This window comes from Hyla sarda, chromosome 3 (genome assembly GCF_029499605.1).
Source record: "Hyla sarda isolate aHylSar1 chromosome 3, aHylSar1.hap1, whole genome shotgun sequence".
Lineage (NCBI taxonomy): Eukaryota > Metazoa > Chordata > Amphibia > Anura > Hylidae > Hyla > Hyla sarda.
Genome location: NC_079191.1, coordinates 425,712,273 through 425,784,361, shown reverse-complemented (window position 1 = coordinate 425,784,361; position 72,089 = coordinate 425,712,273). Strand labels below are relative to the sequence as shown.

General features: G+C 44.0%; 2 protein-coding genes and 1 long non-coding RNA gene across 7 annotated transcripts in view; 2 read left to right on the top strand and 1 right to left on the bottom strand.

The window, feature by feature from the left end:
- LOC130363075 (uncharacterized) overlaps positions 1–6,714 on the top strand; it is a 27,946-nt gene extending 21,232 nt beyond the window's left edge. The window contains exon 3 of the long non-coding RNA XR_008891716.1: positions 6,436–6,714. This is a non-coding gene — a long non-coding RNA (uncharacterized LOC130363075). The remainder of the gene's footprint in view (positions 1–6,435) is intronic.
- Positions 1–19,664, bottom strand: part of MIA3 (MIA SH3 domain ER export factor 3) — a 117,196-nt gene extending 97,532 nt beyond the window's left edge. For 2 of the 5 annotated variants that reach the window (XM_056568392.1, XM_056568395.1), the window contains exons 1-2: positions 18,240–19,663; positions 12,894–13,027 (exon numbers count right to left, since the gene is read on the bottom strand). In XM_056568392.1, the coding sequence (XP_056424367.1) occupies positions 12,894–13,027; positions 18,240–18,366 (261 nt within the window). In that variant the 5' untranslated portion in view covers positions 18,367–19,663. Of the gene's footprint in view, positions 1–12,680; positions 12,850–12,893; positions 13,028–18,239 lie in introns of those variants that run through there. The other 3 variants (XM_056568394.1, XM_056568393.1, XM_056568396.1) reach the window with 3 other exon arrangements.
- Positions 19,665–26,345: 6,681 nt separating this feature from the next.
- Positions 26,346–67,868, top strand: TAF1A (TATA-box binding protein associated factor, RNA polymerase I subunit A). The gene is made up of 11 exons (XM_056568397.1): positions 26,346–26,483; positions 29,899–29,976; positions 32,453–32,622; positions 36,238–36,351; positions 43,374–43,572; positions 43,677–43,807; positions 48,337–48,495; positions 51,962–52,028; positions 61,378–61,501; positions 65,971–66,125; positions 67,076–67,868. The coding sequence occupies exons 1-11, from the start codon at positions 26,462–26,464 to the stop codon at positions 67,210–67,212; spliced, it is 1,356 nt and encodes a 451-aa protein (XP_056424372.1). The 5' UTR covers positions 26,346–26,461; the 3' UTR covers positions 67,213–67,868.
- The last annotated feature ends 4,221 nt before the right edge of the window (positions 67,869–72,089 follow it).

Genomic DNA, 72,089 nt, shown 5'->3' with positions numbered 1-72,089 from the left:
ACACTAGACTGTGCACTGGACGGGGATCACTATTACACTATACTGTGCACTGACCGGGGATCACTATTACACTAGACTGTACACTGACCAGGGATCACTATTACACTAGACTGTGCACTGACCGGGGATCACTATTACACTAGACTGTGCACTGACCAGGGATCACTATTACACTATACTGTGCACTGACCTGGGATCACTATTACACTAGACTGTGCACTGACCGGGGATCACTATTACACTAGACTGTACACTGACCGGGGATCACTATTACACTATACTGTGCACTGACCTGGGATCACTATTACACTAGACTGTGCACTGACCGGGGATCACTATTACACTAGACTGTGCACTGACCGGGGATCACTATTACACTAGACTGTACACTGACCGGGGATCACTATTACACTAGACTGTGCACTGACCGGGGATCACTATTACACTAGACTGTACACTGACCGGGGATCACTATTACACTCGACTGTACACTGACCGGGGATCACTATTACACTAGACTGTGCACTGACCAGGGATCACTATTACACTATACTGTACACTGACCGGGGATCACTATTACACTATACTGTGCACTGACCGGGGATCACTATTACACTAGACTGTGCACTGACCAGGGATCACTATTACACTATACTGTACACTGACCGGGGATCACTATTACACTATACTGTGCACTGACCGGGGATCACTATTACACTAGACTGTGCACTGACCGGGGATCACTATTACACTAGACTGTGCACTGACCGGAGATCACTATTACACTATACTGTGCACTGACCGGGGATCACTATTACACTAGACTGTGCACTGACCGGGAATCACTATTACACTAGACTGTGCACTGACCGGGGATCACTATTACACTAGACTGTGTACTGACCGGAGAGCACTATTACACTAGACTGTACACTGACCGGGGATCACTATTACACTAGACTGTGTACTGACCGGAGATCACTATTACACTAGACTGTACACTGACCGGGGATCACTATTACACTAGACTGTACACTGACCGGGGATCACTATTACACTATACTGTGCACTGACCGGGGATCACTATTACACTAGACTGTGCACTGACCGGGGATCACTATTACACTAGACTGTGCACTGACCGGGGATCACTATTACACTAGACTGTACACTGACCGGGGATCACTATTACACTAGACTGTGCACTGACCGGAGATCACTATTACACTAGACTGTGCACTGACCAGGGGATCACTATTACACTAGACTGTGCACAGATCAGGGGATCACTATTACACTAGACTGTGCACTGACCGGGGATCACTATTACACTAGACTGTACACTGACCGGGGATCACTATTACACTAGACTGTGCACTGAGCAGGAGATCACTATTACACTAGACTGTGCACTGACCGGGGATCACTATTACACTAGACTGTACACTGACCGGGGATCACTATTACACTAGACTGTGCACTGACCAGGGGATCACTATTACACTAGACTGTGTACTGACCGGGGATCACTATTACACTAGACTGTACACTGACCGGGGATCACTATTACACTAGACTGTGTACTGACCGGGGATCACTATTACACTAAACTGTACACTGACCGGGGATCACTATTACACTAGACTGTGCACTGACCGGGGATCACTATTACACTAGACTGTGCACTGAACGGGGATCACTATTACACTAGACTGTGCACTGACCAGGGATCACTATTACACTAAACTGTACACTGACCGGGGATCACTATTACACTAGACTGTACACTGACCGGGGATCACTATTACACTAGACTGTGCACTGACCGGGGATCACTATTACACTAAACTGTACACTGACCGGGGATCACTATTACACTAGACTGTACACTGACCGGGGATCACTATTACACTAGACTGTACACTGACCGGGGATCACTATTACACTAGACTGTACACTGACCGGGGATCACTATTACACTAGACTGTACACTGACCGGGGATCACTATTACACTAGACTGTACACTGCCCGGGGATCACTATTACACTAGACTGTACACTGCCCGGGGATCACTATTACACTAGACTGTGCACTGACCGGGGATCACTATTACACTAGACTGTACACTGACCAGGGGATCACTATTACACTAGACTGTACACTGACCGGGGATCACTATTACACTAGACTGTACACTGACCGGGGATCACTATTACACTAGACTGTACACTGACCGGGGATCACTATTACACTAGACTGTACACTGACCGGGGATCACTATTACACTAGACTGTACACTGCCCGGGGATCACTATTACACTAGACTGTGCACTGACCGGGGATCACTATTACACTAGACTGTACACTGCCCGGGGATCACTATTACACTAGACTGTACACTGACCAGACAAATCACTATTACACTAGACTGTGCACTGACCGGGGATCACTATTACACTAGACTGTACACTGACCGGGGATCACTATTACACTAGACTGTGCACTGACCAGGGATCACTATTACACTAGACTGTGCACTGACCAGGGATCACTATTACACTAGACTGTGCACTGACCAGGGATCACTATTACACTAGACTGTGCACTGACCGGGGATCACTATTAGACTAGACTGTACACTGACCGGGGATCACTATTACAGTAGACTGTGCACTGACCGGGGATCACTATTACACTAGACTGTACACTGACCGGGGATCACTATTACACTAGACTGTGCACTGACCGGGGATCACTATTACACTATACTGTGCACTGACCGGGGATCACTATTACACTAGACTGTGCACTGACCGGGGATCACTATTACACTAGACTGTGCACTGACCGGGGATCACTATTACACTAGACTGTACACTGACCGGGGATCACTATTACACTAGACTGTGCACTGACCGGAGATCACTATTACACTAGACTGTGCACTGACCAGGGGATCACTATTACACTAGACTGTGCACAGATCAGGGGATCACTATTACACTAGACTGTGCACTGACCGGGGATCACTATTACACTAGACTGTACACTGACCGGGGATCACTATTACACTAGACTGTGCACTGAGCAGGAGATCACTATTACACTAGACTGTGCACTGACCGGGGATCACTATTACACTAGACTGTACACTGACCGGGGATCACTATTACACTAGACTGTGCACTGACCAGGGGATCACTATTACACTAGACTGTGTACTGACCGGGGATCACTATTACACTAGACTGTACACTGACCGGGGATCACTATTACACTATACTGTGCACTGACCGGGGATCACTATTACACTAGACAGTGCACTGACCGGGGATCACTATTACACTAGACTGTGCACTGACCGGGGATCACTATTACACTAGACTGTACACTGACCGGGGATCACTATTACACTAGACTGTGCACTGACCGGAGATCACTATTACACTAGACTGTGCACTGACCGGAGATCACTATTACACTAGACTGTGCACTGACCAGGGGATCACTATTACACTAGACTGTGCACAGATCAGGGGATCACTATTACACTAGACTGTGCACTGACCGGGGATCACTATTACACTAGACTGTACACTGACCGGGGATCACTATTACACTAGACTGTGCACTGAGCAGGAGATCACTATTACACTAGACTGTGCACTGACCGGGGATCACTATTACACTAGACTGTACACTGACCGGGGATCACTATTACACTAGACTGTGCACTGACCAGGGGATCACTATTACACTAGACTGTGTACTGACCGGGGATCACTATTACACTAGACTGTACACTGACCGGGGATCACTATTACACTAGACTGTGTACTGACCGGGGATCACTATTACACTAGACTGTGCACTGAGCAGGAGATCACTATTACACTAGACTGTGCACTGACCGGGGATCACTATTACACTAGACTGTACACTGACCGGGGATCACTATTACACTAGACTGTGCACTGACCAGGGGATCACTATTACACTAGACTGTGCACTGACCGGGGATCACTATTACACTAGACTGTACACTGACCGGGGATCACTATTACACTAGACTGTGCACTGACCGGGGATCACTATTACACTATACTGTGCACTGACCGGGGATCACTATTACACTAGACAGTGCACTGACCGGGGATCACTATTACACTAGACTGTGCACTGACCGGGGATCACTATTACACTAGACTGTACACTGACCGGGGATCACTATTACACTAGACTGTGCACTGACCGGAGATCACTATTACACTAGACTGTGCACTGACCAGGGGATCACTATTACACTAGACTGTGCACAGATCAGGGGATCACTATTACACTAGACTGTGCACTGACCGGGGATCACTATTACACTAGACTGTACACTGACCGGGGATCACTATTACACTAGACTGTGCACTGAGCAGGAGATCACTATTACACTAGACTGTGCACTGACCGGGGATCACTATTACACTAGACTGTACACTGACCGGGGATCACTATTACACTAGACTGTGCACTGACCAGGGGATCACTATTACACTAGACTGTGTACTGACCGGGGATCACTATTACACTAGACTGTACACTGACCGGGGATCACTATTACACTAGACTGTGTACTGACCGGGGATCACTATTACACTAAACTGTACACTGACCGGGGATCACTATTACACTAGACTGTGCACTGACCGGGGATCACTATTACACTAGACTGTGCACTGAACGGGGATCACTATTACACTAGACTGTGCACTGACCAGGGATCACTATTACACTAAACTGTACACTGACCGGGGATCACTATTACACTAGACTGTACACTGACCGGGGATCACTATTACACTAGACTGTGCACTGACCGGGGATCACTATTACACTAAACTGTACACTGACCGGGGATCACTATTACACTAGACTGTACACTGACCGGGGATCACTATTACACTAGACTGTACACTGACCGGGGATCACTATTACACTAGACTGTACACTGACCGGGGATCACTATTACACTAGACTGTACACTGCCCGGGGATCACTATTACACTAGACTGTACACTGACCGGGGATCACTATTACACTAGACTGTACACTGCCCGGGGATCACTATTACACTAGACTGTGCACTGACCGGGGATCACTATTACACTAGCCTGTACACTGACCGGGGATCACTATTACACTAGACTGTACACTGACCGGGGATCACTATTACACTAGACTGTACACTGACCGGGGATCACTATTACACTAGACTGTACACTGACCGGGGATCACTATTACACTAGACTGTACACTGACCGGGGATCACTATTACACTAGACTGTACACTGCCCGGGGATCACTATTACACTAGACTGTGCACTGACCGGGGATCACTATTACACTAGACTGTACACTGACCAGACAAATCACTATTACACTAGACTGTGCACTGACCGGGGATCACTATTACACTAGACTGTGCACTGACCAGGGATCACTATTACACTAGACTGTACACTGACCGGGGATCACTATTACACTAGACTGTGCACTGACCGGGGATCACTATTACACTAGACTGTGCACTGACCAGGGATCACTATTACACTAGACTGTGCACTGACCAGGGATCACTATTACACTAGACTGTGCACTGACCGGGGATCACTATTACACTAGACTGTGCACTGACCGGGGATCACTATTAGACTAGACTAGAATATATTATATAACTAGAATGATTCTGAATATGTACGTGAATTCTTTTCTATACATTGAGAGACTACAATACCTATAGTTAGTTAGTTCTGTTCTCAAGTGATCAGTCTAGACCAGTGTTTCTCAACCAGGTTGCCTCCAGTTGTTGCAAAACTACAACTCCCGGCATGCCCGGACAGCCAACGGCTGTCCGGGCATGCTGGGAGTTGTAGTTTTGCAACTGCTGGAGGCACCCTAGATGGGAATAACCGGTCTAGACAATGCTCTGTGAGCTAAACATCCTGGACTCCAGACTGATACATTGTACATAGCTAGTCCTGCTCTCAGCTTAGAAGTGATACAATTGTATATATAGTCCAGACAATGCTCTGTGAGCTAAACATACTGGACTCCAGACTGATACATTGTACATAGCTAGTCCTGCTCTCAGCTTAGAAGTGATACAATTGTATATATAGTCCAGACAATGCTCTGTGAGCTAAACATCCTGGACTCCAGACTGATACATTGTACATAGCTAGTCCTGCTCTCAGCTTAGAAGTGATACAATTGCATCCAGTCTAGACAATGCTCTGTGAGCTAAACAGCCTGGACCCACATATCAGTGCATTCAAAATATAGGCACCTTAATATAGGTCTTAAATATGGGGCAGAATTTTATTAAAATACTGAAATCTCTTTGCCCCGGCTCTAGTTTTCATCCTTTGGTATCTGACACCTAGGTAAACAGTATGAAGAGCTGACACTACCAACCTGCCAGAAGAAGTGAAGGCTAAATATATCCCTCTCCGGAGAACATCATGAAGTCCTCTGATCAGACAGGAAACCGCACGGCACGCCACAAACCATCACGCGGTATCACCGCTAATAATAGCGTTCCGCACTGTGCACCCACCGCACCATCGGTGCCTCACACATCACTAGTGACCTTCATCTTATCAACACCCAACATGTGGACGGTTCCCACCACAAAAGAAATAGAAGCTTTCTAACATGAATGTAAAAACGAATCTTTGTACAATGATCTATTTGGATTGCCAGCATTAAGCTACGGTAAGTTTCCACTTGCGTCTGACATTTTTCTGGCGTTTTTTGTGGCATTTTTTCTGCCTTTTTTGCATTTGAGTGGAAATTGCATTTTTTGGCCCCTTTGACGTTTTTTTTCAAAATGTGTTGGGTACCAAAAAAATAAAAAAAGGATGCTAAAAGTGTATTTAACAAAATTTATATTTTTAAAACGAAATTTAAATTAATTTTTAAACAGGGATCAATTTATGTGTGCGGGCAGGGCACTAAAAATGTAGCCGACAACAATAAAAATGTAGTGTGTGTGTTTTTCACTTCATTTTTTTTTTTTTAGGTAGTACTACTACTCCCAGCATGGAACACACTGTTCCATGATGGGAGTAGTAGTTCCTGTACTAATAGACAGATCGCCCCGGGTGTCACTCCTGACACCCGATGCGATCGTCCATAATATGGCAGAGATGCGGAGCGGCTCTATACAGCTGTAAGTGGAAACTTAGCCATAAAGGGGTGTTCCAGCTTGGCAAAAGAATTATTGGGATTTGCTCTAAATGTTTTAGGGGGTTTGGGAATTTGACTGAATTTTTACCACCATAGTACCACAGGTATACAGGGTACATGCCGTGCAAAGGAAACACTACTGAGGGCCCTTTGTTGTTATGATCAGTGGGGGGTCCCAGCAGTCTGATCTCCCTTATCAATATGGGTCCTTCCAGTCTGATCCCCCTAATCAATGAAGGTACCTGCAGGCTGATCCACATGATAAATAGGGGTCCTCTATACCATTATCAATTAAGGTGTTTGCAGTTGGATACCCATGATCAATGGAGGTGCCAGCAATCTAATCCCCCTGATCAATGAGGATGTCAGCAGTCTGATCACCATGACCAATGGGAGTTGTTAGCAGTCTGATCCCCTGATCAATGGGGGTGTTAGAGGTTGGGAACCAGTGATCAATGAAGTTGCCAGCAATCTGATTCCTCAGAACAATGCGAGTGCCTGCAATCGGATCCCCCTGATCAATGGGGGTACCAAAAATCTGATCAATAGGGGTGTTGGCGGTCTGATACCCGTGACCAACAGAGGTGCCAGCAGTCTGATCTCCTTGATAAATTTGGGAAGGGGGGGGGGGTCACAGTAGTTGGGTCAATGACCACTTTATGTGGCTAAAACAACACAAAAAAATGCTTAAATAGGCATTAAAACTTACATTTTTGCTATTGCACTCCTTATGCTATATAAAAAGTAATTCTGATGTACTTTGCTAAAAAAAAATAATAATTAAGTTTTCAATGTTTTGTGTTTAAAAAAGCTGCCACTAAGTGTCTCCCTACTTGTCCAGAGCACATTTCCTCCATCTCTTTCACAGACTTTGGACTCCTGCTGGCCTGGCAGTAGTCCAAAATCAGGAAATGCTGTCTGAAGTGCTGAGGGGGGGGTGTGTGTGTGTGCAGCCTTAGCCAATCATAACTCATCTCACACTGAACTGCTCTGGGCTGTGTGTAGCAGAGTGAGGGAGGAAGTTCTCCCCTGTATGGCTTCAGATGATGTCACACCTGCTGGGGAACGCCCCTTCCCAGTCTGTGGATCTGACTGAGACTGAGCAGAAAATACAGAGCAATATCAAGGTAGAAAACTAAAAAATAATAAAAATAAAGGCCGGGGGTGGATTATCATGATGGGGGCAGTGACCTGGGAGGATTATAACATTTAACAAGATCATGAGAGGTATACCCTTTAAACAACATTACGCATTGACATCCATTACTATAATGTGAATAAATCATTAGTGAATCTGCTACGTTTCTTAGTGGACACCTAACCAGCCGACGGCTCAGACAGACTACAAGGCAGCGTATCACATACCATGCTCCATGCACGGCCGTCTAGACCCATCCCGTTATTCTCCCGACAAAAATAAAAAAAACGGACTTTGAAAAAAAAAAAAATGGACAATAACGGATGCAAACAGATGTTATCAGTGGGTCCGTTATTGTTCAATTAAAGGAGTATTCCAGTGCAATGTAACTTATCCCCTATCCGAAGGACAGGGGATAAGTTATAGATTGCGGGGGGTCAAAGCGCTGGGGCCCCCCGGGATCTCCTGGACGGGGCCGCGGCAGTATGTTGGAAAGGGGGCATTCCGTCCCCCATGACGCGGCGGCCGACACACCCCCTCCATGTACCCCATAGTGATACATGGAGGGGGCTTGTCTGCTGCGGCTTCCTGCTGGGGACGAAACTTCACTTCCTGCAGACTGCCGCGGCCCCCGTCCAGGAGATCCCGGGGGGCCCCAGTGCTCTGAACCCCCGCAATTTATAACTTATCCCCTATCCTATCCTATTAATTTTTTTTTGTTCTGAGCATGCTAAAAAGTAAAAACGGATCAAAAAACGGATTGAAAAAACAGATGCAAGCGGATGACCTTAAAGGCTCATCCGTTTTCCATAGACTTCAATGTTAAATTTACTGTATCCGTTTTTTTCTTCAATTTTTTATGACGGAAGAAAAAATACTGCATGTGCCATTTTTTCTGCCGTCAAAAAAACGGAAATGAGTGCAGATGGGTACAAACGGATTGTAAAAAAAAATCCCATTGACATGAATGGGATTTTTTTTTTTTTTACTGTTTTTAATCTGTATACAGCCTGCAAGAACGGAACTGAAACGGGGATAAAAAAAAAAAACAGGGACAGACGGCAGCGTGAACGCACCCTAACAATACGTCCCCAAAATTCTTTACAATGTTACATATGGCACCCACAGTTATTTACCACAACGGCTAAATATATATATATATATATATATATATATATATATATATATATATTCTCCAAACATTCTCCAGCAGTTTACTATGAAGTACCAGCCAGGAGATGCATACGGGGAAATGTCATTTATATCTACATGCCACGACCTCGATGTAAAGGGCAGCTGTGACGCTCCAAATACTGAGCAAACAAAAGCTTCTTGGCAGAAATGTTGCATTTAAAAGTCGATTTTCATAGACGCCAGATTTGTGATTTACGACCTCCTCTCCGGGGTCAGTAAGAAGACGTGCGCCGGTAATAATAGATATAATACATTTTTATCTGCATTGAGGCCAGTGTGTTGGGTATATACCGAGAGGGAACTGATTACATCTACAGCAGTGTTCCACAACCAGGGTGCCTCCAGCTGTTGCAAAAAGCTGTCTGGGTATGCCGGGAGTTGTCCAGTATTACACAAAGCAGCCTGTGCAGGGATGCTAAGAGTTGTAGTTTTGCAAATGCAAGAGCATTTTCCCACCCAAGGTGCCTCCAGCTGTTGCAAAACTACAACTCCCAGCATGCCCGGACAGCCGAAGGCTGTCCGGGCATGCTGGGAGTTGTAGATTTGCAACAGCTGAAGGCACCCCTTGCTGTTAGTTCTTGCAGATGCGTTAAAAGGAGTATTCCGGTGAAAAAAATTTTTTTTCATATCTGACTCCAGAAAGTTAGGCTGCATTCACATCTCGTTTTTGCAATACGGTTCCCGTATACGGTTTCAGTGAAAAAAAACTTATGGAACTGTATAGAACTATATATATTCTATATATATATATATATATATATGGAACTGTAAATGTATAGACAATTCATAGAAAACCACATGCCAACCGTAGCATCCGATTGTGTACGTTTTTCATCAGTTACGGTTTTATCCGTACACAAAATCGTAGTCTCCTACGGTTTTATGTCCAGGTGAAAAACCGGATACAACCCTCGTATGTTGTTTAAATGGTGGTCTAAGGGAACTGTACTGAACGGTATGTACGTCCGGTTCCATCCGTTTTGCACAATATGGTTTTGCAGTTTGCAAAAAAAAAAAAAAAAAAAAAATTTTTACACTGGAGTACCCCTTTAAACACTTGGTTCCCATAGATACACCTCTAGCATATGCTTCAATTGTAAAGTGTGAGGTCTTCTAAGGGCATAAATGACAGGAATGTAATGGAGGTGACAGCTGTTATGTCACAACATGGATTACGCGAATAATCATTCCAGAGCCCCTCAACAAGCACAGACCCAACCCCACCTCCTCACCAAAAACAGATTCCCCGACCAAACACCCTAAACAAGTACAGGCCTCCTAAATAAATAAAAGACCAGGTGGACCTTAACAAATATTAACCAAATACAGACCCCAGACCAGACACCCATGAGAAATGCAGACCCCCTAAACAGAAAAGTACAGATCCCACCAGACCTGCTCAGCAAATGCATACCACAGGACCCTCAAAAAGCACAGACCCTACAAGACTTCCTCAACAAATACAGACCCCAGATCAGACACTGTAAATAAATATAGAAACAACTCCAGACCCTCTAAACAAGCACAGACCCCCCAAAACAAATACATATCCCAGACCAGACAACCTAAACAAGCACAGACTTCCTAAATAAATACAGATCCCATACCACATAAATATACACAGACCCCAGACCAGACACCCTAAATAAATACAGAAACAACTCCAAAACCCCCTAAACAAGCACAGACTTCCTAAATAAATACAGATCCCATACCACATAAATATATACAGACCCCAGACCAGACCCCCTAAATAAATACAGAAACAACTCCAAACCCCCCCTAAACAAGCACAGACCCCCTAAACAAATACATATCCCAGACCAGACCCCAGATACCCTAAATCAGTGGTCTTCAACCTGCGGACCTCCAGATGTTGCAAAACTACAACTCCCAGCATGCCCGGACAGCCGTTGGCTGTCCAGGCATGCTGGGAGTTGTAGTTTTCCAACATCTGGAGGTGCGCAGGTTGGAGACCACTGCCCTAAATAAATACATATCCCAGACCAGACACCCTAAACAAGCATAGACTTCCTAAATAAATATACTGTAGATCCCATACCACATAAATACAGAACCCCAGACCAGACCCCAGATACCCTAATACATATCCTAGACCACCTAAACAAATTCAGAAGCTAGACTAGACATCCCAAACTTTCACCTAGTGTACATTCACATAGTGTACGTTTCCAGACCAAAATAAATGTCCCATTGTTTTCAATTGGAATACACCAGGTCCAGTCCACCCTGAACTACGCACACAATTTGTTTTCTTCTGTGGATTTAAAATCCGCATTGAGTGTACGTTCACACATACAGGATCTGCTGCATATTTTGTGCAGCTGATTTTCCTACCCATTCACACTAATTGGTAGAAAAATCAGCTGGAGAAAATATGCAGCAGATCCTGAACGTGTGAACATACCCTGAATGGGTTTAATCCACACCCATAATAACACGGTAAAATCCACAACAATAGAAAGTGATTTACATGGCAAAAATCTACGAAAATACACTATGTGAACATACCCTAAAACAGACCTCCCTAAATAAAGGCAAAGCCCATAAAGAATTACATACTCCAGACCAGATCCCCTAAACTTATATAGACCCTAGGCCAGGCCTTCAAAACATATAGAGAAACCAGAGTGGATTAAAGGGGTACTCCACTTGCCAGCGTTCAGAACATTTAGTTCAGAATGCTGTGCGCGTGCTGCGGGTGTCGGCCACGCCCCCTCAATGTAAGTCTATGGGAGGGACCGTGGCACCACGCCCCTTCTCATAGACTTACATTGAGGGGGCATGGCCGACCCCGCAGTGCGCGCACAGCTTTCGGAACTAAATGTTCCAAACGCTGGCCAGTGTAGTACCCCTTTAAACTCTCTTTGTTCCTGCAGTTGACTTTGGTGTTGGGCCGTTGTCATTGGTGGCGCAGGGAGCAAGAAGGACAGCGGTAACAAGGAGAGGTGAGTATTAATGTATTTATTCTGGTCGTGGTATCTGGGAGATCTCGCCTTTTTCCAGGAGAGCTGATAAGTACTTGTAGGGATGTGCCTTCATAAATATGGAGAACCATTTTGTAACATAACCAGCCAACAAACCCACCATTATCTTTTTAGTAAGACTCCCCCCTGTGCGTCCTTGGCCACGTTCTCTTCATCTTCATCCAAGGACTCAGCAGGGAAGGCAGATCAATCGCTCACACTTCTACCACTAGAGACCAGGCCCAGGCTTCATCTTCTGACTAGGCCTCGTTTCCATAGAAACGACATTAATAAGCCAAAAAACTCCCTGGTAGGTTGACAGATATCTACTTACACTTCCCGCCCAAAGGTCCGTCGATCTCCCCGTTAACTTGTGGTAAACATATATTATTTCTTCCCTTTTAAAATTCACAAATCGACAGTCCGGCCCCGTGAAATCTCGTATGGCTTTACCCCGGCACATCAATTCTGGGGAGAGAAAGAGAAAGAAAGAAAGAAATAACGTAAATGACTTATTAGTGTTTACTCAGCGTATATATCAGTGTTTCCTAACCAGGGGGCCTCCATGTGTTGCAAAACTACAACTCCCAGCATGCCTGGACAGCCAAAGGCTGTCCAGGCATGCTGGGAGTTGTAGTTTTGCAATATCTGGAGGCGCCCTGGTGTCAGGCTATATTCACACTGCGTCCTGGTGAACACATCCATTCATTGTATGTTGTAGGAAAGCTCCCTAGGTATACACCAAACGTAACCATAGTTCTCCATTGACCCAACAAAAGCCAAAAGAGTGCCCTCTTGGCCTCTGTTGGGTGGTATAGCGAATTTGTATAGCGAATTTTTCTATCCAGTCGGCCACCACAAAAAAAAAAAAAAAAAAAAAAAAATGGTATACCACACTTAGGGTGGCCACTAGAGATGAGCGAACTTACAGTAAATTCGATTCGTCACAAACTTCTCGGCTCGGCAGTTGATGACTTATCCTGCATAAATTAGTTCAGCTTTCCGGTGCTCCGGTGGGCTGGAAAAGGTGGATACAGTCCTAGGAGACTCTTTCCTATGACTGTATCCACCTTTTCCAGCCCACCGGAGCACCTGAAAGCTGAACTAATTTATGCAGGATAAGTCATCAACTGCCGAGCCGTGAAGTTCGCGACGAATTGAATTTACTGTAAGTTCGCTCACCTCTAGTGGCCACCTTTCTTGCAAAAAAAAACAAAAAAACAGCCCTTGCTAATTTGCATAATTAATTATATATGGGTAAGTCTCCTTTCAAACTATAAATTCATCCATTTTAAAGATCCGTTATAACGATCCGTTAACAAAACCATTAAAAACGGACGTTAAACGGCCGTTACAAAATCCCATTATATAGTCTATGGGATTTTTACACTATCCGTTTTAACCCGTCATAGCCCGTTATTAATTACGGACGTTTTTTTTGTGACGGGAGAAAGAACGAAAGAAATAGTGTAAGCACTATTTCTTCCGTTAACTTCCCCCCGTCAAAAAATAACGGGCCATAACGGGTTAAAAAAGAATAAGGTAAAAATCCCATGGACTATAATGGGATTTTGTAACGGCTGTTTAACGTCCGTTTTTAATGGTTTTGTTAACGGATCATTATAACGGATAATGCTATAGGGTGAAAGCAACCTAACATGACAGGATACACATATGTGGGGTAAATATTGCCCTATTCTGACCCTTATAACTTTTTTTATTTCTCCTTATACGGGCCAGTATGATCACTCATTTTTTGGTGTCCCGATCCGTGATTTTTAACAGCACCATTTTTGTTTTGATGTGACTTTATTTTTTTTTTTATATATTTTTTTTTTATTAAATTCGGGAGTTGCATTTAGTTACTAACTACAACTCCCAGCATGCCCGCATACAACCTGTGACTCAGCAGCTGCCCCAAACAGATACTACAACTCCCAGCAAGTTGTATGGACCATATAGTGTAGGTCAGCGTTTCCCAACCAGGGGTGGCTTCAGCTGTTGCCAAACTACAACTCCCAGCATGTTGGACTATATAGTAGTATATAGTATAGGTCAGCGTTTCACAACCAGGGGTGCCTCCAGCTGTTGCAAAACTACAACTCCCAGCAAGCCCGGATACAACCTGTGACTCAGCAGCTGCCCCAAACAGAAACTACAACTCCCAGCAAGTTGGACTATATAGTATTATATAGTATAGGTCAGCGTTTCCCAACCAGGGGTGGCTTCAGCTGTTGCCAAACTACAACTCCCAGCATGTTGGACTATATAGTATTATATAGTATAGGTCAGCATTTCCCAACCAGGGGTGGCTTCAGCTGTTGCCAAACTACAACTCCCAGCATGTTGGACCATATAGTAGTATATAGTATAGGTCAGTGTTTCACAACTAAGGGTGCCACCAGCTGTTGCAAAACTACAACTCCCAGCATGCCCGGATACACCCTGTGACTCAGCAGCTGCCCCAAACAGAAACTACAACTCCCAGCAAGTTGTATGGACCATATAGTATAGGTCAGCGTTTCTCAACCAGGGGTGGCTTCAGCTGTTGCCAAACTACAACTCCCAGCATGTTGGACTATATAGTAGTATATAGTATAGGTCAGTGTTTCACAACCAAGGGTGCCACCAGCTGTTGCAAAACTACAACTCCTAGCATGCCCGGACAGCCAACGGCTGTCCGGGCATGCTAGGAGTTGTAGTTCTGCAACTGCTGGAGGCCCTCTGGTTGGGAAACACTGGTATAGGTTATGGTACAACAGTCCGGGAGTTGGAGGATTGGTTGGATAAATACCAGCCATTGCATTGCCGGTATTTTTAATATAAAAAATACCGGCAGGGTGGCCGGGCGGCTGTGCTGGTAAAATACGGGCCAGGTGGCAACCCTAAGCACCCTGTCTATACTGTAAACGTGGTGTGAACATAGCCAAAGGCTTCATGCACCCAGCCATACTACATCTCCATACTGTATGAAATCGTCAGAGGTATTCCCCCGATGTACAAGGGACCTTCTGATCACTAAAGGACAATCATTCCCATTATAGTGTTTGGCCCCTTTACTGACCCCATTGCACCCATGCCTCGTAAACCTTTGACCCTCCGCCATCCTGACTACAACTTACACACACACAGGATATATAAGGAAATGGCGCTTATCTAGGCTGTGTACTTTGACAGCTCAGTTATCCCTGTATACATAATCTATACGTGCGGTACTCATTCACTTAAAGGGGTTGTCCCATGATGCAAAGTTGATAAAAATCAGTTGTGTGGCCGTGACCTTACTGATCACGGACATTGAGGTCTGTAGAAGGAAAAGTACTCTCATTCCTTGCAAGGACAAAGAACTGACAAGTGTAAACAACGAAGGACGCTTACACCCCCCACTGCCCCCTCCTCCACCTTCCTGTTGTGTGTAACAATAGTACGCAGTTGGGCACCTAGTCATGTGACATCACTATGGACAGAATGTCAGTGTTGGTCGTAGTTGGGCACCATGGTCAAGTGACATCACTATGGACAGAATGTCACAGTGTTGGTCGTAGTTGGGCACCCTGGTCAGGTCACGTCAGTATGGACGGAATGTTACAGAGTTGGTCGAAGTTGGGCACCGTCGTGATGTGACATCAGTATGGACAGAATGTAATAGCATGCGGTCATGTGACATCAATATGGACCGAAAGCAACAGCGTTGGTCGCAGATGGGCACCCTGGTCATGTGGTGTCAGTATGGGCAGAATGACAGCGTTGGTCGCAGATGGGCACCCTGGTCACATGACGTCAATATGGATAGAATGCAACAGCGTTGGTCGCAGATGGGCACCCTGGTCACGTGACGTCAATAAGGACAGAATGCAACAGCGTTGGTCGCAGATGGGCACCCTGGTCACGTGACGTCAATAAGGACAGAATGCAACAGCGTTGGTTGCAGATGGGCACCCTGGTCACGTGACGTCAATATGCTTAGAATGCAACAGAGTTGGTCGCAGATGGGCACCCTGGTCACGTGACGTCAATATGCTTAGAATGCAACAGAGTTGGTCGCAGATGGGCACCCTGGTCATGTGGTGTCAGTATGGGCAGAATGGAACAGCGTTGGCAGCAGTTGGGCACCCCGGTCATGTAATGTCAATATGGACAAAATGTCACAGTGTTGGTCACCTGGTCATTTCACGTCAGTATGGACAGAATGTTACAGAGTTGGTCAAAGTTGGGCACTGTAGTAATGTGACGTCAGTATGGACAGAATGTAATAGCATTGGTAACAGCTGGGCACCCTGGTCACGTGATGTCAATATGGACAGAATGCAACTGCATTGGTCACCCTGGTGATGTGGTGTCAGTATGGGCAGAATGCAACAGCGATGGCGGCAGTTGGGCACCCCGGTCATGTGACGTCACTATGGACAGAATGCCAGTGTTGGTCGTAGTTCAGCACCTGGTCATGTCAAGTCAGTAGGGACGGAATTTTACAGAGTTGGTCAAAGTTGGGCCCCCTGGTCATGTGACGTCACTATGGACAGAATGCCACAGTGTTGGTCGTAGTTCAGCACCTGGTCATGTCATGTCAGTATGGACGGAATTTTTCAGAGTTGGTTGTAGTTTGGCACCCTGGTCATGTGATGTCAATATGGACAGAATGTCCCAGTGTTGGTCGTAGTTCAGCACCTGGTCATGTCAAGTCAGTATGGACGGAATTTTACAGAGTTGGTCAAAGTTGGGCACCCTGGTCATGTGATGTCAGTATGGACAGAATGGCATAGCGTTGATTACAGATGGGCACTGTTGTGATGAGACGCCACTATGGACGCCAATCATTACATAAAATAGTCGCCAAAGCGAATCCAAATTAGTCTATTTAAAATTGTATTACTTTTTAAAGATGGGCGACTTTTAGGGGTTTTCCTATTATTCCAAATTTCCAAATCTCCCTACAATAAATACAGTCTATAGAAAACCCCCAAAAAAACTTCTCTGCCACCATAACAGGTCTTTGTCCGGGATGAAACGCAGCCGATTATCCGCATGTTTATATTCCAATAGGACGAATTTTCTGGAAATCCGAACGCATCACAACTTTGTACAATTACGACTGCCACCGATACGGTATAACGCGCAGTTAAAGATGTACAATGCCAGGAACGACCTTATACAGTAGTGTTTCCCAACCGTGGTGCCTCCAGCTGTGGCGAAACTACAACTCCCACCTTGCCCGGACAGCCGAAGGCTGTCCGGGCAAGGTGGGAGTTGTAGTTTCGCCACAGCTGGAGGCACCACGGTTGGGAAACACTGTTATAGAGACTGTTTACTGACGCTTTCCATTCCTTGCATGCCTTTCTGTCGTTGAACGCCTATATAGTAGTAGTAGCGCGGTGGGGAATCTATATCAATCTATCGTGTGATTACGGTAGGTTTGTCGCCACGGACGGTTGGACGTATTGACCCAATTATCTGTGCACCCTTTGATCGATCAGCGCCAAGGTAAACAGCAGGACTGATAGGCAGCGGTGGCATCAAGTGCGGCTCAAGTGTTATCTAAGTGATATCTACAGCAATAAAGACATAAAAGTGCAGTACAACAAGTCCCAGCACTCCCATGGGGGGTGGGGGTGATTACAAGTGCCCCAAGACCCCCTCCTCCCCCACACACAGATACAATGTAACAACCCCCACTACTCACTGCTACATTCTGGGTCAGCACAGCGCTTGGTGTCAGAGAACCTCCTGTCCCGGGCCATGCTGCTGCTGCTGAGGAGGGGCTGCCATAACAAGAGCAGGAGGTAGATGGGGGCTCCGGCTGCAGCCATGTCAGCAGCAGGGTGGCAGTGTCCTGTGCATGGAGGAGGGAGGAGGGAGCATGAGCAGAGAGAGGCAGACACGTCAGCAGGAGACAGCAGGGCAACGACATGGAGGAGGAGGAGACTGCAGGAGAGGGAAGAGCTGGAGCAGCTGCTGCAGAACTACAACTCCCAGCAGGATGTATGGTTTATCGTGTGCAAGGATGACCCACTGCAGAACTGCAACTCCCAGCAGGATGTATGGCTTATCGTGTGCAAGGATGACCCACTGCAGAACTACAACTCCCAGCAGGGTGCACTACTTATCCCAGTGTTTTCCAAGCAGTGTGTCTCCAGCTGTTGCAAAACTACCACTTCCAGCAGGATGCATCACTTATCCATATGAGCCTTGTGTGCAATAACTAATTGCAGAACTACAACTCCCAGCAGGGTGCACTACTTATCCTAGTGTGTTCCAAGCAGTGTGTCTCCAGCTGTTGCAAAACTACCACTTCCAGCAGGGTGCATCACTTATCCATATCAGTCTCGTGTGCAATGATAATCAATTGCAGAACTACAACTCCCAGCAACATGCATCACCTATCCATATGAGCCTTGTGTGCAATAACTAATTGCAGAACTACAACTCCCAGCAGAATGCACTACTTATCCTAGTGTGTTCCAAACAGTGTGTCTCCAGCTGTTGCAAAACTACCACTTCCAGCAGCACGCATCACTTATCCATATGAGTCTTGTGTGCAATAACTAATTGCAGAACTACAACTCCCAGCAGGATGTATGGCTTATCCATATCAGCCTTGTGTACAATGATGACCCATTGCAGAACTACAACTCCCATCAGGATGCACTACTTATCCCAGTGTTTTCCAAACAGTGTGTCTCCAGCTGTTGCAAAACTACCACTCCCAGCAGGTGCATCATTTATCCATATGAGCCTCGTGTACAATGAGAACCAATTGCAGAACTACAACTCCCAGCAGGATGCATCACTAATCCATGAGCCTTGTGTGCAATAACTAATTGCAGAACTACAACTCCCAGCAGGATGCACTACTTATCCCAGTGTTTTCCAAACAGTGTGTCTCCAGCTGTTGCAAAACTACCACTCCCAGCAGGGTGCATCACTTATCCATATGAGTCTTGTGTGCAATGATAATCAGTTGCAGAACTACAACTCCCAGCAGGATGCATCACTTATCCATATGAGCCTCGTGTGCAATGATGACTAATTGCAGTACTACAACTCCCAGCAGGACGCATCACTTATCCCAGTGTCTTCCGAACAGTGTCTCTCCAGCTGTTGCAAAACTACCACTCCTGGCATGCTGGGAGTGGTAGTTTTGCAACAGCTGGAGAACTAGAAGTCTCAGCATGCCCCTGCTCCAAGCTCACTTTCTAGCTGCTGCTACAAAGTTCATTACTTGCAGAGTATGCTGGAAATGTTGGCCGTAATAGGGTTGTAGAACTAGAAGTCACAGCACGTCCACCAGCTATATATCTTGTAGGCTAATGTTTAGTGATTACTGGTATTATGATTGTGCAAGTGGTGTAGAACTAGAAGCCCCAGCGTGCCTACTAACTCCATACCTTAGCCCAGTAGTAGCCCAGTTTTTCTCAACCAGGGTGCCTCCAGCTGTTGCAAAACTACAACTTCCAGCATGCTCTGACAACATTTGGCTGTCTGGGCATGCCGGGAGTTGTAGTTTTGCAACAGCTGGAGGCACCCTGGTTTGGAAACACTGTTGTAGCCTAATGTACAGTTATGGCTGATTTTATTTTTGTACAAGTGTTGTAGAACTAGAAGTCCCAGAATGCCCACCAGCTCCATATCTTGTAGTAGCACAGAATGTGACGACTGATGTTACGATTGTGCAAGTGTAGAACTAGAAGTCACAGAATGCGCACCAGCTCCATATCTTGTAGCCTAAGGTATAGTGATAACTGGTCCATTATGATTGTGCAAATATTATAGAACTAGAAGTCCCAGCATGCCCAACTGCTCCATATATTTTAGCCTAATGTATAATAACTGAAAGAATGAGCGTGCAAGTGTTGTAGAACTAGAAGTCCCAGCATGTCCACCATCATTATGCCTTGTAGCCTAATTTACAGTAATGACTGATGTTATGATTGTTCAAGTGTTGTAGAACTAGAAGTCCCAGCATGCTCAACAACTCTATATCTTGTATCCTAATGAACAGTGATGACTGATATAATGATTGTGCAAGTGTTGTAGAACTAGAAGTCCCAGCATGCTTACTGTCTCCATCTTGTGGCATAATCTATAGTGATGATTATTGTTATGATTGTGTGTTGTACACAGGAATGCACAGTCTCATAGACAGCAATACATTCCGTGCAGTGTCCACAGAAAGAAGGAACATCGGGCACGGAAATTCTGCCTCGTGCACAGCGCACCTGAATCCTGTTGAATTCAATGGGACTCTGCTGCAGTGAATTCTTTGTGCCGAATTCCAATGCAGAATCCGGTACGGAAATTCCGACGTGTGAACATGGCCTTATGGTACTGCCATTGGGTGCTGCTTCTCTTACACCTGCGAGCTGCCAGCATTGTAAACTTTGGGAGTCAAGGTTGTATGAGCAGCACTTTCCTAACTTAAAGGAGTACTCCCGTGCCCCAGCATTCTGAACATCCGGTTCAGAAGGCTTGGAACAGTGGTCACAACGTCACACTGCCCCCCCCCCCCCCCAATTGATGTCTATGGGAAGGAGCGTTTTTTTGCCATACGGTTTTCTTTAGAAAAACGGATTGAAAACATTATGTCAAAAACGTGATGTGAACCCACCCTTAGACATATACAGTGATCCCTCAACTTACAATGGCCTCAACATACAATAGTTTCACCATATAATGGTCTTTTCTGGACCATTGTAAGTTGAAACCAGACTCAACATACAATGTACAGACAGTCCAGATCTGTGATACCTGTCAATGGCCGGAAGAACTGACCAATCAGAATGGGCAATTTACTGGTAAAACCCCTGTATTACTGAAGCGTATGCACTGACTGGTGTCTGGTAGCGCCCCCTACAGTACAGGGAGGTATTACATGTTCTGTACTCTTTACCTGTATTACTGAAGTGCATGCACTAACTGGTGTCTGGTAGCGCCCCCTACAGTACAGGGAGGTATTACATGTTCTGTACTCTTTACCTGTATTACTGAAGTGTATGCACTGACTGATGTCTGGTAGCGCCCCCTACAGTACAGGGAGGTATTACATGTTCTGTACTCTTTACCTGTATTACTGAAGTGTATGCACTGACTGGTGTTTGGTAGCGCCCCCTACAGTACAGGGAGGTATTACATGTTCTGTACTCTTTACCTGTATTACTGAAGCGTATGCACTGACTGGTGTCTGGTAGCGCCCCCTACAGTACAGGGAGGTATTACATGTTCTGTACTCTTTACCTGTATTACTGAAGTGTATGCACTGACTGATGTCTGGTAGCGCCACCTACAGTACAGGGAGGTATTACATGTTATGTACTCTTTACCTGTATTACTGAAGTGTATGCACTGACTGGTGTCTGGTAGCGCCCCCTACAGTACAGAGCGGTATTACATGTTCTGTACTCTTTACCTGTATTCCTAAAGTGCATGCACTGACTGATGTCTGGTAGCGCCCCCTACAGTACAGGGAGGTATTACATGTTCTGTACTCTTTACCTGTACCAGGGTTACCTGCTCCTTTGGACACTAGGTGAGGGCGACTCCATGTTACTTTTTTAGGACATTGTGTGTACTGTACAGGACCCTGAAGAAGCTCCTGTCCTCTACATAGACCAGTGTTTCCCAAGCAGGGTGCCCCCAGCTGTTGGCCAAACTACAACTCCCAGCATGCCCAGACAGCCTTTGGCTGTCTGGGCATGCTGGGAGTTGTAGTTTTGCAACAGCTGGAGGCTCCCTGCTTGGGAAACACTGACATAGACAGTGATTTACAGCTCCCAGCAGATCTTTATTACTTTTATATGTAAGGATTTGCTTTATCTGTATTAGTTATCTACTTATTTTTCTTTAATTCTCACTTTTTCCTATTTTTTGGATGACATTTTGGTGGCTTCAGAACCAATAACCAGGTTTCCATAGAGTTCTGGTCTCAACATACAATGGTTTCAACATACAATGGTCGCCCTGGAACCGATTAATATTGTAACTTGAGGGAGCACTGTAATCCCTTATCCAAGGGGGATAAAATGTCTGATCTGGGCTCCTGCCACTGGGACCCCACGCAATCTCCGTGCAGCTCCCAGCATTCTGTGCCGGGCGCTGATCCCGAGATGTGACGTCTCTGTCTTGGGAGCAGCGGATAAGATGTCTAAGGCCAGAATACCCCTTTAATGATATTATTGTTGGAACAATCTGATACCATTCTGGATTCTGCTCTTCTGTGTCGTGCCAGGGACCTTCAGGCGGAATGTTTCAAGGAATTCCTCATCAGATGCTCAGGCCTGCGGGGCACCTCTAGGACAGAAGACATTCTCATCTCCGTGGGGACCATCAGGGTCAGTGCTCCTCCTGGAGTGACACATTAGACAACTGCTCCATAGGCAATTCCTTAAAGGGGCACACCGCCCCTAAACATCTTATCCCCTATCCTAAGGATAGGGGATAAGATGTCTGATTGCGGGGTTCCCACCGCAGGGGACTCCCGCAATCCCCCTGCTGCGCCCGGCGTTTGTTTTGAGCGCCGGGTGCAGCGTCAGAGGCTCATGACGTCACGGTCACGCCACGCTTGTGAAATCCCTGCCACGCCCCCTCAATGAAAGTCTATGGGAGGGGGCTCCAGAGCAAGTTCTTTTCTTTTTGAATTTCTTTTCTGTCTGACCACAGTGCTCTCTGCTGACACCTCTGTCCATGTCAGGAACTGTCCAGAGTAGGAGCAAATCCCCATAGCAAACCTCTCCTTCTCTGGACAGTTCCTGTCATGGACAGAGGTGTCAGCAGAGAGCACTGTGGTCAGACAGAAAGGAACTACACAACTTCCTCTGGAGCATACAGCAGCTGATAAGTACTGGAAGGATTAAGAATTTTTAATCGTGTAATTTCCAAATTGTTTTTAGAGACGTCCCCTTTATACAGATGTGCTGCTGCCTATGGAAAGATGGAAAAGGGAACAAGTATCCGTTTGATCACTATGTTAAAGGGGTACTCCGGTGAAAAACAATTTGTAAATTACTTCTATTAAAAAATCTTAATCCTTCCAGTACTTATCAGCTGCTCTATGCTCCAGAGGAAGTTGTGTATTTATTTTCTGTCTGACCACAGTGCTCTCTGCTGACACCTCTGTCCATGTCAGGAACTGTCCAGAACAGGAGCAAATCCCCATAGCAAACCTCTCCTGCTCTGGACAGTTCCTGACTGACATGGACAGAAGTGTCAGCTAGAGATGAGCGAACGTACAGTAAATTCGATTCGTCACGAACTTCTCGGCTCGGCAGTTGATGACTTACCCTGCGTAAATTAGTTCAGCCTTCAGGTGCTCCGGTGGGCTGGAAAAGGTGGATACATTCCTAGGAAAGAGTCTCCTAGGACTGTATCCACCTTTTCCAGCCCACCGGAGCACCGGAAAGCTGAACTAATTTATGCAGGAAAAGTCAATAACTGCCAAGCCAAGAAGTTCGTGACGAATCGAATTTACTGTAAATTCGCTTATCTCTACTGTCAGCCAACATTTCTTGTTCTAAAAATTTTCTCAAAAACCAATAAAAATCATTTAAACCAAAAAGAAAAGAACTTTGTATGTAGTATACAGCAGCTGATAAGTACTGGAAGGATTAAGATTTTTTTTAATAGAAGTAATATACAAGTCTGTTTAACTTTCTGGCACCAGTTGATTTGAGAAAAATAAATAAAATAAAAAATATTTCCCACCGGAGTACCCCTTTAAGTCACATGATATAAGAATCACATGTACAGAGAAAAACAGAAATATTGCCACAAAAAAAATCCTATACTAATACACAATGAGGGATGTAAGAAATGTGCGCCTGTAAATGAGGTGGTAAAACTGAAGTATGTTCGCTCATGAGATTCATTATGCGACCTAAGCTTGCATGCTTGTCAATTGCGCCGTGAACGCCAGCAGCCTCCTGAAGGCCGTGAACTGGGCGTTACTTTATAGGCGCAGGCTTTTTTTTTTTTTTTTTAAAGTTACAAATAATTGCGCAGTTCTTACTCCACCAACAGGCTCTTCAAAGTTAAGCAGCCACTTTACAATATAATTTCTAATTTGCGCAAATTTATTACCAGGTATAAATCTCATTGCAAATTAAGGCCAGCCCTCAGCTAAAATGAGCAATGTACAATAAGTGTTAGGGATCGACAGATTATCGGTATGGCTGATATTATAGGCCGATAATCACGATTTTGGGCATTATCGGTATTGGCAATTACCTTGCCGATAAGCCGATAATGCCCCGCACCGCGACCCACCCGACCCGCCGCACGCCCCCCCCCCCCCCCCCTCGACCCACCGCACCACGTCGCACCCCCCACCGTAGTGCTGGGCGGTATACCGGTATGAACCGGATACCCTTTTTTTTTCTCCCACGGTATGGATTTTTGCCCATACCGCTATACCGGTCAGGCCCCTCCCCCACCCTCCAAGTCAATAAAAAAAATTAAACTTACCCGTAATGGGGGTGGTCCGGGCCATCCTTCCTTCCTGTAGTGTCCGGCAGCATTCCGGGTGGAGGGTGAACCGGTCCGGGCTGTCCTTCTCCGGGGGTCCTCTTCTCCACTCCGGGCAGGCACCGGCCTAGTACGCTGCATAGACGCCGCTACGCCGTGACGACAGGTGCGTCGCTGCGCAGCGGCGTCTATGCAGCGTTACTAGGCCGGAGCCTGCCCGGAGTGGAGAAGAGGACCCCCAAAGAAGAAGGACAGCCCGGACCGGTTCACCCTCCACCCGGAATGCTGTCGGACACTACAGGAAGGATGGATGGCCCGGACCACCCTCCCCGGACGGTCCCTGCAGCAACTGGGAAGGTGAGTCAGGGTTCTGGGATGGACGGGGGTCTGTATAATATACTATACCTACAGTAGGCCCTCCAGCTGTTGCAAAACTACAACTCCCAGCATGCCCGGACAGCCAACGGCTGTCCGGGCATTCTGGGAGTAGTAGTTTTGCAACAGCTGGAGGCACCCCTAGGTGCGGTGCAGCGGGGGGGAGCGGTGGCGGTGATAGGTTTCAGGACCCCCGGACAGGCAGGGGGAGAGAAGCGGGTGGCGGCGGCGGCCTATAGCACCACAAAAGCCACTGCAGTGCATTGATTTAAAGCGTCCGCTTTAAATCAATGATCTGCAGCGGTGTCGCGGGGGGATAAATAGCCGATAACTTATACCGGAATATCGGTATAAGTTATCGGCTATCGGCCCTAACCTCCACCGATTACCGGTATCGGTCCTAAAAAAACGATATCGGTCGATCCCTAATAAGTGTAACAAGAAAACAAAAGAAAAAAATATACAAATATTAAAAAATGTCCCTACTATTTTTGAGGAAAATAATGCCACAAAAACTGCATTGTATAGGAGAAAAAAGCATTTTTGCAGCCCAAAAAAGACACCCCAAAAACGTTTATTTATTAAGGCTAAAAGTTAAAAAAAAAAAAAAAAGAAAGAAAAACAAGCAAACAAAAACCAGTGTTGCCCATAGCAACCATTTATTTATAAGCATGTTTTTTATTATGATTTGAAAATGAAAGCAGAGATCCGATTGGTCTATTTTGCCAACTCAATTTTACAGCAAATAATAACCAACGAGCCCCATTTCTCTATGTTATCTTATGGCTCACGCATTCTCCAGTCTTTATTATACAATATCATAGAAAAGTAAACTTCCACTACAATGTTACCAAGGAGATAATAAGAGAACTTCAATTCCCAGGATGCTTATCTGCTGCGTGACTCAGTAGACCGGATGTACGTCATTCACAAGCGCTGTCACTGTCTTCCCGCTGGGGTTAGTGCTACTTGACAACCACAAGGTGGCGGTGTAGACCGGAAGTAGCATGGCTCATTCGATTTCCGGCATCTGATCGGCGTGGATGACAGTTCGGCTCTGATCTCTGCGGGGATATGGCGGCTGAGGGGGCGACAGGTATCACAACGTGGTGTTTAACCTGTATATAGTGTTATATATATATATATATATATATATATATATATATATATATATATGGTATTGGCGAGCTATGGTGTTAAAAAAATATTTCAGTGTAGCATAGTGTTTCCCAATCAGGGTGCCTCCAGCTGTTGCAAAACTACAACTCCCTGCATGCCCTGACAGCCTTCGGCTGTCCGGGCGTACTGGGAGTTGTAGTTTTGCAACAGCTGGAGGCACCCTGGTTGGGAAACACTGGTGTAATGAATGTACACACACACACTTTCGGTGGCCACTCTATTAGGTACACCTCTCTAGTCACGGTTTATGCTTTCTACAATGTGCTTGAAAAATTCCTTAGAGGTTTTGGTGCATATGGACATGATGACATCACACAGTTCCCCCATATGGACATGATGACATCACACAGTTCCTCCATATGGACATGATGACATCACACAGTTCCTCCATATGGACATGATGACATCACACAGTTCCTCCATATAGACATGATGACATCACACAGTTCCTCCATATGGACATGATGACATCACACAGTTCCTCCATATGGACATGATGACATCACACAGTTCCTCCATATGGACATGATGACATCACACAGTTCCCCCATATGGATATGATGACATCACACAGTTCCTCCATATGGACATGATGACATCACACAGTTCCTCCATATGGACATGATGACATCACACAGTTCCTCCATATGGACATGATGACATCACACAGTTCCTCCATATGGACATGATGACATCACACAGTTCCTCCATATGGACATGATGACATCACACAGTTCTCCATATGGACATGATGACATCACACAGTTCCCCCATATGGACATGATGACATCACACAGTTCCCCCATATGGACATGATGACATCACACAGTTCCTCCATATGGACATGATGACATCACACAGTTCCTCCATATGGACATGATGACATCACACAGTTCCTCCATATGGACATGATGACATCACACAGTTCCTCCATATGGACATGATGACATCACACAGTTCCTCCATATGGACATGATGACATCACACAGTTCCTTCATATGGACATGATGACATCACACAGTTCCTCCATATGGACATGATGACATCACACAGTTCCTCCATATGGACATGATGACATCACACAGTTTCTCCATATGGACATGATGACATCACACAGTTTCTCCATATGGACATGATGACATCACACAGTTCCTCCATATGGACATGATGACATCACACAGTTCCTCCATATGGACATGATGACATCACACAGTTCCCCCATATCGACATGATGACATCACACAGTTCCTCCATATGGACATGATGACATCACACAGTTCCCCCATATCGACATGATGACATCACACAGTTCCTCCATATGGACATGATGACATCACACAGTTCCCCCATATCGACATGATGACATCACACAGTTCCTCCATATGGACATGATGACATCACACAGTTCCTCCATATGGACATGATGACATCACACAGTTCCCCCATATGAACATGATGACATCACACAGTTCCTCCATATGGACATGATGACATCACACAGTTCCCCCATATGGACATGATGACATCACACAGTTCCTCCATATAGACATGATGACATCACACAGTTCCTCCATATGGACATGATGACATCACACAGTTCCTCCATTTTTAAAGGGTATCTCCCACCATCCTTTTTTATTTTTCTTTCTGTCCCTGCCTATTGCCCATCTACCCCTAACCCCCTCCTTGCCTTTTTTTTACTAGATTAAAAATGCATTTTTTTCTGCCTGGTAGTGTGCTCACTTACCAGGCAGACTTCCCCAGCAGGCGCGATGTCACTCATGCCTGCTGGGGGGGCCGACTTCCACCCTTAATTCACCTATACAATGTACCTCCAGCTGTTTCACCACTACAACTCCCAACATGCTGGGAGTTGTAGTGGGGAAACAACTGGAGGCACCCTGTGGTGAAAACAGTATGTGTGTTACGGCGATGGCCGCAGCTGCCACACATCCCACTCCCCCGAACTCCGCCACTTTTATTTAAGTATTTGCCGATATCAATTACCGATACTTCTTTAAAATGTCATTGTCATGTCATGTGACAGGGTATTTTAAGGTCCTGTGACAGGGTATTTTATGGTCATGTCATGTGATAGGGTATTTTATGGCCTTTTTTTAAATAGTTAAAAATAATGGTGGTTTCATTTTTAATTAGAGAAAAGGATATATATATTCACATTTATTATATTTTTAACAATTTTTTTCAGTTTTTTCACTATTACATGCAATCTGTAGATTGCATACACTGATCAATGCTATTCCATAGCATAGCATTGATCAGTGTTATTGGTGCTCCTTTACTACTGCCTGCCATAGATGGCCGCAGTATAGTAGCGACAATAGGACGGCACAGAGCCTGAAAAGGGACCACCAGCCGCCCTCTTAGCTGATCGCAACACCACGATTACACCGCGGTCACAGTCCCGACCAGCATCCCTAAACTACCGGCAGTTAATTTCAGGACTTTTTTCAGACGCCGCCATCAACTTTGAGCATCTAAAGGGTTAATGCCTGACATCACCTCGATCGGTGATGATCACTATTAGCCACAGGTCCCCGGCTATGACGCGCGCTGCACAGTTTGCGCGCTGCATTGCGCAGGGCACCTTTGTGATACCAGGTATCGGGGATATTTGCAAGAGTACGTGTACTTGTGCGAATGTCCAATATCGGGACATCCCAAATGGACATGGCCAGTAACAATACTCAGGTAGGCTGTGGTGTTTTTATACCAGCCTCAATTGGTACCAATGGGCCCAAAGTGTGCCCAGAAAATGTCCCCCCCCCCTCACGGTTACAGCACCAAAAGGCAGGAGGGATCTATGCTTTCATGTTGTTTACACCAAATTCTGACAACTTTCACAACCAGTGAGCCTCTGTCCGTTGCAAAACTACAACTCCCAGCATTCCCGGACAGCCGAAGGCTGTCCGGGCATGCTGGGAGTTGTAGTTTTTCAATAACTGAAGGCACCCTGGTTGAGAAACTGTGTTCTAAATTAGAGATGAGCGAACTTACAGTAAATTCGATTCGTCACGAACTTCTCGGCTCGGCAGTTGATGACTCTTCCTGCATAAATTAGTTCAGCTTTCAGGTGCTCCCGTGGGCTGGAAAAGGGGGATACAGTCCTAGGAGACTCTCTTTCCTATGAATGTATCCACCTTTTCCAGCCCACCGGAGCACCAGAAAGCTGAACTAATTTATGCAGGATAAGTCATCAACTGCCGAGCCGAGAAGTTCGTGACGAATCGAATTTACTGTAAGTTCGCTCATCTCTATTCTAAATGTATTGGAACAATACTAGTTTGTTTATTTATTTTCTCCCAATCCAGAAACTGAAATGTCCTTTGAAGAAGAAGAGGAGGAGGAGGATCATGGGATCGCTCTTTCAATGGTTGAGAGACCTAAAAGTAAGTCTTAGCTTATGTGCGTATGGCTTCCGGATCAGGCTGGGGGAGGGGAAAACCGTGCGCTCCCTAGCCGGACCGGCGCCGGACTCCATTGACTTTAATGAGCCGGCTGGAGTCAAATAGTGACTCCGGTCGGCTCATTTCTGGCCCGTATATGTATCCGGTTTTGTGCAAAAATGAGCCGACCATAGTCACTGTTTGACTCCAGTCGGCTCATTAAAGGGGTTCTCCGGTGCTTAGACATCTTATCCCCTATCCAAAGGATAGGGGATAAGATGCCTTATCGCGGGGGTCCCGCCACTGGGGATCTTGCACGCGGCACTCCTGTTAAAATCAGTCCCCGGCACATGTTCGCTCCGGATCTGATTACCGGCGACCACGGGGCCGGCGGCATGTGACGTCAAGGCTCCGCCCCGTGTGACGCCTCTACCCCCTCAATAATAGCCTATGGGAGGGGGCATGACAGTTCGGCGCCAGTCCGGCTTGGGTATAAGAGCACACAGTTTTCCCCTCCCCCAGCCGGATCTGCCAGCTGTACGCTCCAAACATAGCCTTACATGGACACAATACTTTTTTTCAGCCTTCTGAGTAGTGAATCCTTTATCTTAAAGGGGTATTCCAGGGAAAAACTTTTATATATATACATATATATATATATATATATATATATATATATATATATATATATATATAAAAAAAAATCTCAACTGGCTCCAGAAAGATAAACAGATTTGTAAATTACTTCTGTTAAAAAATCTTAATCCTTTCAGTACTTATGAGCTGCTGAAGTTGAGTTGTTCTTTTCTGTCTAAGAGCTCTCTGATGACACTTGTTTCGGGAACTGTCCAGTTTAGAAGCAAATCCCCATAGCAAACCTCTTCTCTTCTGTGCAGTTCCCGAGACAAGCAGAGATGTCAGCAGAGAGCACTGTTGCCAGATGGAAGAAAACTCAACTTCAGCATCTGATAATTATTGGATGGATTAGGATTTTATTTTTTATTTTTTTTAAGTAATTTACAAATCTGTTTAACTTTCTGGAACCAGTTGATATATATAAAAAAAAAAAAAAGTTTTTTCCTGGAATACCCCTTTAACTCTGTAAAAAGTCCATTAGTTGCTCGGAATTAAATTTTAAAGCTCCCCTGTCATATTATAATAAAAACTTTTGACTTGAGGCAGGGGCATGTTAGTAGTTTTGATGGGTCGATCATTAGATATAGCTGGGGGAAGCGCCTGGTTATGCCCTTCGCTCCCTACAGGAGGCGATCCCCATAGACTTCTAATGAAGCTATGTTAGGGTTCAGTTAGGCTCTGTTCACACCAACATTTAAGCACGTTCTTTCATATATCATATGAAGGAGTATACACAGAGAGCTTGGATGGGAGGTGTATAACTACTATATATCCTGATCCCAAAGAGATAGCAGCAGTATACAGATAGAGCTGGGATGGGAGGGGAATAACTAATTGATATCCTGATCCCATATAGATAGCAGCAGCAGTATACAGATAGTGCTGGAGGAGAGGCCTATAACTACTATATACAGTATCCTGATCTCATAGAGATAGCAGCAGCAGTATACAGATAGAGCTGGAGGAGAGGTGTATAACTACTATATATCCTGATCCCATAGAGATAGAGCTGGGATGTGAGGGGTATAACTATTAGATATCCTGATTCCATAGAGATAGCAGCAGCAGTATACAGATAGAGCTGGAGGAGAGGTGTATAACTAATAGATATCCTGATCACATAGAGATAGCAGCAGCAGTATACAGATAAGGGGAGATTTATCAAAACCTGTGCAAAAGAAAAGTTGCCCAGTTGTCCATAGCAACCAATCAGATGGCTTCTTTCATTTTGCAGAGGCCTTGTTAAAAGTGAAAGTAGCGATCTGATTGGTTGCTATGGGCAACTGGGCAACTTTTCCTCTGAACAGGTTTTGATAAATGTCCCTCATAGAGGTGGAGGGGAGGTGTATAACTACTATATATCCTGATTCCAAAGAGATAGCCGCAGCAGTATACAGATAGAGCTGGAGGGGGGGGGGGGGTGTATAACTACTATATATCCTGATTCCAAATAGATAACAGCAGTATACAGATAGAGCTTGGAGGGTGGGGTATAACTACTATATATCCTGATCCCATAGAGATAACAGCAGCAGTATACAGACAGAGCTTGGAGGGGGGGGTGTATAACTACTATATATCCTGATTCCAAATAGATAACAGCAGTATACAGATAGAGCTTGGAGGGAGTGGTATAACGACTATATATCCTGATCCCATAGTGATAACAGCAGCAGTATACAGACAGAGCTTGGAGGGAGGGGTATAACTACTATATATCCTGATCCCATAGAGATTCCTGCTCTCCCTTGACAACCCCTTTAAGGAAGTGTGCAGAGCAGCCTTGTGTGGGATTGAAATTTCTTTGTGATTTTAAACTGGTTGGTTTTTCTCCCATTTACAGAAATGCGAGCAAAAATCCCTAAGAGCTGCCACGTGACCACGGATCTGTGTGTCCGCCTCATACACAAAGCCATGTGTAAGAATCAGTGGGAGAGAGCGTCCGGACTCCTGTCCAATTACCTCCAGATACTCGAGGATCGCAACACATTTAGACGGGGAGAAGCCCCAAAGGTGATTGAATCAATTTCTCAGGACGTAGGGGGAATTTATAATTGATTTACACTGTTTTTTTGTTGGTAAAAAGTCGCAAATTTTTGTGCATTAGCTAAAAGTATCACAAAAAAAGCTCCAAATTCATTTCGTCTCCTTAAATTGTGCCTGTCGTTATCACAAACTTTTGATATCATGTAGATACTATGGGGTCCACAGGGACCTATAACACTGCACACCCTGATCTTTTACACTGTTCACTGCAAAGCCATAGCTTTGCATTGATCAGTGTTATCGGGCGGTTGATTGCTCAAGCCTGCATTTCAGGCTTGCAGCAATTAATCGCCGTTGGGACGTGCAGGAGGCAGGTAAGCCACCCTCTTGCTGCGTCCCAGCTGATCGGGACATCGCAATTTTATCGCAATGTCCCGATCAGCCCGACTGAGCTGCCGGGAATGCTTTAACTTTCACTTTTAGACGCGGCGATCAACTTTGATCGCCGCGTCTAAAGAGTTAATGCCGGACATCTGCCTGAACGGCGATGTCCAACATAAGCCACGGGTCCTGGCTGCTGATAGCTCGCTTCATAAAACCCCACCCCCCCGGACCGCAGCGCCGTATAAACCCGGCGTTTTGCGGCAAGGTTGTCCCTGCAGCTGTTGTCTGTGTGTGTTTTTATGAGGAAAACAATTACAGGAAGTGAGGGCAGTACAAGCAAGGCTCTGTGCAGGCTTCTGCCTTTTTTTTAATCATCCTGATGTGTGAGCCGGGAGCATGTTATAGAGCCACAGTACACAGAGCCCTGCTTGTCCTCAGTGTACAGAGCCCTGCTTGTCCTCAGTGTACAGAGCCCCGCTTGTCCTCAGTGTACAGAGCCCCGCTTGTCCTCAGTGTACAGAGCCCCGCTTGTCCTCAGTGTGCACACAGAGCCCCGCTTGTCCTCAGTGTGCACACAGAGCCCCGCTTGTCCTCAGTGTGCACACACGGCCCCGCTTGTCCTCAGTGTGCACAGAGAGCCCCGCTTGTCCTCAGTGTGCACACAGAGCCCCGCTTGTCCTCAGTGTGCACACAGGGCCCCGCTTGTCCTCAGTGTGCACACAGGGCCCCGCTTGTCCTCAGTGTGCACACAGGGCCCCGCTTGTCCTCAGTGTGCACACAGGGCCCCGCTTGTCCTCAGTGTGCACACAGGGCCCCGCTTGTCCTCAGTGTGCACACAGGGCCCCGCTTGTCCTCAGTGTGCACACAGGGCCCCGCTTGTCCTCAGTGTGCACACAGGGCCCCGCTTGTCCTCAGTGTGCACACAGGGCCCCGCTTGTCCTCAGTGTGCACACAGGGCCCCGCTTGTCCTCAGTGTGCACACAGGGCCCCGCTTGTCCTCAGTGTGCCCACAGAGCCCCGCTTGTCCTCAGTGTGCCCACAGGGCCCCGCTTGTCCTCAGTGTGCCCACAGGGCCCCGCTTGTCCTCAGTGTGCACACAGGGCCCCGCTTGTCGTCGGCGTACAGGGCCCCGCTTGTCCACCCATACTTCCGGTATTTGGTCTCCTCACAGAGACACAGACAATAGCTGTAGGGACATAAATGTACTCATTTTTTAACCAATGTATCTAACAAATATACAGATAATGTTATGATCTACAATATATAAAAAGTTTTTGTTAACGACAGGTACATTTTAACTAAAGAAAATGGCTTGAATGTAGTGCAGTGCGATTAGCTTTTTGCAACGGTCGAAGATTTATCAACTGAAAAATTATAAATTTTTCTTTTTTTTTTTTTTTCAATACACATTAGTGCACACAAGTTAAAGGTATCCAAAATGGTTCACCTACACCAACAATAATAAATTCATCTTTTTTTTTATTTTATTTTTTTTTGCATATGGTTTTCAATATGGTTCCGTACTGTTTTCAAATTGAACCCCTGTACGGGAACTGTTTTGCAAAAACGTTGTGTGAACTCAGCATTACAGTAAAATAATGGTAAAATAAAAAGACTTGCACTAAAGTACTTTCCGGTGTGTGCCCTGTGCATGGAAATGGAATAAGTACCGCACAGAGGTAAATGAAGTGTATTACAAAGTATAAGTATAACTTGGCATCATGGGCTCAAAGGCTGAAGAAGAGAAAATCCTGCAATATCCCTTTAAGGGAATGGCATATAAGGAGGTACCTCCTGTACTCCCACTGATCTATTTTTTTCAAATCAACTGGTGCTAGAAAGTTAAACAGATTTGTAAATTACTTCTATAAAAAAAAAAAAATCTTAATCCTTCCAGTACTTATCAGCTGCTGTATGCTCCAGAGGAAGTTGTGTAGTTCTTTCCAGTCTAACCACAGTGCTCTCTGCTGCCACCTCTGTCCATGTCAGGAACTGTCCAGAGTAGAAGCAAATGCCCATAACAAACCTCTCCTTCTCTGGACAGTCCCTGACATGGACAGAGGTGGACATGGACAGTGTTTCCTAACCAGAGTGCCTCCTGTTGTTGCAAAACTACAACTCCGGGCATGCTGGGAATTGTAGTTTTGCAACTGCTGGAGGGCCACAGTATGAGACCACTGGTCTATTATCTAGAGAGGGAAGGCACTGCACCCACTTATTTGAATGGGTGTAATGTAATACCAAATGTCCCCTGCAGGGGCCGCTAGAATCTTTCTTAGTGATAAACCACCTAATTATCAGTGTGTGTATGTCAGAATAATAGTTCTGCTTGAACAGATTGGGGCCCCTGTAATAGTCTAGTATCTTTAAAGGGGTACTCTTGCTGTATGCTCCAGAGGAAGTTGTGTAGTTCTTTCCAGTCTAACCACAGTGCTCTCTGCTGCCACCTCTGTCCATGTCAGGAACTGTCCAGAGTAGAAGCAAATGCCCATAACAAACCTCTCCTTCTCTGCACAGTCCCTGACATGGACAGAGGTGTCAGCAGAGAGCACTGTGGTCAGACTGAAAAGAACTACACAACTTCCTCTGGAGCATACAGCAAGAGTACCCCTTTAAAGATACTAGACTATTACAGGGGCCCCAATCTGTTCAAGCAGAACTATTATTCTGACATACACACACTGATAATTAGGTGGTTTATCACTAAGAAAGATTCTAGCGGCCCCTGCAGGGGACATTTGGTATTACATTACACCCATTCAAATAAGTGGGTGCAGTGCCTTCCCTCTCTAGATAATAGACCAGTGGTCTCATACTGTGGCCCTCCAGCAGTTGCAAAACTACAATTCCCAGCATGCCCGGACAGCCTTTGGCTGTCCGGGCATGCTGGGAGTTGTAGTTTTGCAACAACAGGAGGCACTCTGGTTAGGAAACGCTGTAATAAAATAAGCTCCCACATGCATAGAAGGGGCTGTCCCCTTGCTAAGTACAAAGAAGTAAAAATCCGGTATAAGGTCGCCGGTTCATCAACCCTTCTGGGGAAGATTCATCAAAACCTGTGCAAAGAAAAAGTTGCTGAGTTGCCCATAGCAACCAATCAGATCGCTTCTTTCATTTTTGAAAAAGGCCTCTGAAAAATGAAAGAAGCGATCTGATTGGTTGCTATGGACAACTGGGCAACTTTTCCTCTTGATGAATCTCTCCCCCATTGTGTGTTGATGATTATATATATAAATGTTTTTTTTTTTTTTTTTACAGATTATTTGGAGATTAGGAAATGAGATCCTTCTTAATCATCCGAAAGCCACAAAAGACGACATCAGCGTGTTCAACGAATACATGAAGAACATCGGGGTAAAGAACTATCTTCCGGTGAGTGCGCAGCATCTTGTACATTTTCAGTTTCACCCTCCTCTTCACCCATAAATATTGTGTTACAAAGTACAACTGATACAGTATCAAACAAGCCTCATATGGGTCTGTAAGTGAAAGACTTTTATGGCTATTAATAGGCCAGGAAATAGTAACGCAAACATGAAAAATCACTGCATTCTTAAAAAGTACCTGTCATCTAATGTACTTTTCTAAACTAACTCAGGCTATGTTCCCTGACTACTCCAAACACTCCTTCCACCCTAAAAAGCTGTGTATCTTACCTTTTTTCTTGCTCACATAGTGCAATCTCCTATAAGGAGTAAGTTGGCGTTTCCCAGCAGGCATGACATCACTGAAGCCTGCCGGGGGACCACTTCTGCCCTCACATCATTGCAGTGTTGTGATGAATAAAAGACCTCAGGCTCTGTGCAACTTTCATTGAGCTCTGTGCAGCTTTCAGTCTGTGCATCTTGCAGTGAGGCTCTTTGCAGCTTTTCAATGAAGTTCTTTGCAGCTGTCAATTAAGCAAAAGTGCAGAGAAACACTTCCTGAGTTTGGTCTCCTGCCAGGTTGGGATTAATTGTGGCAGGGAGCAGAACAGAGCCACCCAGTGGCCGTTTTTTCTATTACATTTTAAACATATTTATGTTGATGATTTTAAAAGCAAGTGAATGGGAAAGTGTCTGCTAATTACACAAGGAACGCTATATTAAAAGTTTTATTTGGTGACAGGTACTCTCTAAGGGGGAGATTTATCAAAACCTGTGCAAAGGAAAAGTTGCCTAGTTGCCCATAGCAACCAATCAGATCGCTTCTTTCATTTTCCACAGACCCTTTTGAAAATGAAAGAAGCGATCTGATTGGTTGCTATGGGCAAGTATATATATATATATATATATATATATATATATATATATGAGAGAGAGTTAGAAGTATGTGTGTGTGTGTGTATATATATATATATATATATATATATATATATATATATACTGTATATATGTGTGTGTGTGGGGAAGTAGATAAAGATATAGATAGGGATAGACATAGGTAAGGAAGTTAGATATAGAGGGAGATAGGTAGATAGACATGAGATGGATAGGTATATATAGATGGATGTGTGTGTGTGTGTGTATATATATATATATATATATATATATATATATATATATATATTCCTGTGTTAAAAAAATATATCCTATATGTTGTTTTTGTTATTATTGTATTTTTGATTTCAGGGATTCTTTTTTTTTATCTCTAAAATCCTCTCCAGCACCAAGCTATAAACCTTTTTTGATATTATGCTAACTAGGTTCAAAAGCCTAGAGGCATTCACCAGCCTGGCAAGAGCCCAGGTAAGTCCAGCCCATGTCCTCTTTATCTAGTGGCTGTCAGTCAAACAAGGCAGATCGGACCAAGCTGGTCAGTGGGCGGTAATAAAAAGATTATTAGCTCGAGCTACATGACCTCCTGATATGTTAGGGAATACCCACTGGGCACTTGAGCCTCATTTACATGATAACAACAAAGGTTTATAATGTCAGTTCTGGAAATTACTTTTTTCTAGCCACGGGCTACTTTACACCCCTGTTGTTCTAATTGGCCGCTTTAAAAGGGTACTCCAGTGGAAAACTTTTTTTTAATTTTTTTTTTAAATATTAAATCAACTGGTGCCAGAAAGTTAAACAGATTTTTAAATTACTTCTATAAAAAATTCTTAATCCTTCCAGTACTTATTAGCAGCTGTACACTACAGAGGAAATTCTTTTCTCTCTGACCACAGTGCTGTCTGCTGTCATCTCTGTCCATGTCAGGAACTGTCCAGGGCAGGAGAAAATCCCCATATAGCAAACATATACTGATCTGGACAGTTCCTAAAATGGACAGAGGTGTCAGCAGAGAGCACTGTGGTCAGACAGAAAAGAAATCCAAAAAGAAAATAATTTCCTCTGTAGTATACAGCTGCTAATAAGTGCTGGAAAGATTAAGAATTTTTGATAGAAGTCATTTACAAATCTTTTGAACTTTCTGGCATCAGTTGATTTAAAAAAAAGTTTTCCACCGGAGTACCCCTTTAAGCCGCTCATTTTGAAACGTAATAAATTTTATATGGGTGCGAGTCGCATACAGCAAGCACATTAAATGCATCTAGTTTTTTGTTTTGTTTTTGTTACTAAACCTTTGTCTATTATTTTTTCAACATAAATCTAAATCGTTCTCTATGGCACATGCCAGGTTAAAGGAAGGCTCTGTGCTGCCCCCTACTGGATATACACATTATTGCTCAGCTCAGTCCTCCTCCTCCTTGTTACCTCTATATGTAGTGTTGTTCTTGCAGGAGGAGGTTGGGCTGATAATTGACCTGGATTTCTATGTTCTCACAGATTACATTGTTTGTTCCGGATACAGGTTCCTGAGATCCTGTATTTTCTGGCTGTGTAATGTACACACACCCATCGGCTGGCAGTGCCCGGGCTGTGTCCCTTAGGGCTGATTCATACCCCCCCCCGGCTTCATGTGGACTACGTGTCCTTTTTTCTTACTGACACAATTCTTCCTAATTTTGTTCTATTATCTGTTTCTGTACGTAATACTTGGTTCATGACACTGAACTACTATAAGAACTAATAGTGGATAGCAGGGTTTCCCAACCAGGGTGCCTCCAGCTGTTGCAAAACTACAACTCCTAGCATGCCCGGACAGCCTACGGCTGTCCGGGCATGCTGGGAGTTGTAGTTTTGCAACAGCTGGAGGCACCCTGGATGGGAAACACTAGATTTGCTGTAAAAGAGATGGTGCACAACATTGTGCATTACCTGCAGTGAAGCAGAACAGATTTAGTAAAACAGCAGAGCAGAAATGGAGCAGATTAACCCTTCAATATCCTCTGCAGTCCCAGCTTGGCGCCTCAGAAGTCTGACATAAACAGCAAAAACTGAAAGGGTTGAAAGGAATATTCTCTGTGCTTCAAAGGGATATAATTAGAGATGAGCGAACTTACAGTAAATTCAATTCGTCACAAACTTCTCAGCTCGGCAGTTGATGACTTACCCTGCATAAATTAGTTCAGCTTTCAGGTGCTCCGGTGGGCTGGAAAAGGTGGATACATTCCTAGGAGACTCTTTCCTAGGACTGTATCCACCTTTTCCAGCCCACCGGAGCACCTGAAAGCTGAGCTAATTTATGCAGGGTAAGTCATCAACTGCCGAGCCGAGAAGTTCGTGACGAATCGAATTTACTGTAAGTTCGCTCATCTCTAGATATAATGAAAGTATTTTATTGGCATAAAAGGCCTGATATAAATAACTGATTTCAGGTTTTCCCTTTATCAGGCATAACACGTCCTGACATGACAACACCAAAATACAATGAAAGTCTTTGAAGAGAGAACCTTAAATTCTTATTATCAGGCCTTTATGCCAATAAAATACTTTGAGTATATCTCTTTGGAGCGCAGGGAATATTTCTTTTCACCTTTTTTGTTATGTTATAGTTTTGCTTTATGAAATGGTTAGGTTTGTGATAGATGTGTAATGTGGGCTGTCCTACAATAATACTCCCTATGTACAAGAATATAACTACCGTACTATAATACTGCTCCTATGTACAAAAATATAACTACCGTACTATAATACTGCTCCTATATACAAGAATATAATTACTATAATACTGCTCCTATGTACAAGAATATAACTACCGTACTATAATACTGCTCCTATGTACAAGAATATAACTACCGTACTATAATACTGCTCCTATATACAAGAATATAAATACTATAATACTGCTCCTATGTACAAGAATATAACTACCGTACTATAATACTGCTCCTATGTACAAGAATATAACTACCGTACTATAATACTGCTCCTATGTACAAGAATATAACTACCGTACTATAATACTGCTCCTATGTACAAGAATATAACTACCGTACTATAATACTGCTCCTATGTACAAGAATATAACTACCGTACTATAATACTGCTCCTATGTACAAGAATATAACTACCGTACTATAATACTGCTCCTATATACAAGAATATAACTACCGTACTATAATACTGCTCCCTATATACAAGAATATAACTACTATAATACTGCCTACTATGTACAAGAATATAACTACTATAATACTGCCTCCTATATACAAGAATATAACTACTATAATACTGCCTCCTATATACAAGAATATATCTACTATAATACTGCTCCTATGTACAAGAATATAACTACTATAATACTGCCTCCTATATACAAGAATATAACTACTATAATACTGCCTCCTATATACAAGAATATAGCTACTATAATACTGCCTCCTATATACAAGAATATATCTACTATAATACTGCTCCTATATACAAGAATATAACTACTATAATACTGCCTACTATGTACAAGAATATAACTACTATAATACTGCCTCCTATATACAAGAATATAACTACTATAATACTGCCTCCTATATACAAGAATATATCTACTATAATACTGCTCCTATATACAAGAATATAACTACTATAATACTGCTCCTATATACAAGAATATAACTACTATAATACTGCTCCTATATACAAGAATATAACTACTATAATACTGCTCCCTATATACAAGAATATAACTACTATAATACTGCTCCTATATACAAGAATATAACTACTATAATACTGCTCCTATATACAAGAATATAACTATTATAATACTGCTCCTATATGCAAGAATATAACTACTATAATACTGCTCCTATATACAAGAATATAACTACAATAATACTGCCCCTATATACAAGAATATAACTACTATAATACTGCCTCCTATATACAAGAATATAACTACTATAATACTGCTCCTATATACAAGAATATAACTACTATAATACTGCTCCTATATACAAGAATATAACTACTATAATACTTCTCCTATATACAAGAATATAACTATTATAATACTGCTCCTATATACAAGAATATAACTACTATAATACTGCTCCTATATACAAGAATATAACTACTATAATACTGCCTCCTATATACAAGAATATAACTACTATAATACTGCTCCTATGTTCAAGAATAAAACTATAATACTGCTCCTATATACAAGAATATAACTACTATAATACTCCTCCTATATACAAGAATATAACTATTATAATACTGCTCCTATATACAAGAATATAACTACTATAATACTGCCCCTATATACAAGAATATTACTACTATAATACTGCTCCTATATACAAGCATATAACTACTATAATACTGCTCCTATATACAAGAATATAACTACTATAATACTGCTCCCTATATACAAGAATATAACTACTATAATACTGCTCCTATATACAAGAATATAACTATTATAATACTGCTCCTATATACAAGAATATAACTACTATAATACTGCCCCTATATACAAGAATATAACTACTATAATACTGCCTCCTATATACAAGAATATAACTACTATAATACTGCTCCTATATACAAGAATATAACTACTATAATACTGCTCCTATATACAAGAATATAACTACTATAATACTGCTCCTATATACAAGAATATAACTATTATAATACTGCTCCTATATACAAGAATATAACTACTATAATACTGCTCCTATGTACAAGAATATAACTACTATAATACTGCTCCTATATACAAGAATATAACTACTATAATACTGCTCCTATATACAAAAATATAACTACTATAATACTGCCTCCTATATACAAGAATATAGCTACTAGAATACTGCCTCCTATATACAAGAATATAACTACTATAATACTGCTCCTATATACAAGAATACAACTACTATAATACTGCTCCTATATACAAGAATATAACTACTATAATACTGCTCCTATATACAAGAATATAACTACTATAATACTGCCTCCTATATACAAGAATATAACTACTATAATACTGCTCCTATATTCAAGAATAAAACTATAATACTGCTCCTATATACAAGAATATAACTATTATAATACTGCTCCTATATACAAGAATATAACTACTATAATACTGCCCCTATATACAAGAATATAACTACTATAATACTGCCTCCTATATACAAGAATATAACTACTATAATACTGCTCCTATATACAAGAATATAACTACTATAATACTGCTCCTATATACAAGAATATAACTACTATAATACTGCTCCTATATACAAGAATATAACTATTATAATACTGCTCCTATATACAAGAATATAACTACTATAATACTGCTCCTATATACAAGAATATAACTACTATAATACTGCCTCCTATATACAAGAATATAACTACTATAATACTGCTCCTATATTCAAGAATAAAACTATAATACTGCTCCTATATACAAGAATATAACTACTATAATACTCCTCCTATATACAAGAATATAACTATTATAATACTGCTCCTATATACAAGAATATAACTACTATAATACTGCCCCTATATACAAGAATATTACTACTATAATACTGCCCCTATATACAAGAATATAACTACTATAATACTGCTCCTATATACAAGAATATAACTACTATAATACTGCTCCTATATACAAGAATATAACTACTATAATACTGCTCCCTATATACAAGAATATAACTACTATAATACTGCTCCTATATACAAGAATATAACTACTATAATACTGCTCCTAATTACAAGAATATAACTACTATAATACTGCTCCTATATACAAGAATATAACTACTATAATACTGCTCCTATATACAAGAATATAACTACTATAATACTGCTCCTATATACAAGAATATAACTACTATAATACTGCTCCTATATACAAGAATATAACTACTATAATACTGCTCCTATATACAAGAATATAACTACTATAATACTGCCTCCTATATACAAGAATATAACTACTATAATACTGCTCCTATATACAAGAATATAACTACTATAATAGAATATACATGTTGTAATGCTGCCTCCTGGTGTCTGTTCCCATACGTGTCTTATTGTAAAGCTCTCCTGTTGCAGATTTCCCTGGAGCAGGCCTATTACATGATGTGTATCGGGGAGACTGATGAAGCTCTGCGGGTGCTCAGTTTAGCGGAGAGCTGGCGGTACGGGCGACTCTCCATCAGTCAGAACAAGCTGCAGAAGCTGATCCAGGCGCATAGGGCCGTCCTCAACTACCGCTCCTGGGTGGATCTGAAAGCTGCAGCCGGTCAGAATGGTAATATGTAAGAAGTGGTTATGTTGTTGTGACATCTCTGTATAATGTTACATATAGATTGTTTCCAATATGTTGGATATGATGTGATGTCTTTTTCTCTGTAGATCAGGATTATGTTTCCCAGTCGTCTTCCACTCAGGTTATGAGAAGCTACTACAGACAAGCCACCGTCGCGTTTCGGGAGATCATTCAGTCCCCTGGAGTTTGGGATCCCTTCGTTCTCAACTATGTGCATGTAAGCAGTACACATGGCATTTAGTATTTCTGATTATTTTCATCTTTTTTTTCTTTTTTCTTTCTAAGAATTCCCAACTTTTTTTAGTATTTATTTTACTCTCGACAGAGCCATGTGAGAGCTTATTTTTGTGGGACAAGTTTTACACTTTAATTGCAATAACATTTTGCAAAAACAAGAGAATATAAATTGTGTAATAATGTATTAAAGGGGTATTCCTGGAAAAACTTTTTTATATATATATATATATATGTGTGTCAACTGGCTCCAGAAAGTTAAACAGATTTGTAAATTACTTCTATTAAAAAAATCTTAATCCTTTCAATAATTATCAGCTGCTGAAGTTGAGTTGTTCTTTTCTGTCTGGCAACTGCACAGTGTAGAAGAGGTTTGCTATGGGGATTTGCTTCTACTCTGGACTGTTCCGATACAGGTGTCATCAGAGAGCACTTAGACAGAAAAGAACAACTCAACTTCAGCAGCTCATAAGTACTGGAAGGATTAAGATTTTTTTAATAGAAGTCATTTACAAATCTGTTTAACTTTCTGGAGCCAATTGATATATAAATAAATATATATATATATATATATATATATATATATATATATATATATATATACATATATATATATATATATATATTAAAAAAAAGTTTTTTTCCTGGATAAGGCTGGGTTCACACTACGTTTTCTCCCATACGGGAGCGCATACGGCAGGGGGGAGCTAAAACCTCGCGCTCCCGTATGCCTTCGTATGCGCTCCCGTGTGTCATTCATGTCAATAAGCCGGCCGGAGTGAAACGTTCGGTCCGGTCGGCTCATTTTTGCGCCGTATGCGCTTTTACGACCGGACCTCAAACCGTGGTCGACCACAGTTTTAGGTCCGGGGGAAAAGTGCATACGGCGCAAAAATGAGCCGACCGGACCGAACTTTTCACTCCGGCCGGCTTATTGAAATGAATGACACACGGGAGCGCATACGAAGGCATACGGGAGCGCGAGGTTTTAGCTCCCCCCTGCCGTATGCGCTCCCGTATGGGAGAAAACGTAGTGTGAACCCAGCCTAACCCCTTTAAAGAAAAAAAAAAAACAGCTGTGCCATTTATTTTTATTTATTTTTATTTATTTTTCACTTTATGGTAAAATTGACCTGACTTCTTTGTTCTGTGGGTCAGTACAATTACAGCCATACTAAAATGTAAATAGTATATTTTATATGTATCAATACCCAGTAGAAACAGGTACCCTCACTCGCCATTTAGCTTCTGTAACTCTACTCCTAGGGCTTACACGGACGATCCGGTGTCCGACCCGCTGCAGGGCGCTCAGAGAGTGCGTAAATGTATGAACTATAAAAATATCACATTCATTAAACCGCTTGGTCAATGTCGTGAATGTAAAACGATGCCAAAATTGCGTATTTTTGGTCACTTTGTATACCCTAAAAAAATGTAAAAAAAAAACTGATCAAAAAGTCCCATAAAAACAAAAATGGTACCGATAAAAACTTCAGATCGTGGCGCAAAAAATGAGCCCTCACACATCCCCGTATACGGAAAAATAAAGTTATAGGGGTCAGAGGAGGACCTTTTTAACCTACTAAATTTTGTGCATAAAGTTATAATTGTTTAAGAGAAGTAAAACAACATCAAACCTATATAATCAACAAAAGAGAACGGAGACGGCACTCACCACATCAGAAGTAACGGTAATGCTTTAATCGGTGACCGGCAGACTACAGCATAGGGAAGAGGAACGCCAGCGTTCCTCCTCCCTATGCTGTAGTCTGCCGGTCACCGATTAAAGCATTACCGTTACCTCTGATGTGGTGAGTGCCGTCTCCGTTCTCTTTTGTTGATTCTGCACTGAATTCTGGATTGGGCACCCTGCTGGAGAGTATACGGACTGAGTATCCATATCCATCGATTATTGGCTTTCTTGTAGCTGTGCCGAGCGCTTCATCTTTTACTATCTGTCAAACCTATATAAGTTGGGTATCATTTTATTCGTATGGACCTACAGCATTAGGATGAGGTGTCATTTTTACAAAATAGTGCTCTGCGTAGAATCTGAAGCCCCCAAAAATTATAAAATGCTGTTTATATAAAAATATATTTTTTCTGGTTTTGCCGTAGATTTTGGGGTGAAATGATTGATGTCATTACAAAGTAAAATTGGTGGCGCAAAATACCAGCCCTCATATGGGCCTGTAGGTGGAAAACTGAAAGCGTTGTAATTTTTTGAAGGTGAGGAGGAAAAAACGAAAGTGCAAAAATTGAAAAAACAAGTGGTGCTTAAGGGGTTAAATGTGCGACTGACTCGGCTTGACTTCTTCTACGGTACAATATTGTTTTGCAGTGCGCGGCCATTTTAGCAGTCTCCTATTACACCCTGCCCATGGCAAAATGAAAGGGCCAAACATAGTACAGGGGCTGAGGATGTGCAAGAATTCTCCCTGCTCTGTTCTTGGAATCCTTGTGTTATGCCCCGCCCCCTCAGGCCCTGTACTACCGTGTTTCTCCGAAAATAGGACCGGGTCTTATATTAAGTTTAATCACAAAAAACACACTAGGGCTTATTTTCAGGGTAGGGCTTACTTATTTACAGTACGGTATGCACATTGAACAACATGGCGGTTCCACGGTTTTTACCCCCCCCCCATTATCATCATGTGATGGGCGCAGCTCTGCCCCCCGCCGGTTTATCAGCCCAGCACTGCACCCCACATCGGGGTACTAATCGTTTGTCACCCGCGAGCGCAGCTTCTCTCCCCCCAAATAATTATTAGCTGCTGCGCTGTACTTTGTATTCCTGTGCCCGGGCTGCAAATATTAAAAAACAAAACTTTAACTTACCTTTGTCCTCCGTTCCCCCGTTGCAAAGGCACTGGCCTCATGGTCCCTCCACTGTTCTTGCTGCTTCCTGGTGTTGGGACGTCACAGAGCCTTCAGCCTATCACCGGCCGCAGCGATGTCGGCCGGCTTCTTACATCACAGTGGGCTCAGCCTATCATCGGCCGAGGCGGGACATCGCTGCGGCCGGTGATAGGCTGAAGGCTCTGTGACGTCCCAACACCAGGACCGCAGCGAGAACAGCGGAGGACAGGGAGGCCGGTTCCTTAGCAACGGGGGAACAGAGGACGAAGGTAAGTTAAAGTTGTTTTTTTAATATTTGCAGCCCGGCATTGTCTAGGTCAGTGGTCTTCAACCTGCGGACCTCCATATGTTGCAAACATTTCCAACATCTGGAGGTCCGCAGGTTGGAGACCACTGGTCTAGGTCTTATTTTTGGGGTAGGGCTTATGTTGCAGCCCACCCCCATAATCCAGCTAGGGTGTATTTTTGGGGAAACACGGTAGGTATAACACAGCATATATATTTTCTGCATAAAATGTTCACTTATAATATAGTAGAAAAGAGTAGGCAATGGCCCTACAGATGTCTACACAATCCAACCACGAGGCAGACAGACTCTTTGCCAATAAGCACATAACGGGGTGCAAAATATCAGAACAGTTCATTCCAAATAATAGGCATTATAGAAAAAGACGTAACGCTCATTGAACAGCTTGTAGGTAATGCTTGAACTGTATAGATACAACATCAAACAAACTTCGGCTATCTCGCTGGGATGAATGGTGGTGCTGAGGCGTGGACCAGGCGACTGCCTGTTTCACGTCACAATGATGGTTCTTCTGATCACTTATCTTGTGATATCTCTTTGCTAGGGAACTTCTATGTATTTAGTATTTTGGCCCTCGCCCCTCTGGAGGGCAGAACAAAGAGGGGTTTGCTGCATGTCTGTTTAGCTCGCGTTGTGAAACGTTGTAACAAAACCTGTGCTGTAGTAGAACCAGGTCCATGCTTTTTTTCTGCATTTTTGAATTTTAAAGGGGTACTCCACTGGAAGACATTATTATTTTCTTTTAAATCAGCTGTTGCTAGAAAGTTATACAGATTTGTAAATTACGTCTATTTAAAATCTTAATCCTTCCAGTACTTATCAGCTGCTGAATACTGCAGAGGAAGTTCTTTTATTTTTAATTTCTTTTTCGGCTGACCACAGTGCTCTCTGCTGACACCCTCTGTCCATTTTAGGAAATTTCCAGAGCAGGAGCAATTACCCATAGCAAACCTCTCCTGCTCTGGACAGTTCCTGACACGGACAGAGGTGTCAGCAGAGAGCACTGTGGTCAGACCGGAAAGCACTACACAACTTCCTGTGGAGCATACAGCAGCTGATAAGTACTGGAAGGATTACGATTTTTTAATTGAAGTAATTTACAAATCTGGCACTAGTTGATTTAAAAAAAAAAATTCTGCGGAGTACCCCCCTTTAAAAAGCAAAACTACCCATTGACTTCTGGTCACTTATCTTGTGATATATCTGTGCTAGGGAACTTCTATGTATGGAACGATCTTACAATTGGTTAGAAATTAAAACACAAAGTATATTACAGTTGTGCGGTTTATCATAATCCATTCGTGAATTTTATTAATTAATTAATTTATTTATTTATTTATTTTCAGCTTCTTGAATCATCTGGAGAAAAACAGGAGGCAGAAAAGGTCTTAACAGAATATGCAAATAATACTAAGAACCCGGCCAATCCTAATGCCCACGTGTACCTGTACGAGTTCATGACGAGGAATGAGGCTTCTGATGAAATGCTAATAAATACTCTAAGGGTGGGTATTTGGTACTATGAGATAGATATAATATATATAAATACATTATTAAAGAAATACCCCGGGCAACCAAAACGTATTTCCCTATCCACAGGATAAGGCGAAAGTATCTGATATCGGGGGCGATCCGACCTGAATTGGGCTCGGTTACTGAGGCTGCACGCACACCACGTTTTTGCTATACAGTTCCCGTATACGGTTTCAAGTTAAAAACCGTACGGAACTGTATAGAAAACCGTATGTATTGACTTACTGTATTTTTCGTCCTATAAGACGCACCCAATTTTTAGGGGCAAAATCTAAAAAAAAATAAAGATTTTGAACCCAATAGTGGTCTTCAACCTGCGGACCTCCAGATGTTGCAAAACTACAACTCCCAGCATGCCCGGACAGCCGTTGGCTGTCCGGGCATGCTGGGAGTTGTAGTTTTGCAACATCTGGAGGTCCGCAGATTGAAGACCACTGCATAGGAGGTAATACTCACGTGTCCCCGCCGCTCCCGACCCGTCACCGCTGCCCTGGATGTCGCTCCATCGCTGTCGCCGTGTTCCCGTCGCTCCGGAACGTCTCTGCTGCCGGCCGGGTATCCTCGCTCTCCGTCGCCGCCATCACGTCGTTACGCACGCCGACGCACGTACGCGACGACGTGATGATGAGGAAGGAGAGTGCCGGCCATACAGGGGATCCCTGAACACCGAGGTAAGGTAAGGTCCCTCCCGGTGTCCTGTAAGCACTAACCCGGCTATTCAGTCGGGCTGTTCGGGACCGCCACGGTGAAATCGCGGTGGTCCCAAACAGCCCGACTGAACAGCCGGGTTAGTGTCACTTTCCCTTCAGACGCGGCGGTCAGCTTTGATCGCCGCGTCTGAAGGGTTAATACAGGGCATCACCGCGATCGGTGATGTCCTGTATTAGCCGCGGGTCCCGGCCGTTGATGGCCGCAGGGACCGCCGCGATAGGGGATGTATTCGCCGTATAAGACGCACCGACTTTTTCCCCCCAGTTTTGGGGAAGAAAAAGTGCGTCTTATACGGCGAAAAATACGGCAACATTGTAAACCGTATGTCAAACGCATCATCCGGTTTAGTCCGTTTTGCATCTTATACGGTTCTGTCCGTTTTTTTTATCCGTACCCAAAACAGTAGTCTACCACGTTTTATGGTCCGGGTGAAAAACTGTATTAAACCGTATGCGTTGTTTTTTTTTTTTTTAAACATGGGAGTCAATGGGAACCGTACAGAACTATATGTGTGCGTACGGTTTCATCCAGTTTTCACCATACGGTTTTTGACTTTGCACGTTTTTTTTTCAAACAAGTGAAACTTAATACAAAATCGAGTGAAAAGTTAAAAACGTATACATTTTTTTCTTTAAAAAATGGATGCAACCGTACACCATTTTTCAAACCGTATACGGTTTTTAACCGTGTATTTGTTAAAAATGTGTACACACGTTTTGATACATTAGAGATGAGCGAAGTTACAGTGATTTAATAAAAAAAAAAAAAAATAGAAGAAAAATGAGGGGGCTCAACCTAATAATAAATAGGGTGCTACTCAGTGATGATAAGACACAAGAAAATGACAAAAACAGACAAATTGCACACGTGGTTAGAAACGAGCGTCCCAGACCGGAGTAAGGCTGATATGCATAATGCAGGAATAAGGAAGGGCGGGGTCACTGAGAACCCCACGCGTTCCGTTAAACACCCCTGAGGAAGTAGCCATTTGGGCAACGGAACGCGTGGGGGTCTCAGTGACCCCGTCCTTCCTTATTCCTGCATTATGCATATCAGCCTTAGGCTGGGTTCACACCACGTTTTTCAAATACGATAACCGTATACGGTTTTCCGCAAAAAAAACGTATACGACTGTATCCGAATCCGTATGCATAGAGAATGCATTGTAAACCGTATTCCAAATGTTGTGTACGGTTGCATCCGTTTTGCCTCGGATACGGTTTTGCCGATTTTTCATCCGTAGGCAAAAACGCTGTCGACCACGTTTTTGCCTCCGGTTGGAAAACCGTATGCGAACCGTATGCGGTTCTTTTAACATTGTTGTCTGTGAGAACCGTACACAGAATTTCAGAATACGGTTGCACACGGTTTTTCGAATCCGTTTTTTGGAGTTGACACATGCGCAGATTGGAATTTCAATAGAACAATAGTAACTTTATTAAATTGCTGGAAAACTAATTCCAACAAAATAGCAAAACTGTTGGCAAAAACTGATGCAAACGGAGAGAACCGTACGGGGAAAAACCGTATACGTTTTAATTTGGAGTCATATGGTTGTATACGGTTTTTGCCATACGTTATTTAGCGGAAAACCGTATACGGTAACCGTATTTGAAAAACGTGGTGTGAACCCAGCCTTCCTCCGGTCTGGCACGCTTGTTTCTAATATAGGACATTAGGATGGGCAAGTATTAGTCCATTGCCTCCAGTTGTATCTTTGTGACTGTGATTTACCATTACATTGTTGCATTTTATATGTACATCAGGCACTTTATATTATATTGTGCATATGAATTTGCACTTTATGGATCATTTTTTGTACAGACGTCAGGCACTTTATAAGAAACTTTATGAATTACAATAGTATTCCTGTACTGTCTATCTAGACCGGACTTATGGTTGGAAGTTTTATTTACAATATTTGAGGACGGGTGTCAGTTTAGGTGAAGGGGGTTCATGGCCCCTCCCCCAGGTTGTGTACTGGTTTTTGTAAAACAGATTTTTAAATGGTTTGTCATTTATCGATGAATTACCATGTGTGCGATTTGTCTGTTTTTGTCATTTTCTTTTGCTAATAAAATTGATACTTGATCATTTCTTGGTGTGCTACTGCAATTCAGTGAGGTCTTTTTTTCTATTGTTTGGACAGTGATTGGATTCTTCACGAACTTGGATACAGTCCTAGGAGAGAGAGTCTCCCAGGACTGTTTCCACCTTTTTTCAGCCCACCGGAGCACCTGAAAGCTGATCAGCAACTGCCGAGCCGAGAAGTTTGTGACGAATCGAATCACTGTAACTTCGCTCATCTCTAATAATAATAATAATAATAAAAATAATAATTATAATAAATATATAAAAATTATAATAATAAAAAATAGTAATAAATAATTTATTTATTATTTGTAATTATTATTATTTATTAATAATAATAAAATAAATAATAAAAATAATATTTATTTATACTACCTATACAGAGGCACTGTTCAGATCAGAGTCCGCCTCAAGGCTACAATCTGCCTGTTCTCTGACTGTTCTCTGACATTTCTCACTAAAGCTAAAGGGTTAAGGCAGTGGTTTCCGACCAGGGTGCCTCCAGCTGTTGCAAAACTACAACTCCCAGCATGCCCGGACAGCTGAAGGCTGGGGTACAGTTGAGCCCTATCAAATTTCCCCCAAAAAATCGATCTACCAGTTGTGGTTTTATTTATTTTTCTTCCTTTTTTTCAGCCATTGTATGCCATGACGCCATCCCACAAACTTATGCTGAATTTTAGCAAACTCCTTCACAGTGCTGGTAAGTCACCATTATGACATTTGCAGGGTAAGGGTCTCCCCCCCCCCCCCCCACCTCCGACGAATGGCACCTCCTGCAGCCACAGAGCGCTCACCAAGGGACAAGACTTTATTGGCTGAAAGGAAACGATTCATGCGGCCCACAGCTCATAATAGCAGCTCAGGCAGCATGGTGGCCCCCATAACAAATACAATAGAATAAAGAAAATGCAAGCAGAAAAAAATAAAAAAGTATTTTAATTATTAAAAATAAACTGCAGGTATGGTTTATTTTAATATTCAGATAACCTTTCTTGCATTATTACACCTTACCACTAGGTGGCAGACAGAAACCATACTGGATCTCTGTAACTGTGCAGACTATCTGCAGTAAATCCAATTACCTTACAGACCCTGATGTCTAACAGGACAGAATCTCTATACTACACCACACAGGACAGATCCTCTATACTACACCACACAGGACAGATCCTCTATACTACACCACACAGGACAGATCCTCTATACTACACCACACAGGAGAGATCCCCTATACTACACCACACAGGAGAGATCCTCTATACTACACCACACAGGACAGATCCTCTATACTACACCACACAGGAGAGATCCTCTATACTACACCACACAGGACAGATCCCCTATGCTACACCACACAGGACAGATCCTCTATACTACACCACACAGGAGAGATCCTCTATACTACACCACACAGGAGAGATCCTCTATACTACACCACACAGGAGAGATCCTCTATACTACACCACACAGGAGAGATCCTCTATACTACACCACACAGGAGAGATCCCCTATACTACACCACACAGGAGAGATCCTCTATACTACACCACACAGGACAGATCCTCTATACTACACCACACGGGAGAGATCCTCTATACTACACCACACGGGAGAGATCCTCTATACTACACCACACAGGAGAGATCCTCTATACTACACCACACAGGACAGATCCTCTATGCTACACCACACAGGACAGATCCTCTATACTACACCACACAGGAGAGATCCTCTATACTACACCACACAGGAGAGATCCTCTATACTACACCACACAGGAGAGATCCTCTATACTACACCACACAGGAGAGATCCTCTATACTACACCACACAGGAGAGATCCCCTATACTACACCACACAGGAGAGATCCTCTATACTACACCACACAGGACAGATCCTCTATACTACACCACACGGGAGAGATCCTCTATACTACACCACACAGGAGAGATCCTCTATACTACACCACACAGGAGAGATCCTCTATACTACACCACACAGGAGAGATCCTCTATACTACACCACACAGGAGAGATCCTCTATACTACACCACACAGGACAGATCCTCTATACTACACCTCACAGGAGAGATCCCCTATACTACACCACACAGGACAGATCCTCTATACTACACCACACAGGACAGATCCTCTATACTACACCTCACAGGAGAGATCCCCTATACTACACCACACAGGACAGATCCTCTATACTACACCACACAGGAGAGATCCTCTATACTACACCACACAGGACAGATCCTCTATGCTACACCACACAGGACAGATCCTCTATACTACACCACACAGGAGAGATCCTCTATACTACACCACACAGGAGAGATCCTCTATACTACACCACACAGGAGAGATCCTCTATACTACACCACACAGGAGAGATCCTCTATACTACACCACACAGGAGAGATCCTCTATACTACACCACACAGGAGAGATCCTCTATACTACACCACACAGGAGAGATCCTCTATACTACACCACACAGGAGAGATCCTCTATACTACACCACACAGGAGAGATCCTCTATACTACACCACACAGGAGAGATCCTCTATACTACACCACACAGGACAGATCCTCTATACTACACCACACAGGACAGATCCTCTATACTACACCACACAGGAGAGATCCTCTATGCTACACCACACAGGACAGATCCTCTATGCTACACCACACAGGACAGATCCTCTATACTACACCACACAGGAGAGATCCTCTATACTACACCACACGGGAGAGATCCTCTATACTACACCACACAGGAGAGATCCTCTATACTACACCACACAGGACAGATCCTCTATACTACACCACACAGGAGAGATCCTCTATACTACACCACACAGGACAGATCCTCTATACTACACCACACAGGAGAGATCCTCTATACTACACCACACAGGAGAGATCCTCTATACTACACCACACAGGAGAGATCCTCTATACTACACCACACAGGACAGATCCTCTATACTACACCACAGAGGACAGATCCTCTATACTACACCACACAGGACAGATCCTCTATACTACACCACACAGGACAGATCCCCTATACTACACCACACAGGAGAGATCCTCTATACTACACCACACAGGAGAGATCCTCTATACTACACCACACAGGAGAGATCCTCTATACTACACCACACAGGAGAGATCCTCTATACTACACCACACAGGAGAGATCCTCTATACTACACCACACAGGAGAGATCCTCTATACTACACCACACAGGAGAGATCCTCTATACTACACCACACAGGAGAGATCCTCTATACTACACCACACAGGAGAGATCCTCTATACTACACCACACAGGACAGATCCTCTATACTACACCACACAGGACAGATCCTCTATACTACACCACACAGGAGAGATCCTCTATACTACACCACACAGGACAGATCCTCTATACTACACCACAGAGGACAGATCCTCTATACTACACCACACAGGACAGATCCTCTATACTACACCACACAGGACAGATCCTCTATACTACACCACACAGGACAGATCCTCTATACTACACCACACAGGAGAGATCCTCTATACTACACCACACAGGAGAGATCCTCTATACTACACCACACAGGAGAGATCCTCTATACTGCACCACACGGGACAGATCCTCTATACTACACCACAGAGGAGAGATCCTCTATACTACACTACACAGGAGAGATCCTCTATACTACACCACACAGGACAGATCCTCTATACTACACCACACAGGAGAGATCCTCTATACTACACCACACAGGAGAGATCCTCTATACTACACCACACAGGACAGATCCTCTATACTACACCACACAGGACAGATCCTCTATACTACACCACAGAGGAGAGATCCTCTATACTACACTACACAGGAGAGATCCTCTATACTACACCACACAGGACAGATCCTCTATACTACACCACACAGGAGAGATCCTCTATACTACACCACACAGGAGAGATCCTCTATACTACACCACACAGGAGAGATCCTCTATACTACACCACACAGGAGAGATCCTCTATACTACACCACACAGGAGAGATCCTCTATACTACACCACACAGGAGAGATCCTCTATACTACACCACACAGGAGAGATCCTCTATACTACACCACACAGGAGAGATCCTCTATACTGCACCACACAGGAGAGATCCTCTATACTGCACCACACAGGAGAGATCCTCTATACTACACCACACAGGAGAGATCCTCTATACTACACCACACAGGACAGATCCTCTATACTACACCACACAGGAGAGATCCTCTATACTACACCACACAGGAGAGATCCTCTATACTACACCACACAGGACAGATCCTCTATACTACACCACACAGGACAGATCCTCTATACTACACCACACAGGACAGATCCTCTATACTACACCACACAGGAGAGATCCTCTATACTACACCACACAGGAGAGATCCTCTATACTACACCACACAGGACAGATCCTCTATACTACACCACACAGGACAGATCCTCTATACTACACCACACAGGAGAGATCCTCTATACTACACCACACAGGACAGATCCTCTATACTACACCACACAGGAGAGATCCTCTATACTACACCACACAGGAGAGATCCTCTATACTACACCACACAGGAGAGATCCTCTATACTACACCACACAGGAGAGATCCCCTATACTACACCACACAGGACAGATCCTCTATACTACACCACACAGGAGAGATCCCCTATACTACACCACACAGGAGAGATCCTCTATACTACACCACACGGGAGAGATCCTCTATACTACACCACACGGGAGAGATCCTCTATACTACACCACACAGGAGAGATCCTCTATACTACACCACACAGGAGAGATCCTCTATACTACACCACACAGGAGAGATCCTCTATACTACACCACACAGGACAGATCCTCTATACTACACCACACAGGAGAGATCCTCTATACTACACCACACAGGACAGATCCTCTATACTACACCACACAGGAGAGATCCTCTATACTACACCACACAGGACAGATCCTCTATACTACACCACACAGGAGAGATCCTCTATACTACACCACACAGGACAGATCCTCTATACTACACCACACAGGACAGATCCTCTATACTACACCACACAGGACAGATCCTCTATACTACACCACACAGGACAGATCCTCTATACTACACCACACAGGACAGATCCTCTATACTACACCACACAGGACAGATCCTCTATACTACACCACACAGGACAGATCCTCTATACTACACCACACAGGAGAGATCCTCTATACTACACCACACAGGACAGATCCTCTATACTACACCACACAGGACAGATCCTCTATACTACACCACACAGGACAGATCCTCTATACTACACCACACAGGAGAGATCCTCCTTACTACACCACACAGGAGAGATCCTCTATACTACACCACACAGGAGAGATCATCTATACTACACCACACAGGAGAGATCCTCTATACTACACCACACAGGAGAGATCCTCTATACTACACCACACAGGAGAGATCCCCTATACTACACCACACAGGAGAGATCCTCTATACCACACCACACAGGAGAGATCCTCTATACTGCACCACACAGGAGAGATCCTGTATATTACACCACACAGGAGAGATCCTCTATACTACACCACACAGGAGAGATCCTCTATACTACACCACACAGGACAGATCCTCTATACTACACCACACAGGAGAGATCCTCTATACTACACCACACAGGAGAGATCCTCTATACTACACCACACAGGAGAGATCCCCTATACTACACCACACAGGACAGATCCTCTATACTACACCACACAGGAGAGATCCTCTATACTACACCACACAGGAGAGATCCTCTATACTACACCACACAGGACAGATCCTCTATACTACACCACACAGGAGAGATCCTCTTTACTACACCACACAGGACAGATCCTCTATACTACACCACACAGGAGAGATCCTCTATACTACACCACACAGGACACATCCTCTGTACTACACCACACAGGAGAGATCCTCTATACTACACCACACAGGACAGATCCTCTATACTACACCACACAGGACAGATCCTCTATACTACACCACACAGGAGAGATCCTCTATACTACACCACACAGGAGAGATCCCCTATTCTACATCCCAACAGGAGAGATCCTCTATACTACACCACACAGGAGAGATCCCCTATACTACACCACACAGGACAGATCCTCTATACTACACCACACAGGAGAGATCCTCTATACTACACCACACAGGACAGATCCTCTATACTACACCACACAGGAGAGATCCTCTATACTACACCACACAGGAGAGATCCTCTATACTACACCACACAGGACAGATCCTCTATACTACACCACACAGGAGAGATCCTCTATACTACACCACACAGGAGAGATCCTCTATACTACACCACACAGGAGAGATCCCCTATTCTACATCCCAACAGGAGAGATCCTCTATACTACACCACACAGGAGAGATCCCCTATACTACACCACACAGGACAGATCCTCTATACTACACCACACAGGAGAGATCCTCTATACTACACCACACAGGACAGATCCTCTATACTACACCACACAGGACAGATCCTCTATACTACACCACACAGGACAGATCCTCTATACTACACCACACAGGACAGATCCTCTATACTACACCACACAGGACAGATCCTCTATACTACACCACACAGGAGAGATCCTCTATACTACACCACACAGGAGAGATCCCCTATTCTACATCCCAACAGGAGAGATCCTCTATACTACACCACACAGGAGAGATCCCCTATACTACACCACACAGGACAGATCCTCTATACTACACCACACAGGAGAGATCCTCTATACTACACCACACAGGACAGATCCTCTATACTACACCACACAGGAGAGATCCTCTATACTACACCACACAGGAGAGATCCTCTATACTACACCACACAGAAGAGATCCTCTATACTACACCACACAGGACAGATCCTCTATACTACACCACACAGGAGAGATCCTCTATACTACACCACACAGGAGAGATCCTCTATACTACACCACACAGGACAGATCCTCTATACTACACCACACAGGAGAGATCCTCTATACTACACCACACAGGAGAGATCCTCTATACTACACCACACAGGAGAGATCCTCTATACTACACCACACAGGACAGATCCTCTATACTACACAACACAGGAGAGATCTATATTACACCACACAGGACAGATCCTCTATACTACACCACACAGGACAGATCCTCTATACTACACCACACAGGAGAGATCCTCTATACTACACCACACAGGAGAGATCCTCCATACTACACCACACAGGACAGATCCTCTATACTACACAACACAGGAGAGATCCTCTATACTACACCACACAGGAGAGATCCTCTATACTACACCACACAGGACAGATCCTCTATACTACACCACACAGGAGAGATCCTCTATACTACACCACACAGGACAGATCCTCTATACTACACCACACAGGACAGATCCTCTATACTACACCACACAGGACAGATCCTCTATACTACACCACACAGGACAGATCCTCTATACTACACCACACAGGAGAGACCCTCTATACTACACCACACAGGAGAGATCCTCTATACTACACCACACAGGAGAGATCCTCTATACTACACCACACAGGACAGATCCTCTATACTACACCACACAGGACAGATCCTCTATACTACACCACACAGGAGAGATCCTCTATACTACACCACACAGGAGAGATCCTCTATACTACACCACACAGGACAGATCCTCTATACTACACCACACAGGAGAGATCCTCTATACTACACCACACAGGAGAGATCCCCTATACTACACCACACAGGAGAGATCCTCTATACTACACCACACAGGAGAGATCCTCTATACTACACCACACAGGAGAGATCCTCTATACTACACCACACAGGAGAGATCCTCTATACTACATCACACAGGACACATCCTCTATACTACACCACACAGGAGAGATCCTCTATACTACACCACACAGGAGAGATCCTCTATACTACACCACACAGGACAGATCCTCTATACTACACCACACAGGAGAGATCCTCTATACTACACCACACAGGAGAGATCCTCTATACTGCACCACACAGGAGAGATCCTCTATACTACACTACACAGGAGAGATCCTCTATACTACACCACACAGGACAGATCCTCTATACTACACCACACAGGAGAGATCCTCTATACTACACCACACAGGACAGATCCTCTATACTACACCACACAGGAGAGATCCTCTATACTACACCACACAGGAGAGATCCTCTATACTACACTACACAGGAGAGATCCTCTATACTACACCACACAGGAGAGATCCTCTATACTACACCACACAGGAGAGATCCTCTATACTACACCACACAGGACAGATCCTCTATACTACACCACACAGGACAGATCCTCTATACTACACCACACAGGAGAGACCCTCTATACTACACCACACAGGAGAGATCCTCTATACTACACCACACAGGAGAGATCCTCTATACTACACCACACAGGACAGATCCTCTATACTACACCACACAGGACAGATCCTCTATACTACACCACACAGGAGAGATCCTCTATACTACACCACACAGGAGAGATCCTCTATACTACACCACACAGAACAGATCCTCTATACTACACCACACAGGAGAGATCCTCTATACTACACCACACAGGAGAGATCCCCTATACTACACCACACAGGAGAGATCCTCTATACTACACCACACAGGAGAGATCCTCTATACTGCACCACACAGGAGAGATCCTCTATACTACACTACACAGGAGAGATCCTCTATACTACACCACACAGGACAGATCCTCTATACTACACCACACAGGAGAGATCCTCTATACTACACCACACAGGACATATCCTCTATACTACACCACACAGGAGAGATCCTCTATACTACACCACACAGGAGAGATCCTCTATACTACACTACACAGGAGAGATCCTCTATACTACACCACACAGGAGAGATCCTCTATACTACACCACACAGGACAGATCCTCTATACTACACCACACAGGAGAGACCCTCTATACTACACCACACAGGAGAGATCCTCTATACTACACCACACAGGAGAGATCCTCTATACTACACCACACAGGACAGATCCTCTATACTACACCACACAGGACAGATCCTCTATACTACACCACACAGGACAGATCCTCTATACTACACCACACAGGAGAGATCCTCTATACTACACCACACAGGACAGATCCTCTATACTACACCACACAGGACAGATCCTCTATACTACACCACACAGGAGAGATCCCCTATACTACACCACACAGGAGAGATCCTCTATACTACACCACACAGGAGAGATCCTCTATACTGCACCACACAGGAGAGATCCTCTATACTACACTACACAGGAGAGATCCTCTATACTACACCACACAGGACAGATCCTCTATACTACACCACACAGGAGAGATCCTCTATACTACACCACACAGGACAGATCCTCTATACTACACCACACAGGAGAGATCCTCTATACTACACCACACAGGAGAGATCCTCTATACTACACTACACAGGAGAGATCCTCTATACTACACCACACAGGAGAGATCCTCTATACTACACCACACAGGAGAGATCCTCTATACTATACCACACGGGAGAGATCCTCTATACTACACCACACGGGAGAGATCCTCTATACTACACCACACGGGAGAGATCCTCTATACTACACCACACAGGAGAGATCCTCTATACTACACCACACAGGAGAGATCCTCTACACTACACCACACAGGAGAGATCCTCTACACTACACCACACAGGACAGATCCTCCTAGTAGACAAAATATCTGGGACATGGAAATATCGGACTGGGGTTTTCTGCTTTCAGATTCTAATTTTGCTGATCTTTTGACAGACTCAGAAGACGATCAGAAGCTTGCTCTACAGGTTCTTTTTGATCTCTTGGAATTTTCGGGTTGGAAGAAGGATCTAAAGGCTTGGAGTTACTTGGCAAAGCAGCTGAAGAGAACTTTTCGCCAGTAAGTGACAAGTATTAAAGTGCAGGGGAGAAAGTCTTTTATTTGTTTGTGTTGTGGTTGTTCCCCACATTGATGGTCCAGTTGAACGACCGTTGTTTTTTAATGCAGTTTTCATGCATAACCGTGTCCATTATTACAGACTACAAACAAACACCATCAGGACAGGCAATTGAGTTCTTTCAATACCTTAATAACAATGATTTCAATCTGAAATGTACCTGTAATATGGAGAAAGACACAGTTAATTTTCTTGATGTAACACTCGTGGGGAATTCTAACACCAACACAGTCAGTTCATCTTTATATAGAAAGCTGACTGCATGCAACCTACCGTATATACTCGAGTATAAGCCGACCCGAGTATAAGCCGAGACCCCTAATTTCAACCCAAAATCCCAGGAAAAGTTATTGACTCGAGTATAAGCCTAGGGTGGGAAATACATCATTCCCCCTGTCATCATCCAGACCCGTCATTAACATCCCCATCATCATCACCGCCTGTCATCATCCAGACCCGCATCATCATCATCACCTGTCATCATCCAGGCGTCATCATCACCTGTCATCATCCCCTTGTCATCATCCCACACATCCCCCCTTCATCATTCCCTTGTCATCATCCCACACCCCCCCCCCTTCATCATCCCCTTGTCATCATCCCCACCCCCCTTCATCATCCCACACCCCCCCTCCATCATCCTCTTGTCATCATCCCACACCCCCCCTTCATCATCCTCTTGTCATCATCCGCCCTCAGTGGTCTTCAACCTGCGGACCTCCAGAGGTTTCAAAACTACAACTCCCAGCAAGCCCGGGCAGCCATCGGCTGTCCGGGCTTGCTGGGAGTTGTAGTTTTGAAACCTCCGGAGGTCCGCAGGTTGAAGACCACTGCGGCCTTCGACATCATACAGCCCCCTCTCACCCCCCTTTAGTTCTGTACAGTACTCACCTCCGCTCGGCGCTGGTCCGGTGCTGCAGGGCTGTCCGGAGAGGAGGTGGTCCGGTGGGATAGTGGTTCCGGGCTGCTATCTTCACCGGGGGCGCCTCTTCTCCGCGCTTCCGGCCCGGAATAGAGGCGTTGCCTTGACAATGACGCAGAAGTACGTTGGTAATGAACGTACCTCTGCGTCGTTGTCAAGGCAACGTGACTATTCTGGGGCCGGGCCCGAAGCGCTTAGAAGAGGCCTCCCCGGTGAAGATAGCAGCCCGGAACCACTATCCCACCGGACCACCTCCTCTCCGGACAGTCCTGCAGCACCGGACCAACGCCGAGCGGAGGTGAGTACTGTACAGAACTAAAGGGGGATGAGAGGGGGCTGGATGATGTCGAAGGCCGCAGTGGTCTTCAACCTGCTGACCTCCGGAGGTCCGCAGGTTGAAGACCACTGCGGGTGGAGAGTTCACTCGAGTATAAGCCGAGGGGGGTGTTTTCAGCACGAAAAATCGCGCTGAAAAACTTGGCTTATACTCGAGTATATACGGTATTATTAATTTGCCCATTGGTGAATACATAAGGGCTAGGAGAGCATCCTCATCGGAAGAACTATGTAACAATTCTGCAGCAGACATTAATTTACGTCTCAAAAAGAGGGGATATAGTCCGAATGTACTGAACCGTGCCAAAAAAAATAGCAGAAGGAAAAAAGAGAGAAGATTACCTGGACAACACTAAACATAATCAAAAGAAACAAAATAATAAAATTAAAGACAGTCAAGAAAAACAAAAAGATGTCACACTTACCTTTTCTACCCCATTTTCGATGGACTTTGATGAAATAAAACAAATTCTTTACAAACCTTTACCAGTACTCCATCAGGACACACAAGTGTCCGACATTTTGAGTACAGGTGTGAGAATGGTAGCGAGAAGAGCACAAACGCTGAGAGAGAGACTATCGCTTGGGGAATATCACTCTCCGATCATCAGCAGTGCGAACAATAATTGGTTAACTACAACGGGGTTTTTCAAATGCAATGGTACTAGATGCACATGTTGCAAATATGTGACTAGCACCAGACATTTTTCCTCATGCACTACTAAGAAATCTTTTGCCATCAATTCTCTCATTAACTGTAATACTGACCCCGTTCTTTACCTGGTCACTTGTAATGAATGCCAGTTACAGTGCGGGGGTTGTACCACACGCAAGCTCAAATTGAGAGTTGCGGAACACATGCGATACTCACAATATCCAGCAGTGGATGTGGGGAATAGATCCACGTCTGGTCTGTCCAAGCATATACGAGACAAACACAGTGGAAATGCATCTTGCATCTCCATTGTAGGGATAGAGAAAGTGAGGAGACCCCGACGTGGGGGGAGATTGGTCCAAACTGGTCTTCTCAAGAGAAGCCTATTGGATTCTGCAATTGGATTCCCGTATACCTAGAGGTCTTAAAGGAGATATCCAGTGGTGACCCAGTGGTGAACAACTTATCCCCTATCCTAAGGATAGGGGATAAGTTTGAAATCGCGGGGGGTCTGACCGCTGGGGCCCCCTGCGATCTCCTGTACGGAGCCCCGACAGCCCGCGGGAAGGGGGCGTGTCGACCTCCGCACGAAGCGGCAGCCGACACGCCCCCTCAATACAACTATGGCAGAGCCGAAGCGCTGCCTTCAGCAATCTCCGGCTCTGCCATAGAGATGTATTGAGGGGGCGTGTCGGCTGCCACTTCTTGCGGAGGTCGACACCCGCTATCTGGCCAGAGAGCTTGGCCCCCGTACAGAGAGATCGCAGGGGGCCCCAGCAGTCGGACCCCCCGCGATCTCAAACTTATCCCCTATCCTTAGGATAGGGGATACGTTTTTCACCACTGGACTACCCCTTTAATCAGCGCAATGATCTAATGTGTATATATACTAATTTGTTAAGTTTAGATACTCTACGTACATGTTGCATTATTTGAGCTTATTGTTTGGGGCAGTTATGAAAAAAATTACATTTTCTCCTCTATTATGTAAACATCTATTAACACGTGTGCATTGGGTTGAGCAAGGGGAGGTGGAGCAACAATGTGTTATATGAGGTTATGTATGCGCAGTGCATTTATATACTCATAAACTTGTTTCTCCATGTACCCTCGATCATGTATTTACGTAATGCACATGTCATGTTGCTATGGGATACGGCAGGGGACGCTATCGGGCACTTGACCGGCAATCAAGCCAATCCGGATATTTTATTCAGTCCGGTCATGTGATGATCCCGGAAATAGCGTCACACGCAGTTTCTAGAGATGAGCGAACTTACAGTAAATTCGATTCGTCACAAACTTCTCGGCTCGGCAGTTGATGACTTATCCTGCATAAATTAGTTCAGCTTTCAGGTGCTCCCATGGGCTGGAAAAGGTGGATACATTCCTAGGAGACTCTTTCCTAGGACTGTATCCACCTTTTCCAGCCCACCGGAGCACCTGAAAGGTGAACTAATTTAGGCAGGATAAGTCATCAACTGCCGAGCCGAGAAGTTCGTGACGAATCGAATTTACTGTAAGTTCGCTCATCTCTACTCTTTTCATTCAGAGGGTAGGGGTGCAGTGCAAGGGGTCTCGGCGGTCGGTCCCCTGCAATCTGACACTTATCCCCCCCTATCCTTAGAATAGGGGATAACTTTTATAAATGGGAATTCTTTTTTAAAATACGAATCTTGGATTCCATCTCCTACAATGTGTCTGAGACCCACACTGATCAAAGCTTTTGACACGTCTCATGTAAAAAAATAAAAAATGTGTGTGTGCTTTTTTTTTATTAGGATGAATTTTCCTTTTTCTCATTTTACTTTAATATTTTAGTATTTTTATAGACAAATTAAACCCATTATACAGCGGCTTTACAGGGTGAACTGCTGCGAATTTCACAACAACAAAGGATTATGGGGGAGATTTATCAAAACCTGTGCAGAGGAAGAGTGGAGCAGTTGCCCATAGCAACCAATCAGATCGCTTCTTTCATTTTTAAAGAAGCCTGTGAAAAATAAGCGATCTGATTGGTTCCTATGGGAAACTGGACAACTTTTCCTCTTGACAGGTTTTGATAAAATCTTCCCCTATGGGTCCAGGGATGAGCGTGTACCGGTCCCTATTACAGACCCGATGGTTTATTGACCTTTCTTGGGCTGAATGTGAAAGGAGAAAAAAAAAAGGGATTTTGAGAGCAAATCCATGTGATCTCGTAAAAAAAAAAAATAATAATAAATAAATAAAGATATATATATTTTTTTTAAAACTAGATTTGTCGTTGTGGATAAACTTTGAAGAAAAGATAAGGGAACCGCTTAGAAAGCGACTCTCTAATACAGTGTTTCCCAACCAGGGTGCTTCCAGCTGTTGCAAAACTACAGATCTATTGGCTCCGCTTCAATTAGATGAATGCTGCGGATATTGAAGCGGCTTCTTATTCTAGGACACTGATGTGGATCCCGTATTGGATAAGCGCTGACGTGCTCAATAATAATCTGTTTTCTTGCCAGTGATCGTAGCGCTTGGGTATTAGAGGCCTGGCTGCCCCGAAAGAGCTGGTGGCCGTCGTACCACTTCACAAAGTTTCACGCCAAAAAGGACTGGCAGGAGTGCGCAGAACTTGCCATGAAAAAGGCTTTAGTAGCTGGAACGTTACAGGGACCGGGTAAGTCGCCCCCACCGAGTGGTTTTACATTGGGTAGAGGTTTATATTACCCTAAAGGCCTGGGTCACACGTAGCGCAGCGTATTTGATGCTGCGGATGCGCTACTGACCTTCCCTGGAGTGTGCCCCCTGCTGTGATCGTGCGTCCTGCTTTGTCTGCTTGAAGCAGCAATCTGCCGCTACTAACAGACACGCATTGTACTCACAGACTAGGCGGCCGTTCCCCCTGCACCCTGAGCTAGGCCGAGAATGGCCGCGATGTCGGAGTACACTGCACAAGCGTGCCGGACTCGCAGATCCCAGTGTGTCTGCTCATAGCGGCGAATTGCTGCTACATGCCGTCAAAGCAGGCCACATGGGTACAGCAGGGGGCACACTCTAGGGAAGGGCATTAGCACACCCGCAGCGTCAAATACGCTGCTGATGCGCTATGTGTGACCCTTCCCCTAGGGCAGTGTTTCCCAACCAGGGTACCTCCAGCTGTTGCAAAACTACAACTCCCAGCAAGGCACAGCAGGGGGCCCACTCTAGGGAAGGTCAGTAGTGCATCCACAGTGTCAAATACACTGCGGATGCGCTGTGTGTGTGACCCTTCCCCTAGGGCAGTGTTTCCCAACGAGGGTGCCTCCAGCGAATGCAAAACTACAACTCCCAGCATGCCCGGACAGCCGAAGGCTGTCCGGGCATGCTGAGAGTTGTAGTTTTGCAACAGCTGGAGGCACCCTGATTTGGAAATCCTACCCTAGGGGGTAGGTATTTTCTGCAGGTGATTTTGTTACCCATTGACTTTAATGGGTAGGAAAAGACACAGCAGCAAATGCGGCACGTGTGATCCCCTACCCAAACAGCTGCCGAAGTAGCAGAGCTGTTTGTTTTTTTTAAGTGTTTTTTTTTTTATACAGATTCTTCTTTGTAAGATCTAAAATATGTTCCCGTCTCCCCCTCTTGCAGACTGTGTCTATTATACCTGGGTCTCTGTATCCGGGAGGCGTCGGCACAAGGCGGCCATGAATCGTATGGACAAGTTTATTAAGAAGCACAACTGTGAAAACATCCCAGATCCAGTGTTGGTGCCGTCTGAACCGTAGAGAAGCAGGCAGCCATTTTACCCATACATCACTACGTTGAGGTGTCGGACACTATGATGACGCAGTCACATGGTACGTCACAGGATTATATTGGACAAAACCTCCACTACACGGAATCGGATTGTATCACTTGATACCTTTTCGTAACTACTAACCGGCTTAGATGGATCATGTGATACACCGTGGTGCGTTCCATAAAAAATGGCTGCCTCCACCGTTAGTTGAACCAACCACCCCTCCCCTCCAGTTATATGTGAAGGATCTCATCATGGACCTTTTTGTTGTGTTCTGTTTTCATGTTTAAAGTTAAACAGTTTAAAGCAGAAAGTTAAACAGTTTTTTGTAAATTACTTCTATTAAAAAATCTTAATCCTTCCAGTACTTATTAGCTGCTGAATACTACAGAGGAAGTTATTTTCTTTTTTGAACACAGAGCTCTCTGCTGACATCACGACCACAGTGCTCTCTGCTGACACCTCTGTCCGTGTCAGGAACTGTCTCCAGAGCAGCATAGGTTTGCTATGGGGATTTTCTCCTGCCGTGGACAGTTCCTGATACGGGCATCAGGTGTCAGCAGAGAGCACTGTGGATAACACAAAAAAGAAATTCAAAAAGTAAAGAATTTCCTCTGTATTATACAGCTGCTAAAAAGTACTGAAAGGATTAATGTTTTTTAATAGAAGTAATTTACAAATCTGTTTAACTTTCTGGCACCAGTTCATTTAAAAGAAAAATAAAAAAGTTTTCCACCGGAGTACCCCTTTAAAGGGGTACTCCACTGGAAAACATTTTCTTTTAAATCAACTGGTGCCAGAAAGTTAAACAGGTTTGTAAATTACTTCTATTAAAAAAATCTTAATCCTTCCAATACTTATCAGCTGCTTAAAGGGGTACTCCGGTGAAAACAAATTTCAACTGGTGCAAGAAAGTTAAAAACAGATTTGTAAATTACTCTTATATAAAAATCTTAATCCTTCCAGTACTTATCAGCCGCTGCATGCTCCACAGGAAGTTCTTTTCTTTTTTAATTTCCTTTCTGCCTGACCACAGTTCTCTCTGCTGACACCTCTGTCCATGCCAGGAACTGTCCAGAGTAGGAGCAAATCCCCATAGCAAACCTTTCCTGCTTTGGACAGTTCCTGACATGGACAGAGGTGTCAGCAGAGAGCACTGCGGTCAGACTGAAAAGAAATTAAAAAAGAAAAGAACTTCCTGTGGAGCATACAGCAGCTGATAAGTACTGGAAGGATTAAGATTTTTATATAAAAGTAATTTACAAATCTGTTTTTAACTTTCTTGCACCAGTTGAAATTTGTTTTCACCGGAGTACCCCTTTAAGCTGATTATTTTATATTTCATAGTGCCGCCATTCACTGCAGAGTCATCCTGTCTGGGAGCCGGTAATGCCAATATTCTTACTTAAGAGATATTAACTCTTAAGAGATTTGCAGCAGTATATAGCTGGCATGGGGTCATGCTGCGGTCGACATGCCTCCCACATGGGGAGAGCCGGGGCCCCATACAGGAGATCGCAGGGGGCCCCAGCAGTTGGACCCCCCGCGATCAAACACTTATCCCCTATCCTGTGGATAGGGAATACGTTTTATATACGACTCCTTTAAAAGTATTAAATATATTCAAATTGCAGTGAAGACAAATGCAGAGCAAAGCAGATGTGCATGTGGAAAGCTGAGTGGCGCCCTCCTGTGGGCTTTGTATGTATTATTGTTGTCACCCAGCATCTGGGTGCTCTGCTGTTTCTATGTCTAGTTTATATATGCCATAAAGAATAATAAAAATGTATTTTCTAAATAACTTGCTCGGTGATACATTATTAAGTTCAATTGACAATATTTTGTCTAAGCCTTTGTAGCTAATGAGGTGGGAGATAAGGAAATGGGCACTGCCCCCTCAAAGCCTGGCAATATATACATACTATCTATGTGTGTGTTTGTATACAAAATATATATATTTTTTATGATATCTTATTTATTGTATGTATATTCTTAAAGGGGTATTCCAGGAATATTTTTTATTTGACTATGCTACAGGGGCTGTAAAGTTAGTGTAGTTCATAATAGTGTCTGTACCTGTGTGTGACGGTTTTATCACAATTCTCACCCCTTTTCACCCCAATATTTATTTTTAACAGCATACAAAATGACTGTTGTCTCAGATTTTTCCCAGGTTGCAATGCGGCCGAGACCTGACTCACTAGTCAGCTGATGACAGGGAGCCTGTCTACTTCAATGGGTGGAGGGATCGCTTGGTGGGAGAGAGATCAATCTGCAACTAATGCAACAGCTGTAGGCACCCTGATTGAAAACCACAGGTCTTTTGAATGGATGCAGCTCATTAATGTTTCAATGGGTGGGGTGCTGATGTGTGGGAGGGAGGAAAATGGAATTATGGGATTTGTAGGCAAAAGAAGAAAACTCAAACAGGAAATAACAGTTCACAAAAAGCTAGCCACAGTGTTATGGTAATCTCACAGCATAGCCATTTAGCCCCAAGACAAGCGCAGATCCTTCCTAAGCCTGTCCATTACTGTCTGCCAGGTACGTATTAAAATCACCTTCGGGTGGAGAACCCCTTTAATGTATTTTCCAAATAGCTGAAGATAGTTTTATGGAACTTGGTACTTATATGACAACCATAGACCATAGACTTGCATTGAGGGGGGCAGGTGTGACATCACGAGGGGCGGGGCTATGATGTCACGAGCTCCCGCCGCCGGCTCTAAGCATTCGGAACATTTCCGAACGCTGAGCAGCGGAGTACCCCTTTAATGTGCAGGGTCAATACCTATAGGTGGCACTAGAGAGTTAGGCTAGGTTCAGACTACGGAGTCTCTGGGCAGAAAATTTCCGCCCGGAAATTTTGAGTGCGGCCAGCGCTGACTGAATCAGTCGGTGCTAGGACCGCGCGGACACTGCAGTCTCCAATAGACTGCAATGTGTTCCGCGCGGATTTCCGCCTGTAGAAAGAGCAACCCCTTTCTTCAGGCAGAAATTTCCAAGCGGATTTTCCGTTCACAAATTCCGCTTCACAAATTCCGAATTGTGAATTTGTGAACGGAAACCCATTCACTACACTATACATTTTAGCAAGCGGAATTTCCGCCTGCAATTTCAAAGAGGAATTGCAGGCGGAAATTCCGTAGTCTGAACCTAGCCTTACTCCCTTCAGGAGATGTAACTCAGGGCAATGTTCCATGGGGAAAAAATATGTAAGACTCTATACACCAGCTGGATATCCCAAATCAGCACCCTGATGAGAAGCAAGAACCCCCAAGACAGCTGTCATGAGTCATGTTTAAAGGTTGGTATGGATTGGAAAAAATGACAAAGATTTTATTTATTTATTTTTCCTAATTAACCCCTTAAGGACCAAGGACGTACCGGTACGTCCTCAGTCCTTTCCCTTTCTATAACGTGGGGCCACGGTGTGATATCTGGTCTGACCCGGCCTCTAACAACTGCCGGGACCCGTGGCTAATAGCGCGCGGCAATGATCGCGGTGCCGCACGCTATTAACCCTTTAGACGCGGCGTTCAAAGTTGAACGCGGCATCTGAAGTGAAAGTAAATCAATGCCGGTTAGCTCAGGGAGCTGTTCGGGATGTCCGCGGCGAAATCGCGGTGTCCCGAACAGCTCTGGGACACGAGGAGGGTCTCCTACCTTGCCTCCTGGTGTCTGGTCGCCGAATGACTACTCAGTGCCTGAGATCCAGGCATGAGCAGTCAAGTGGCAGAATCATTGATCAATGGTTTCCTATGAGAAACCATTGAACAATGTAAGAGATCAGTGTGTGCAGTGTTATAGCCTCCTATGGGAGCTATAACACTGCAAAAAAACAAGTGAAAAAAAAGTGAATAAAGATCATTTAACCCCTTCCCTAATAAAAGTTTAAAAAAAATAAAAGTGTAAATAAAAAAAAAAATTCCAAAGTCCAAAATAGTGCATTTTGGTCACTTTTTATATCATGAAAAATTGAATAAAAAGCGATCAACAAGTCCAATCAATACAAAAATGGTACCGCTAAAAACTTCAGATCACGGCACAAAAGATGAGCCCTCATACCGCCCCATACACGGAAAAATAAAAAAGTTATAAGGGTCAGAAGATGACAATTTTAAACGTATAAATTTTCCTGCATGTAGTAATGATTTTTTTCAGAAGTCCAACAAAATCAAACCTATATAAGTAGGGGATCATTTTAACCGTATGGACCTACAGAATAAAGAGAAGGTGTCATTTTTACCGAAAAATGTACTGTGTAGAAACAGAAGCCTCCAAAAGTTACAAAATGGCTTTTTTTTTTCAATTTTGTCTCACAATGATTTTTTTTTCCCATTTTGCTGTAGATTTTTGGGTAAAATGACTGATGTCATTACAAAATAGAATTGGTGGCGCAAAAAATAAGCCCTCAAATGGATTTTTAGGTGCAAAATTGAAAGAGTTATGATTTTTTTAAGGTAAGGAGGGAAAAAAGGAAAGTGCCAAAACGGAAAAACCCCTGGTCCTTAAGGGGTTAAAAAATAATGTACAAGTTCTTGTGCTTACCTATTTTAGCTGATGTGGCATGCATGGGTTTTTCAGCCATATTGATTGCAATTCCTCATTGCAATGACTCCTAAATGGGTTGAAGTTGGTTCACATTATGGGCAGTTTTCATGCATTTTCTTATTAATGGTGCGTTGGTTTGTTTTTGTTTTTTGTTTAGAGAAATATTACCATGAGGCGAAATGGGTTTTGACCAACAATTACAATTGAGGTGTTTTATGAAGATTTGAAGTCTTAAGGCTGTGTTCACACATTGAATAATTACTGCATTTTCACACGTATTGGCTGCTTTCCAAAATGGTGGTAAAAATA

Coding starts and splice junctions, on each gene's coding strand:
- TAF1A (XM_056568397.1), top strand. CDS start 26,462: ATGGCGGCTGAGGGGGCGACAG. Junction 43,573..43,676: donor AGCTGCAGCCGGTCAGAATG/GTAATATGTAAG, acceptor TTTTCTCTGTAG/ATCAGGATTATGTTTCCCAG. Junction 61,502..65,970: donor CTGAAGAGAACTTTTCGCCA/GTAAGTGACAAG, acceptor TTTTCTTGCCAG/TGATCGTAGCGCTTGGGTAT.